At 43.0% G+C, this 72,089-nt stretch overlaps 3 protein-coding genes, 1 long non-coding RNA gene and 1 pseudogene across 7 annotated transcripts; 1 reads left to right on the top strand and 4 right to left on the bottom strand.

The window, feature by feature from the left end:
* Positions 1–3,350: 3,350 nt before the first annotated feature.
* On the bottom strand, positions 3,351–7,492 carry LOC109896429 (heterogeneous nuclear ribonucleoprotein C-like; annotated as a pseudogene).
* An 8,596-nt stretch (positions 7,493–16,088) lies between these two features.
* On the top strand, positions 16,089–22,082 carry LOC109896430 (zinc finger protein 501-like). Its single transcript, XM_020490683.2, has 2 exons — positions 16,089–16,375; positions 20,381–22,082. Exons 1-2 carry the CDS (start codon positions 16,216–16,218, stop codon positions 21,727–21,729), a joined length of 1,509 nt encoding a protein of 502 aa, XP_020346272.1. The 5' UTR covers positions 16,089–16,215; the 3' UTR covers positions 21,730–22,082.
* Positions 22,083–28,678: 6,596 nt separating this feature from the next.
* LOC109896539 (uncharacterized) lies at positions 28,679–29,874 on the bottom strand. The gene is made up of 2 exons (XR_002256114.2): positions 29,161–29,874; positions 28,679–28,872 (listed from the first exon to the last, which is right to left on the bottom strand). It is a non-coding gene; the product is annotated as an uncharacterized LOC109896539 (long non-coding RNA).
* Positions 29,875–39,269: 9,395 nt separating this feature from the next.
* LOC109896928 (sialoadhesin) lies at positions 39,270–51,977 on the bottom strand. Of its 4 annotated transcripts, XR_004211038.1 has the most exons (23): positions 51,859–51,976; positions 50,866–50,910; positions 50,442–50,714; positions 47,201–47,485; positions 46,632–46,895; positions 46,097–46,417; positions 45,724–46,002; positions 45,339–45,587; positions 45,034–45,150; positions 44,890–44,914; positions 44,718–44,806; positions 44,511–44,552; positions 43,760–44,080; positions 43,387–43,665; positions 43,002–43,250; positions 42,697–42,813; positions 42,553–42,577; positions 42,382–42,469; positions 42,175–42,216; positions 42,000–42,080; positions 41,860–41,922; positions 41,719–41,750; positions 39,270–40,152 (listed from the first exon to the last, which is right to left on the bottom strand). XR_004211038.1 is itself a non-coding variant. In XM_031832172.1 (21 exons), exons 1-20 carry the CDS (start codon positions 51,887–51,889, stop codon positions 42,045–42,047), a joined length of 3,177 nt encoding a protein of 1,058 aa, XP_031688032.1. In that variant the 5' UTR covers positions 51,890–51,976; the 3' UTR covers positions 41,842–41,922; positions 42,000–42,044. The 4 variants fall into 4 exon arrangements, 1 of the variants encoding a protein (XP_031688032.1); XR_004211037.1 differs by having other exon boundaries at positions 39,470–41,750; XM_031832172.1 differs by lacking the exons at positions 39,270–40,152; positions 41,719–41,750 and having other exon boundaries at positions 41,842–41,922.
* Positions 51,978–54,949: 2,972 nt separating this feature from the next.
* Positions 54,950–62,106, bottom strand: LOC109896921 (SLAM family member 9). The gene is made up of 5 exons (XM_020491376.2): positions 61,932–62,106; positions 61,391–61,684; positions 56,628–56,882; positions 56,318–56,469; positions 54,950–56,104 (listed from the first exon to the last, which is right to left on the bottom strand). Exons 1-5 carry the CDS (start codon positions 61,993–61,995, stop codon positions 55,751–55,753), a joined length of 1,119 nt encoding a protein of 372 aa, XP_020346965.1. The 5' UTR covers positions 61,996–62,106; the 3' UTR covers positions 54,950–55,750.
* Positions 62,107–72,089: the final 9,983 nt, after the last annotated feature.

Consider the following 72,089-nt stretch of genomic DNA (forward strand, 5'->3'; position numbering starts at 1 on the left):
TGACCTCGATAATGGCTCAGGAGGGAGAGAGGGATGGAAAGAGCGGTAGAGGAACTGATAATGACAGAGGATGTATGGCGAGAGGAATATAAAAGCGAGGGGCAGCATCAGAGGGAGATATAACTAATCCTCTCCCTCCCTCCATCCCTCTGTGACTGTGCATCGCCAAAGGGAGAAAAAAGGCAGGAAACAAAACAGCCCTAAGCACTAGCTCACCCTCCTCTCTTCTCCTCCTCCTCTACTCCACGACCACACTGTCTCACACACAGACTCCCTCTCTTTCCATCTCACTCATTTCTTCTAAAATACTCCCTCACTTCCTACCTCCCTTCTGGCCCCCTTGACCTGTTTCTGTCCTCTCTTCTCTGTCCTAACCATTGGTTTTGTTCTCTTCTCATTGACATTCAGTCCAGCTCTGAGGCTAGTTGCAGGGCAACCACAGCACAATACCATTCGTAAATGCAAATACGCACGCACACACACACACATACGCATGCATGCCCGCACACACTGCCCAGTGGGAGACGCTGATAAATCGCCCTCTGGGCTTACAGCTCCATCTCTCCTTCTCTCTACCCCTCTTTCTCTCGCTCCCTCTCCCCTTGTCCCATAACCTCCCTGGCACTACAAAGCGCTCCTCTTTCATCTCACACCCTTCTCATCCCATCTCATCCCATCTCTCACTCTCCCATATCTCAGTACAGCGACCTTAACCACTGCGCCACCCATGTTTCATGAGCTGAAATAAAAGATCCCAGAAATGTTCCATATGCACAAAAATCTTATTTTTCTCAAATGTTGTGCACAAATTTCTTTACATCCCTGTTAGTGAGCATTTCTCCTTTGCCAAGATAATCCATCCACCTGACAGGTGTGGCATATCAAGAAGCTGATTAAACAGCATGATCAATACACAGATGCACCTTGTGATGGGGACAATAAAAGGCCACTCTAAACTATGCAGTTTTGTCACAGACCACAATGCCATAGATGTCTCAAGTTTCGAGGGAGCGTGCAATTGGCATGCTGGCTGCAGGAATGTCCAACAGAGGTGTTGCCAGAGAATAGAATTTTAATTTCTCTACCATAGGCCGCCTCCAACGTTGTTTTAGAGAATTTGGCAGTACGTCCAACCGGCCCCATAACTGCCGACCATGTGTAACCACGCCAGCGCAGGACCCCCACATCCGGCTTCTTTACCAGCAGGATCGTCTGAGACCCACCACCCGGACTGCTGATGGAACTGAGGAGTATTTCTGTCTTTAATAAAGTCCTTTTCTGGGAAAAAACTCATTCTGATTGGCTGGGCCTGGCTCCTCAGAGGGTGGGCCTGGCTCCCAAGTGGGTGGGCCTATGCCCACCCATGGCTGCGTCCCTGTCATGTAGAATCTGTAGATTAGGGTCTAATGAATTTATTTAAATGAACTTATTTCCTTGTATGAACTGTAAAATTGTTGTGTTTATATATATTTTTCTATATATATATATATATATATATATATATTTATTTATATATTACAGATTATATACGATGACATTGTTGAATACTCGTTTCTGATTGGCTTGAAGGGAATTCTAGAGCGTGCATTCAATTTCTATATTTCATTCTTACATGTTCTATGCTTGAGCTGCTTTTGAAAACAAAAGTTGAATTGATAACATTATTGGCCTTGTTGAATTTGATTTTCATAATAGCAAATATAGGACTGATGGTTTGGTTAGCTAAACTAGCAAGTCAGTTTGTTTGCTGACCAAGGCAACTACTGTAGTAGCTATCGAGTAAACTTGTTGGCTACTTCAGTGGATGTTGAACACATTTCTACATGTTAAATTATATATATATATATATATATATATATATATATATTTCCATGGTATAAAAGGGAAATATATATATATAATGCTCTATGTGTTCTCTATGTGTTCTCCGGAAAATAATGAACGATGAAAGGTTAGCTCCGCTAGTACATTGTCGTTTAATACACCTTCCAAGTCGTTCATTATTTTCCATGGAATGCATAGCCCCTTGTTGATTATCCCTTACATAATATACTAAGATCATATCATATACCAAAACTAAAGAGAGTTACTTCCCCTTTGCTCAGAATGTGAGGGTTGGTTGAATACAAATTGACTCAGCGAGAGAGAATCATCTGTTGAACATTTCCTTCATATCTCCTGTTCCGGGAATCTTACAAAACCTTTTCCACATGTACTCTATCTCTCCATCCTCATCCCTCCATCTGTCATCCACTCCTTTATTTGTCTCTCCTCGTTATCAGTCTTTTTTTACACCCTGTCCTCCTTTTATTCACTATTTTCATCTAACACTTTTCTACTGATCACCATCTGTCTTCCCGAAAATCCTGTCCGTAATAAAAGAGGGATGAATAATTATCTTTCATCGTCACTTTTTTATTTTTTATTTCCTGCTCCATCTGTCAATCTGTCCATTCTGATTTGAGGACCTCTGTTTCTCAGAGGCCAAGATAATGTGAAGGACATGCTGACTCCTTTCACAGGAACTGTGGAGTGAACATGACCCTATAAGAGAAAGCAGGGCAGAGAAGACAGGACTTGGGAGGACTAGGAGAGAGTAGAGGGAGGGAGGGGAGGAATGGAGAGAGTAGAGGAGGGAGGGAGGAGAGGAGTGGAGAGAGTAGAGGAGGGAGGGAGGAGAGGAATGGAGAGAGTAGAGGAGGGAGGGGAGGAATGGAGAGAGTAGAGGAGGGAGGGAGGAGAGGAGTGGAGAGAGTAGAGGAGGGAGGGAGGAGAGGAATGGAGAGAGTAGAGGAGGGAGGGAGGAGAAGAATGGAGAGAGTAGAGGGAGGGAGGAGAGGAATGGAAAGAGTAGGAGGGAGGAGAGGAATGGAGAGAGTAGTGGAGGGAGGAGAGGTATGATGAGTCCTAGATAAGAATGTATTCTAGTCAGATAGGCCCAGACCTGCTTCGTACTCTGTAAACACACACTGCATGCACCCACGCACTCCACTTGCATACCATATCCAAAAGCAAATAGATATGCATTGAATACTTCCAATCATTCCCATTGAGCACATACGTTAGTTCAATGTCTAGTTTTGATTTACATTTGGTTGAGATGTCAACTAACGTGGATTCAACGTGAAATCAGCCCAAGAATGTCAACCGTCATTGGATTTGGGTTCAAAGTCGGGTAAAAACATGACTAAATTCCCTTGCGTTGATGCCTTTTTGCAAATCCAATCAGTTTCCCCACTTTGATTCAAAATCATCACCATGCCATTTTTTGGGGTTGAAATGGTGTACAACATTGATTCAGAGAAAGAGAGAGAGAAAAACTCCTTTATTACCCCCACACATGTCACATGTCACATCTTGATTACAAACAGCTCAAAGACATTCTGGACTGGAACATTCCCACTTAGATTTTTTTTATTCACAAGCACAGTCCGTGTAATGATTAACTGAAATCACATGGCAACCGAGACAAACAAACCAACATGAATAATGCCCATTTTAGAACACAAGGTCAAATAAGGTCAAAGTCCTTATGCATTTCCTGATAAACACAAACAATGAAAATTGTTCAAGCCAATGGAAAACGACATACAGAGGAAAATCCTGACATAACATCCTCCTATACAAGTCTGTATCATTGTTAACCTTGTAAAATCTTCCAACTCGTGTGCCACATTTCACCGTAGCCTCAGTGTAAAACTGTCGATGCTCAGTGCCACCTGCTGATGTAAATGCAGTAGTACAGCACCCTCTCAGCTATCCTCCAGTTCAGTGGGTTTTCAAACCTCGAGGGCAAGGGTTCCCTCTTGTTGGTGGAGAGAATTTTGCAGGTTTAAAGCTTATTTCCTGCAATTCTACACATTTTGTCATGGGTTGCAAAGAAAATGTTCTGGTTTTAAAGAAACATTTTCTTGCAATTCTATACATTTTACCATGTCTGATCTATATGTATACGTGTGACATGAGTGAAAAAATAAAATAAAAATGACAATATCTATGGGCTAAAACATTAGAGAAGAAAAAGCATTAGCTGACATGGGCTAGTTGATCTAGACATTTCTGACAAGTTATAAATAGCTCTCTAAAAGGTATCCAATGACTGACATGAAAAGAGGACAACTGCCGATTCACTACCCAGTTTTGAAATTGCACCTCGTCCATTCTACCATTGCACCTTTCAAGAGTAAGTTTAAAGCCGAACTGAGTTTCTTTAAAAAAAAATTAACTCACACGCTTCACAGTTTGGGAACTAATGCTCTAGGGCTCTCAAACTCAACTCTGGACTTCGAAGCCAGTTTCACTGCATTTTTTATTTCCCTCTAGTCAGGGACTGATTTAGACCTGTGACACCAGGTGTGTGCAATTAATAATCAGGTAGAACAGAAAACCAACAGGCTCTGGCCCTCGTAGGGTACCCCTGCTCGAGGGGACCCCCAGACATTTCACAATTTTGTTTAGTTGACAAGTTGAATCAGGTGTGCTAGCTCTGGAATAGATCAAATACATGGAATGGCTGGGGTTCCCACTGAGAAGATTCAGAAACACTGCATCCAGAACAGGGTTGGGGTCAATTCCATTTCAATACCAGTCAATTCAGAAAGTCAACCAAATTCCAATTCCAAATGTTCCTCATTGAAAGGAAAATGTAAATGTCAGTGTGCTTCCTGAATTGAAATGAAATTGATCCAAACTGGAATAAACTAAATCTCAAAGACACGTAAAAGAAACATCCTGACCACTCTCTCGCTCTCGTTTCCATTCACTTCACAGAATGTAAGCTTAAGAGATCAGGATGGTCGAACAAGGCTACAACATAATACAGAAGAGACATCAAAAAAGAAGAGGGACAGATATTTCCTTGACATACAGTCAACAGTAGAGTGTTAGTGAATGTGTATGTGGGAGCGCACATTCGAAAGTGCAGTATATAGTTGAAACGTCCATTTGAATACAGAGCTCAGTAAGTACAACTGTCCATGTATGTGTGCGTGTTGGCTTGTACAGTTATACACATTTTGTTCTGTGTTGGTCAAGGTTTGTTTGCGTTGCTTAAGCATCGTCTCCGTTGGCGCCATCTCCATCATCCTCTCCTTCTTCCTCTTCCTCATCGTTATCCTCCCTTCCTCGACTCTGTACCTGCCGACAGGATTCAATGAGCTGACATGAGACACCGCCTGCCTCCCAAATGGCACCCTTTCCCCTACGTAGTGCACTACTTTTTAAAAACTTTTTTTTTTAACGTAGTGCAATACTGCTTCCTCCTCAATGTTTTCCTTCACACTACAACTCATTTCCATCTGCACTTCTCCGTTCCCCACAGTTCCTTTCCCCTCTCAAGTGTGGCTCAGTTTGTAGAGCATAGCACGTGCAACACTGGGGTTCTGGGTTCGATTTCCAAGGGGGACCAGTACAAAGTATGGAAATATATGCACTTACTACTTACTGTAAGTCGCTCTGGATAAGAGCTTGTGCTAAATGACTAGCTAAAATGTTAGCTACACCTCCTCTTCCTCCAGTAGGTCTCCCTCCTCTTCTGAGTCGTTGAGAGACTGGATCTCTCTCGCCCTCTTTAGACTTTCCTCCTTCCCTCCGCAGTTGAGGAGATGAGACACCTCCCCTGTCTCCGGCTTCCCACTACTCTCCATGTCTAGAGGGAGAGCCAGAGAGATTTTAATTGATAAACAAAAATGAGTTGCGTTATGCATATTTATGTCTGAAAATGCAGTGGGCAACGAGTGTACATCCATCACTCGTGTCTGTCCCCGTCCTACCGGACTTCTTGCTGTGGTCCTTCCCCAGGCGCTCCAGACTCTCCAGCAGGTAGTCCACTTTGTGTTTTATCTGGGCCAGCTCTCACTTGATGGTCTGCAGGTCATCTGTCTTCACTGGGTTAGGAACAGGGGGGAGAGAGGAGAGAAGGAAGGAGGAGAGAGTCAGAGGCATACATTTACAGTCAGTATGGATGTCACTTCCAGAGAATTAACATGGATGCATGTGTCTACAGGGTAAATTAATAATGGGTAACTGGCCTTAGTGAATTTGGAGTTGGTAAGTGTGTGTCAGGGACGAGATCAAGTTATACCATTGTGTAGTTAGCACGAGTGTGTTTGATCAGTGTCGGAAGTGTCTGTCATGCCACGTATGCGTGTGGCACTGACTGGTGTGTGAGGTAGAGGTCCTGTGGCTGCTCCTGGAGGTGGAAGATGAGAAGCGGGTCTCGGTGCATCGGCTGCCCCCTCCACCTCCACTCATACTGACCCGGGGATGTTCGGAGGGGATCGCCGGCCGGGACAGGGGTGGAGGTGGAGGGGGGGCACATGGGAATGGTACGAGTACATGCTACAACGGCAACACAAAACAGGCACACACACACACAGGTTATACGACATAAGGCTGCTACAAATGTAATGGGTTCAATGTGTAACATCTCTCAAAAGAACGCTGCCGTTTAAGGAGGAGGTACAGCTAAAATATCAGATTCTTTATCCCTTTTTAAGTATAGTGTGTGTGTGTGGCAACGGCGAACCAAAGACTTACAGGTCATAGTAATCTCTCTGGAAGTCATAGTCCAAATCAAATGAAGAACTGGGTGGGCGGACAGACAGAAGGCCAGGGTGGTGAGAGAGAGAGAGAGAGTGAGCGAGATTAACTGAAACACTTGGTACAGGTCCTATTTAATTGTTTTTTATTCACACAGAGAGGAGTTGAGGTACACCTGTACATGTCTCCTGCGGAGCGCTTAACCGTCTTCAATCTCTGAGGCTTCGGTTCACAAGCGAGGTTAATGTCTGGGGGGGGGGGGGGGGCATACAGAAAGAACAGAAATAGAGCAGAGGGGGAGAAAAAGAGGGAAAATCAAGAGGAAGTTATATCTTGACATGGGGTGTAACATCCACATTATCACATGTCCCCACATATACTATGCCTTTAGAAGAGGGGAAACATATTGGAGGAAGAGTGGGGACACGGGAGCAGGAGTGGAATACCGCTGCCTGGGTTCTTACCTAGCACCTGTCCTACAATCATCCTCCCGTCCTCGCCCGCTACAGCGGCCCGGACGTTCCTCTCGTTGGCGTACTGGATGAACGCGAACCCCTTGAGGACGGAGCAGCCCACAATCTTGCCGTACTTGCTGAAGAAGAACAACGAGTTCATTTATTGTCCAATGTACAGCGAATGGAAATGTGTCTTTTATACATCTGTGGCTGTCCATTGGATATTTTCACACTACACAAGAATTGCCCTTCTGGGACAGCATTGAATTGGATTCTCCTGCTCTATACCAACCCCGCCGAAAGACACACATACACAGAGGCTGGTGATGTTGGAGCAGAGAGCAGCCAGAGTATCGTGCTACCTACTTGAAGATGGCCTCCACGTCTGCCTTGGTGACCAGGAGTGTGTTGAGGTTCCAGATGAAAACCCAGGAACGGAGCGAACGAGGGTCCGTCTTGTTGGTCACGTTGCCGGACATCACGCTACTGGAGGTGAGAGGCCGGCTGGTGTGTTTATGAGGGGGAAATGAAGGGAGGAGAGGAAAGAGAGAGGAAGAGAACGGAGAAGTTGAGATATGCATGTTTGTGACTGTACGTACGGGGCTGCTTTCCAAAATAAACTGGACCTGATTTGAGAGTCTGCGTCCATACACACACACACACACACACACACACCCCTACACATGATTGGTTGTTTAAAACAAGCATCCCATTCATTATGTTTGTCGGGCTACTTTAGATGATGGCTTACAGCAATGACTGTGCATGGGAGGACTTTAGGCCCCTTTTCACTTTTCTGTGTCTATAATCTACATATAATGGCTTTGTACATAGGAAGGTGGGTGTTCTCCTATTTACACACACTATTTGTGTGTCAGCAGAGCTTTTGGTTATATTACAGGGTGTAATTAAAAATTAAAAAAATATTTTACCTTTAATTAACTAGGCAAGACAGTTAATAAGAATAAATTCTTATTTACAATGACGGCCTAGTAACGGTAGTTTAACTGCCTGTTCAGGGGCAGAATGACAGATTTGTGCCTTGTCAGCTCGGGGATTTAAACTTGCAACCTTCCGGTTACTAGTCCAATGCTCTAACCACTAGGCTACCCTGCCGACCGGAAGGTCTCTGCTTCTACATCTAGAGAACATATTTGGAAGGTTGAAGTAACCAGAACTCACTCCATGTTGCCTGTGCCTTGGACGGGCGTGGTCTGCCTGTTTCAGTATTTGTCAATTGAGCCTGAGTTCTGCTATGCATCGTGGGAGATGTAGTGCATCTATGGAGTGATGTCTCTAGAACTACAAAAGTCTTCAGAAAGTGAAGCGTTTCATATTTTTGGATCAGTGCTGCTCCCATGAGGCACTTCAAAAATATAAAATATATACAGTATATATGCCTCACTAAAAAAATAAAAAACATGGAGTCATGTGGAGGTAAAATAAAATTGAGAGGATGGCCAAAAAAAACCTGTTGGATGAATAGTATTATCATATAAAACAAGACAAATAAGTTAGAAACCGATTCATTGGACAGGTCAATGAGCCAATTCAGAAAACCCCAAAGTGCTTAAGAATATTACTGTACATAGGTAGACAAACAATATGAATTATAACTGGCATGTGAGGCCCAACATACTGTAAGAGACACTTGATAATATAATAGTATAATAGCCGCCTTGTGCACTCTGAGGTGTCGCACAAATATCTGAACAACAATATAAACGCCTTCGGGTCCTTGAAAAGTGCTATATAAATCTCATGTATTATTAATAATATGAAGTGATTTTGGCATACCGTCTTTCTGTCACGGTTGTCCTCCTCTTCATTTGAAGAGGAGAGGCGAGAAGGATCGGAGGACCAAAATGCGGCGTGGTATGTGTTCATCATGAATTTTAATAAAGAAAACACTGAACACTGAAACACTATACAAAAACAATAAACGAAATAACAACCGTGACGCTAATGAGAACTGTGCTGAAACAAGCCATCTACATAGACAATCACCCACAAACAAACAGTGCGACCCAGGCTACCTAAGTATGGTTCTCAATCAGAGACAACTAATGACACCTGCCTCTGATTGAGAACCATACTAGGCCGAAACATAGAAATCCCCAAATCATAGAAAATCAAACATAGACTGCCCACCCCAACTCACGCCCTGACCATACTAAATAATGAATACAAAACAAAGGAAATAAAGGTCAGAACGTGACACTTTCATTATACATTTCTGTCAATCAAATCAAGGGACATGTAATTAGTTGGCGTGGTGTCAGAAAGAGGACATTTGTAAAATGTCAATCCCAAAGCAGAGTACCTCTTGGCCCACAGCCACTTTCCTAATGATAAAAACAGATGTTACAACGGACCACGACACAGCCAAGGGAAGTACCACACACACACACACACACACACACACACACACACACACACACAATAATTTTGGATGAGACTGTTGCGTCTTGTGTTGGGTCTGGTTGTCTTGCCAAAAAGCACACATTTGTGTGATGATTTTTTCTTTGCTGGCCAGTTGACAGGGTTGCTATCCACCAGCATCAATATGAGACTAGAATACAGGCAGCGCATGTGACCCGAATCAAAAGGTGATGCAATACACACAGCTGGGTACTATTTCAGAAGGTCCGGTTACACAAATGTCCGAGGTGGCAAAGGGACGGATGGATATCGTCATAGTCACAAACCCTGACACCCATGCGAACCCAAACTGTTGCCATTTTGAATTCCTGCAATTCTACACATTTTGCCATGTCTTATGTGTTTTCATACCTGAGTGACTCAGCAAAATCAAATGGGGGCCACCTGGGATGTCAAGAGTAAACATGCATAACAAGAGGAAAAAATTTCCATATGCACTAACAAATTTCTAAATTAAATTGCACCTCGTGCAGGCAATCTACTATTATAACTCTCAACAGCAGTAAGTTGAAAGCCCGACAGTTCCTACATTTTTTATTTGACAAAAATGTACGCCAGGACCGCAGTCCATATCCACCCCTTTCTAGGCACACACCATTCTATACAAGGTCCCACAGTTGACAGTGCATGTCAGAGCAAAAACCAAGCCATTAGGTCGAAGAAATTGTTCCGTAGAGCTCCGAGACAGGATTGTGTCGAGGGACAGATCTGGGGAACATTTCTGCAGCATTGAAGGTCCCCAAGAACACAGAGGCCTCCCATCATTCTTAAAATGGAAGACGTTTGGAAGCACCAAGACTCTTCCTAGAGCTGGCTGCCTGGCAAAACTGAGCCATCGGGGGAGAAGGGCCTTGGTCAGGGAGGTGACAAAGAACCCGATAGTCACACTGACAGACCTCTAGAGTTCCTCTGTGGAAATGGGAGATCCTTCCAGAAAGATAAATATCTCTGCATCACTCCAACAATCAGGCCTTTTTGGTAGAATGGCCAGACTGAAAACTTCTCAGTAACAGGCACATGACAGCCAGCTTTGAGTTTGCCAAAAGCCACCTAAAGACTCTCAGACCATGAGAAACAAGATTCTCTGGTTTGATGAAACCAAGATTAAACTCTTTGGCCTGAATGCCAAGCTTCACGTCTGGAGAAAACCTGGCACTATCCCTACGGTGAAGCATGGTGGTTGCAGCATCATGCTGTGGTAATGTTTTTCAGCGACAGGGACTGTGAGACTAGTCAGGATTGAGGGAATGATGAACAGAGCAAAGTACAGAGAGGTCCTTGATGAAAACTGGTGAAAACAGGCTGGTGAGCAAAGGTTCACCTTCCAACAGGACAATGACTCTAAGCACACAGCCAAGACAACGCAAGAGTGGCTTTGGGTCAAGTCTCTGAATGTCTGTGAGTGGCCCAGCCAGAGCCTGGACTTGAATCCAATCAAACATCTCTGGAGAGACCTGAAAATAGCTGTGCTGCGACACTCTCCATCCAACCTGACAGAGCTTGAGAGGATCTGCAGAGAAGAATGGGAGAAACTCCCCAGATACAGGTGTACCAAGCTTGTAGTGACATAACCAAGAAGACTTAATGCTCTAATCGCTGCCAAATGTGCTTAAACATAGTACTGAGTTAAGGGTCTGAACACTTATGTAAATGTCATAGTTCAGTTTTTTATAAATTAGCAAACATTTCTGAAAACCTGTTTCTGCTTTGTCATTATGGGGTATTGTATGTAGATTGATGAGGGAGAAAAAACTATTTTAGGCTGTAACTAGAGATGCACCGATATACACATTTTGGCCAACACCGATATCCGATATTTTCCTCGCCCCCCCCAAAAAATGATACCGATAATCGATATTTTATATTTTAGCGGCCGTTTATGCATTCTAGTACAGTTAAATTGGTTTACACACACACACCGACCAAAGTTATTTTGTTGGCATTTACGTATGTCCCCATTACCAGTAAAACATAATCACTTACTTGCTTTCACTTACTTGCTGTGCTGTTTCGTTGTTCATTTCTTCAGTCTCAACCAGGATTACATCATACATGTCAAGCAGTGAAGTTTCAGCTCGGTCTGTCCGTGGCCTCTCATCCTCGGTGCGCACTGTCACTGTGTCCGTTTACATCTTGTCCAGCTGTGTCTAACTTTTCACGTAAACCCTGTTTCTTGTCTGCAACGAAGTAGCGGCCCTTGTACCTAGCATTTAGCATGGTGGCGACAGAGTAGAGGTTCAGAGAGAATGCCATCGAATCGCTTGTTCACTTCCTCTCGTAGAGTACTTTTCCAATATAACCCGACGATCTGTGTTGGTAGTTTTGTTGAGCACGCGATTCAATGCCATGACAGGGTATCACGCCTGCTGCAGTCTCAGTTGAGCTTATTTCTTGAGTCAGTTGTTCGAATGGAGCTAGGAGTGTACATGTTTACAAGTTTCAAACATGTTCTCAAATGCCATTGAAATGGCAGCAGCGGTATGAGAACCAGCACATTCTTGAGCATGCAATACGGCTTTGCTCAGTACGAAATCCTCATCGACCCACTCTGCTGTCAGACTCATAAAGCTCATGGGGCTGACATCGGTGGTCCAAATGTCAGTCGTGAAGCTAATAGCAGTGACGCCCATAGCAAGTAGCTCATGGATGTGAGTTTCAACAATACTTTGTAACTCCGGTAAGGCATCTTAAAAATAGCGCTTACTTGGTGGTGTGTACCAGTGCTCGACCAGTCGGGGAAAGCCAACATCATCCACAACAGAGAATTATTGATTGTCAAGGGCAATGAATTCCATTATCTTGGCGTTAATGGATTTCGCCTTTGAGTTGTCTCGCTGAAATGTTCTTACTCTTTAAAATAACTGCTCGACTTGTTGACTGCTCAATCCACACAGCAGACAATGTGTGGTAGGTTAGGAATGCTGTGTTGCACTTGTAGCGCTATATTTTTTGTGGCGTCATTACATCATCTACCTACGTTATATAGGTATGCACATCAGCTTTGACATCGATTTTGCACATCGGCTTTAAACAAGACATCGAGCCAATGCCGATGTTGGCATTTTTAGCTCATATCGTCCGATACTGATATATTGTTCATCCCTACCTGTAACGTAACAAAATGTGGAAAAAGTCAAGAGGTCTGAATACTTTCTGAATCCACTGTATACAGCAAGACCTCCCACATAAGCATTCCTGTCTCTTCTATAGATGTTATAACCTTGTTTTGCTAATGCTGTATCATCAAATGAATTATCTAAGTGAGTCTCAGAAAAGGCTTAATATATGAATGTTATCTGATGTTAGCAAGTTATTGATTTCATTAACTTTATTTCTAAGGCTACATATATTAATATGGGCCCTTCCCAGCCATTTCCTGGGTAGCTTATCAGAGATACATCATATGGAAGAGAACAAACAAAGCAAGAGAAAACATGCATGCATTCAGCAATCCATTAATCAGTTGGTGTTACCTGTGTGATTGGGCTGTGGGGTTGAAGCTATGAACCCATAGGCTTGGCTCTCTCATCCATTCTAGGATTTTCGGAGAGAGGGTGGACAATGAGCCTGTCATAGTGGGTGTAAGCAATGTCCCCACGCGCTCTGGCAGTTTTCATGGCTGGGATACGTTACTTCCATTTCTGGCACACAGCTTCAAGATAGTCCTCGTTAAACGTTCCTCTCATGTTCTTCGCTCTTTCCAGAACAGCTACCTTGTCCTTGAAACTCAGGAACTTGACCACTATCGGCCTGGGCCTGTCACCTGGGGCGGTGGTGGGTTTCCAGTCCTGTGGGTGAGCTCCACCTCAATCTTCCTGTGATCCATCTTCAGATTCTCCAAGATCTTTCCTCTTACGTTGTCCTCAGACTCCGTCCAGTTCTAATGCAGAGATGCATTTCTGCAAGTCAGTCCACAACCATGTTGTTCCGCCAGGTTTTTTTTGACTAGGTATACAGCTACGACCGGAAGTTACATTTTCGTAGCAGGCAAGGAGAATTTACGCAGCACGTTAGGAGAAATAACCTCTATCGATCCAGTATCTCTGCACGTTGTAAATACGGTACTGGAGCTGACCCTGTATATGGTAGGCTTACTTACTTTATCGTGTTCTTCTTGTTTTGTTCTACCTTGTTATGTTTAGAATTAATTGTTATCGATTACTGCCTTGGGGTTAGAGTTTGCATGAAAGGAATTTTACTGTACTTCATTGTGCATGTGGCATTAAAACTTGAAACAATGTGCCTCCAGCCACAGCTCAGCCGTAAGCACCAGTAGTACTTGACATCAGCCCACAATTGGATCCCAACCCACCATTGGATCCAAACCCACCATTGGATCCCAGCCCATCCGAGCCCATCATTGGATCCCAACCCACCACTGGCTCCAAACCCACCATTGGATCGCAGCCCATCCCAGCCCATCATTGGATCCCAACCCACCACTGGTTCCAAACCCACCATTGGATCGCAGCCCATCATTGGATCCTAACCCTCCATTGGATCCAAACCCATCAATGGGGGAACACTGTTCCAAACCCAGCACCACGTCTAGAAAAACTTGCCATTGCCATGACTGTGGTGAAATGTTTGCTCTGAAAGTTGACCTGCAGAGGCATGTGACTCTCGTCAAGAAGAGACCCAATGAATGCCTTTTCTGCAAAAAAATGCTACTTCTGTAAACTGAAGGCCGAAGTCCGACTCTGTCACGGTGGGACACACTGCACCTATCAAAGGAGATCTGTCGAGACACATGTAGATTCTCACAGAAGAGAAACCATTTAGCTGTGATGACTGTGGGAAAAGCTTCAGTCTCAAAGGTTACCTAAGGAAGGACAAACACTCTCACAGAAGAGAAACCATTTGACTGTGATGACTGTGGGAAAGGCTTCAGTCAGAAGGGAGACCTAGGGATGAATATACCGACTCACACAGGAGATTCATAATTTAGCTGTGGTTGTGGGATAAGCTTCAGTCTCAAGGGGACCCTAACCAGGCATAAACTGATTCACAGAGGAGAGAAATAATTTAACTGTGGTGAATGTGTGGAAAGCTTCAAGTCTAGGCAGACCCTAAAGCAGCATAAACTTACTCGCACGAGAGAGAAACCATTTAGCTGTGGTGACTAGGAAAATGTCAATCACAGGCAGAACCTATTCATAGACGTGCTTATTGATGAAGGTAACTTCTTCCCAGGGGACTTTTGATACAGCCCCTACGCATGATCTAAATGTGAAACAGGCATAGCTTGCGGTATAGTTTTGGAAACATAAGGAATGTATCTGTCATATCAGCAAGAAATAATTTTCACACAGAAAAAAGGTAAATTAATACACATCTTTATAGGGTTAGGGTTAGTGTAGGGGTTGCAGGTAGCCTAGTGGTTAGAGCATTGGGGCAGTAACCAAAAGGTTGCTAGATTGAATCCCCGAGCTGACAAGGTAGAAATCTGTTGTTCTGCCCCTGAACAAGGCAGTTAACCCACTGTTCCTAGGCTGTCATTGTAAATAATAATTTGTTCTTAACTGTCTTGCCTAGTTAAATAAAAAATTGAGTCTTTCCACACTGCCATATCTCCATGTTATAGTATGTGTTTAAGGAAGACAGCTAATTACCACAGGTGGTCGCCTCTATCTAGAATCCTCTGAACAACCTCTGTAATGGAAGAAAGCCACCAGAAACATGTTGTAACCCGAAAAATACTGTCGGTTGCAACTGTGATAAAGCTGGATAAAACAGTGTACAGGGCGGCAGGTAGCCTAGCGGTTAGTGCGTTGGGCCAGTAACCTAAAAGTCGCTGGTTTGAATACCCAAGTCGACATGGTGAAAAATCTGTCTGTGCCCTTGAGCGAGGCACTTAACCCTAATTTGCTCCAGGGGCGCCTTACTACTATGGCTGAAACAATTCAATTTTACTGCACCTATCCGGTGTATGTGACAATGAAACACATTTTTTTTAAGTGCATCTTTTGCAGTTGTGAAATTATTTTTATGTGATATGAAAGTTTCTAGAACTATATTGCAATTGAGAATCGATTCACATTTAGATGGAATATTTGTCTGTTTTGGCTGCTAGAGCCCGCCTACTTTTGAAAATGAACATATAAGGTCCATGGACCTTAGGGAGTAACGGTAGGCTCATCTACACTGCATAAGAGTACATTATTGGGCTAAGGCAGACCCTAAAGACCCAAACTGTGCACAAACTGACTCACACAGGAGATACATTATTCAGCTGTGGAGACTGTGGGAAAAGCTTCAGTCTCAAAGGTGAAGAAACCATTTATCTCTGGAGAATGAATGGTCAGACTGGGGTTATTGTTGATACAATAAACATATACTTTGCAGAAAAGATCTCCGCCCATTTGTCGAAAACTATTTTTCATTCATTTTGAACTAATTCTGCTAATTCATGATATTGAGTATTGATATACAATCGACTCCTGAGAAATAAATGATTCTCCCAGATCATCCTATACTTATGATAAACACTGTTTATCTAATGTTTAAAAAAAGAAGAAGTAGGCATCGTTTCACTTTACTAGTCTGTGGACTGGCTTGCCTTGCACAGTAGTAAACCCCCAACCAGCTGGCAGCGCTGTTGTGTTTCTGAGCTTGCCACTCGCTAGCTAGAACCAAGGAATCGTCTAAAATTCCTGGAGTAGAACACGGAAGTAGGATTGGAGACGAATTTGTTTTGATTTTGAACATTCATTCTGTTGACTAAATAAATCCCAACTGATTCAGTTGAATTTGCAACGCAAAACTAATTTGATAGAAAATGTCTAAACTAGAGTTCTTGCGTGTGTTTTTGAATGAGCGTTTAACGGCTGCTGCTGTGGAGATTTTCGGGGCAGTTGAGGAAACGGTAGTGGGGTACCAGGAGGAGAATGATCGGCTACGGAGACTGCTGTGTATCACACCAAAGATAACATGTATAGGTTCGTATGTTTACTGAACACAAATATAAACGCAACATGTTACAGTTTATATAAGGAAATCAGTCAATTGAAATAAATAAATTTGGCCAAAATCTATGGATTCCACATTACTGGGAATACAGATATGCATCTGTTTGTCACAGATACCTTAAAAAGGGTCGGGGCGTGGATCAGAAAACCAGTCAGTATCTGGTTTGACCACCATTGTCACATGTAGCGCGACATATCTCCTTCGCAAGGAGTTGATCAGGCTGTTGATTGTGACCTGTGGAATGTTGTCCCACTCCACTACAATGGCTGTGCGAAGTTGCTGGATATTTGCGAGAACTGGAACACGCTGTCGTACAGAACATTATAAACGTGCAGGCCATGGGACATTTTCAGCTTCCAGGAATTTATGTTCAGATCCTTGCAACATGGGGCCGTGCATTATCATGCTGAAACATGAGGTGATGGCAGCGGATGAATGGCACAGTCATGGGCCTCAGGATCTCCTCACGGTATCTCTGCATTCAAATTGCCATTGATACAATGGAATTGTGTTCATTGTCAGCAGGTTATGCCTGCCCAAACCATAACCCCACCGCCACCATGGGGCACTCTATTCACAATGTTTACATCAGCAAACCGCTCACCCACACAACAACATACACACTGAAGTCCGTTATGATGGCGAACTGCAGTCCGGTCAAGCACCTGGTGAGGATTCTGGTGGGCTTAATAGTTACACTTAATAGGTATACTTTGAAGGTATTTTACACTGAAGGAAGTTAAGCGACATGAAACCCACCCTTAACAAAATATTGTTCACTTAAACCTCATTGCAGTCAAAAACGTGATTTCCTGTCTTTTATATTTTTTATGCTAAAATTATGATAATGCCCTTTCGGTGTAAGAGCTGTTTGAGCCATTTCATCCCGTTTTGGTGGGATGGAGTTTTTGGTCTACCTGGTGACATCACCAGGCGGTAAAGGAGTTAATAGACCAATAAGAAAGAGTTCCAAACTTCTCTGCCAATAACAGCTTTTTTGTTTTGCTGCCCATTTTTGTAAACGGAAGACAAAACTCTACACACATTTTACATACGTGTCACTTATTTTTTTATTTTTTTTTACACATTAGTTACATAGCAAAAATATAGTTATTTGATATATCAGGGTAGGGCTCAATTGTAAAATGTTCATTTATTTTCAATGAATTCTCAATAAACTGACAAGTAGAAGCTATTTCTTTCCAAACTATTTACATTTCAGAATTTTAAATAACAATGACCTGAATTGACTGCCTTTAATTTGAATTGAGCCCAGCTCTGACATCTGGATAGATTGTACTTAAACATATCAGGTAAATGTGAAATAGTGTTTTCAGTCATAACTATTATAAATCATGAGCTTTTAATCCTACCCCTTAGCTACCCTCAGCCAACCCCACCTATATTTCTGTACACCACCCACGTATGTTTTCCATGTGCCATACATTTTGAGCCTTTCTAATTGCATAGTCTCTACAGATTGTAAGTCAAAGATTTATATTTTTACCAAGCATTATTTTATTATCTCCCAACTGTGCTATTTGTAGGGTTAGTTTGAGGTGAATGGAGTGATTTTTCTGCCATTCCTGAACCTGTGACCAGAAACAAGCTACATAGGTTCAATACCAGAATATGTGATCTAGTGATTCTGTCTCTTCGCAACTATAAAAGCTAGTTTTCAGATATCCCATCCCCACTCACAGAACATTCCCAGACAGTCCTAGCAGAAATCGAGGAATAGCTCTTTGCTAAGAAACTAAACTATATGACCAAAAGTATGTGGACACCTGCTCATTGAACATATTCCAACCATGGGCATTAATATGGAGTTGGTTCCCCCTTTGCTGCTATAACAGCCTTCACTCTTTCGAAAAGGCTTTCCACTAGATGTTGGAACATTGCTGCGGGGACCTCCATGCAGCCCCAAGAGCTTTAGTAAGGTTGGACACTGATTTTGGACGATTAGGCCTGGCTCGCAGCTGGTGTTCCAATTCATCCTTAAGGTGTTCTATGGGGTTGAGGTCAGGGCTCTATGCAGGCCAGTCAAGTTATTCCACACTGATCTCAACAAACCATTTTTGTATGGACCTCGCTTTGTGCACGGGGGCATTGTCATGCTGAAACAGGAAAGGGCCTTCCCCAAACTGTTGCCACAAAGTTGGAAGCACAGAATCGTTTAGATTCTGTAGCTTTAAGATTTCTATGGGGCCTAGCCCGAATCATGAAAAACATCCCCAGACCATTATTCCTCTTCCACCAAACTGTACAGTTGGCACAATACATTGAGGCAGGTAGTGTTCTCGTGGCATCTGCCAAACACAGATTTTTCCTTCGGACTGCCAGATGGTGAAGCGTGAGTCATCACTCCAGAGAATGCGTTTCCATTGCTACAGAGTCCAAGAACAGTTATTGTGCTGACGTTGCTTCCAGAGTCAGTTTGGAAGTTGGTAGTGAGTGTTGAAATCGAGGACAGACAATGTTTACGCGCTGCAATACTTCAGCACTTGACGCTCCCATTCTGTGAGCTTGTGTGGCCTACCACTTCACTGCTGAGCCGTTGTTGTTCCTAGACGTTTCCATTTCACAATAACAGCACTTACAGTTGACCGGGGTAGCTCTAGCAGGGCAAAACATTTGACATACTGACATGTTGGAAAGGTGGTATCCTATCATAGTGCCAATTTGAAAGTCACTGAGTTCTTCATTCAGCCCATGCTACTGCCAATGTTTGTCTATGGAGATTGCATGGATTTGTGCTCAATGTAATACACCTGTCAGCAACAGGTTGTGACTGTAATAGCTGAATTCCTGATACTTGCTGGTTGAAAATGCAATCTACACAGGATCTTCTAATCAGCCTGTTTGCATGGGTGGGAGTTATGGCTTGCCTGGTGACATCACCAAGCGGTAAATTGGTTGATATACCAATAATAAAGACAGTTCCAAACCTCTCTGCCAATAACAGCTAGTTTTAAGTTTCCCCCTCCCCATTCAGACCACTCCCAGACAGTCTTAGCCAAATTCTTGCTTAAGAGCAATTTTTTTGCCATTTTAATGGGAAACTATTACAGTAAGGTGCCTAATTGTTACCCAGAAATGATTTGATATTGATTTAAAAACAGTTGCATTGGTCCTACATGTAGTTCACTACTCCCCAACACTGCCAATTAGCTAGGCAGGCCAAACGCATTTTCATGATTAACTAATATCATAAAAATCAATAAATCATAGCACTTTTGGGGGCTCTTTCGACAGTTTTTACCTGATTAAGTTCGTCCCTGTTGATGAAAAATGATCTTAAAAGTACTGTTTCTGCTTCCTGTGGTTGTGGATTTTCGATGTATTGCCCAGTATCAAAACCCTGGTTTCAAATGTCCAATTTCATAACCAATATGCTGATATTTGACCAAAACATTCAAAAATACTCTACACGTCACACTTGTGTTCAGATAACTTGTATTTTGCTCAGTTAGCAACTTATAATCTACCACATAGAGGCACTCTTTCCTCAGGTCAAAAGAAAATATCCCAATGCCCCAGGGCAGTGATTGGGGACACTGCCTTGTGTAGAGTGCTGTCCTTCAGATGGGTGTCCTGACTCTCTGTGGTCACTAAAGATCCCATGGCACTTATCGTAAGAGTAGGGGTGTTAACCCCGGTGTCCTGGCTAAATTCCCAAGCTGTCCCTCATACCATCACGGTCACCTAATCATCCCCAGCTTGCATTTGGCTCATTCATCCTCCTCCTCTCCCCTGTAACTATTCCCCAGGTCGTTGCTGTGAATGAGAATGTGTTCTCAGTTAACTTACCTGATAAAATAATGGTCAAATAAAATAAGAACATACTACTTTTGAATGTTTAGCGTAGCTAGGTGTACTCAGGCATGTCTAAAGGCTGATGACTGTATGATTCAGGTGTTCGATTTAATTATGTGGTGTATATAGCAAACCTCTGCTCCTCTTCTTCCCTCCAGACTCCCTGCCGCTCTCTCCCATAGTTTATGAAGAGAAGTCTCCCCCTGAGCAGCAGCACTGTGAGCAGGAGTGGAGCCCCAGTCTGGGGCAGGAGGACCCAGGGCACACACAGATTAAAGAGGAACAGGAGGAACTCGGCACCAGTCAGGAGGAAGAGCAGCTTCAAAGGCTGGAGGCTGATATCATAGAGTTTAAATTCACTCCTTTCTGTGTGAAAAGTGAATGGGATCAGGAAGACCCACTTTGGTCCTTGACTCTTCCCCAAACCCAGACTGTGGAGAACAGAGACAGTGACTCTAAACTAGTGGATTCTAATCCTTTTGGCACTGTGACCAACCTAAAGTGTCTCGAGAATCCCTGTGACCCTCCATTTAATCAAAACAATGACTCCAGCTATTTCTCAATTGTAAGCCGCAACCCAGTAGGACTTGACATTAGCCCACCATTGGGGGAACACTGTTCCAAACCCACCACCATGTCTAAAATAACTCACCGCTGCTGTGACTGTGGTGAAACATTTGCTCAGAAAGCTGACCTACAGAGGCATGTTACTCTCCCAGAGAAGAGACCCAGTGAATGCCGCTTCTGCAAAACAAACTACAACTCCACCTGTAAACTGGAGGCACATGTCCGACTCTGTCATGGTGGGAAACCCTACACCTGTCCTGTTTGTGGCGAGACCTTCAAAGTGAAAGGAGATCTTTCCAAACACACGATGATTCACACAGACGAGAAACCATTTAGCTGTAGCTGTGATGACTCTGGGAAGAGCTTCAATCTCAAGGAACACTTAACCATAGATATTCTGACCGGCACTGGAAATAAACCATTTAGCTGTGGTGTCTGTGGAAAAGGCTTTAGTCAGAAGGGTTCCCTTAAGAAGCATATATTTACTCACACGGGAGAGAAACGATTTACCTGTAGTGACTGTGGGAAAGGCTTCCATCAGAAGTGGACCCTATCTGAACATATACGTACTCACACAGGAGAGAAGCCATTTAGCTGTGGTGACTGTGGGAAAAGCTTCAATTTGAAGGGGAACCTAAGGAAGCATAAACTGACTCACACAGGAGATAAACCATTCAGTTGTGGTGACTGTGGGAAAAGTTTCAATTTGAAGGGGAACCTAAGGAAGCATAAACTCACTCACACAGGAGAGAAACCGTTTAGCTGTTGTGACTGTGGGAAGAGCTTCAATCTGAAGCAACACCTAAACATGCATAAATTGACTCACACAGGAGAGAAACCATTTAGCTGTGGTGACTGTGGGAAAAGCTTCACTCAAAAGTCTAGCCTGCTGACACATGTGAAAACAATCCACAAAGGAATAAAACTGGATGAAAATTGATAGAGGCAATTCAATTATGACAAATAGATATTATGTAAGAAGAAGGAAATTAAAGGGTAGGATGTGGACATCACTCATAGGGGGGGGGGGGACTGAAGAAAACAACTCTGGATTATTCATATTCATATAGATGTGTGAATAATTTACTTTTGTAAATAAAGTTAGATTTTATTTGAATGATGAACAGAGTATTTTAGGAAACACACAGACCTGCTGTTCAAAGTCTGTTGATGTTTTCACGGCATTAGAAACAGGAATTCCTCTTAGTTTGTTTTGGAATTTCTCTCAGGGCGATGAGAAAATGGTCTGACTGATGTTATTTGTACATAAACAAATACATTTAAAAAAAGGTACTTTCCAGAAAATGCTATGAACTGTTTCTCATCCATTTTGACCTAATGCTGCTTATCTATATTATAACATAAGCCTTCTAAGCTGCGGGAGAGTACAATTTGGGGCTGATTTTGAATCTGTAGAATGACTCCATTACCCACAATGCTCATCGACTGGATTTTTACAAAATTACCATGACAATTATGTGTCACAATAATAATATACATTTTTGCAACATGCAGCAATCCATGATATTGAAGGTAAGGTAACACTTTACTTGACACCCAGTGGCATAACACATTATGACACGGTCATAACTGCTTTATGGCTGGTAATGACACAGTGCATTCGGAAAGTATTCAGACCCCTTGACGTTTTCTACATTTTGTTACGTTACAGCCTTATTCTAAAATGGTTTAAATAGTTTTTTTTCCCCTCATCAATCTATACCCCATAATGACAAAGCAAAAACTGTTTTTTTAGACATTTTACAAATCGTATTACAATTAGACTGAAATATGACACATAGATTGCGTCGCTGTACAGCTATTTTCAGAGATAGTTGTCCTTCTGGAAGGTTCTCCCATCTCCACAGAGGAACTCTGGAGCTCTGTCAGGGTGACCATCGGGTGTTTGATCATCTCCCTGACCAAGGCCCTTCTCCCCCGACTTCTCAGTTTGGCCAGGCGGCCAGCTCTAGGAAGAGTCTTGGTGGTTCCAAACGTATTCCGTTTAAGAATGATGTAGGCCACTGTGTTCTTGGGGAACTTCAATGCTGCATAGTTTTTTTTGTACCTTTCCCCAGATCTGTGCATCGAAAAAAAATCTGTTTCGGAGTTCTACAGACAATTCTTTCGACCTCATGGCTTGGTATTTGCTCTGACATGTACATTTTGCAAACATTTATAAATACCTGTTTTCACTTTGTAATTATGGTGTATTGTGTGTAGATTGATGAGTATATTTTATTTATTTAATCCAGTTTGGAATAAGACTGTAACGTAACAAAATGTGGAAAAGGGGAAGGGGTCTGAATACTTTCCAAATGCATTGTACATAAGTGTTTAAAGCCACATTTATTCACATAAATGTGTTTCTTAAGTCCTTAGTTGTTGTAATGAATTCTTTAGTCATGTTTTTTTCTTCCCATCATTTTAAATCACTTTATGACACTGTCATACAGCCTTGTGATCATCGTGTGTCACTTTACTTGGACTAAGAAAATACACTTTATATAACACTGTCAAGAAGCATTATGACCATCATAATCATTATAAGCCAGAGAGGCCTGTCAGGTAAATGCCCTTATGTCAGTCATCAGTCAAAAAGAGGGTGTCTTGTCCTGCTCCTTAAATCTGGTCCCCCATTCATCCCAGTCATCAGAAACTGAGCTTTCGGGTAGGAGCATGTCTGACATGAATGTGTGCACACTTACAATAATAATAATTTAATAATGGTCCATTTCATAAAATGTTACATAACATAAACATACTGTTGACATGTAGACTATGGCGCAATGCCATGTTTTGCCTTGTGTGGTAGGTTTTGTGGGTTTTGACACTCTTATGTAGGTGTCATAACCAGCCATAAATTAAATACACACTATATATACAAAAGTATGTGGACACCCCTTCAAATTAGTGGTTTCGGTTATTTCAGCCACACCTGTTGCTGACAGGTGTATAAAATCGAGCACACAGCCATGAAATCTCCATAGACAAACAATGGCAGTAGAATGGCCTTACTGAAGAGCTCAATGACTTTCAACGTGGCACCATCATAGGATGCCACCTTTCCGACAAGTAAGTTCATAAAATTTCGTTTCACCTGGTGCTGTTATTGTGAAGTGGAAACATCTAGGAGCAAGAATGGCTCAGCCGCAGAGTGGTAGGTCACACAAGCTCACAGAAAGGGAGCAGCGAGTGTCGAAGTGCGTAACAATTGTTTATCCTCGGTTGCAACACTCACTACCGAGTGTTAGCTGGAGTGCCAAGCGTCGGCTGGAGTGGTGTAAAACTTGCCGCCATTGGACTCTGGAGCAGTGGAAATTAGTGATACATCTGGTGCGATGTATCACGCTTCCTCATCTGGCAGTTCGATGTACGAATCTGGGTTTGGCAAATGGCAGGAGAACGCTACTTGCCCAAAGTCATAGTGCCAACTGTAAAGTTTGGTGGAGGAGGAATAATGGTCTGGGGCTGTTTTTCATGGTTCGGGCTAGTCCCCTTAGTTCTAGTGAAGGGAAATCAACGCCACAGCATACAATGACATTCTAGAAGATTCTGTACTTCCAACTTTGTGCCAACAGTTTGCGGAATGCTTTTTCCTGTTTCAGCATGACACTGCCCCCGTTCACAAAGCGAGGTCCATACAGAAATGGTTTGTCAAGATCGGCGTGGAATAACTTGACTGGCCTGCACAGATCCCTGACTTCAACCCCATCAAACACCTTTGGGATGAATTGGAATGCCGACTGCGAGCCAGGCCTAATCGCCCAACATCAGTGTCTGACCTCACTAATGCTCGTGGCTGAATGGGAGCAAGTCCCCACAGCAATGTTCCTAGTGGAAAGCCTTCCCAGAAATGGAGGCTGTTGGCAGCAAAGAGGGTACCAACTCAGGGCTGTCTTGTAAAATCAAAAAAAAAATCTTAACTGACTTGCCTAGTTAAAATAAAAAATATTAATGACAATGGTTTTGGAATGAGATGTTCGACAATCAGGTGTCCACATACTTTTGGCCTTCTTGTGTAAGTCACAACAGTGTCATGACAGTGTCATAACATGTTATGACGCTGGGTGTCAAGTAAAGTGTTACCCCACAAGGGTGTGTGCTCAGCCCCCTCCTGTACTCCCTGTTCACCCATGGCTGCGTGGCCAAGCACGCCTCCAACTCAGTCATCAAGTTTGCAGTAGTAGGCTTGATTACCAACGATGACGAGACAGCCTACAGGGAGGAGTTGAGGGCTCTGGGAGTGTGGTGCCTGGAAAACAACCTCTCACTCAATGTCAACAAAACAAAGGAGTTGATTGTGGACTAAAGGGAACAGCAGAGGTTGCAACCCCCTATCTACATCGACAGGACCGCAGTGGAGAAGGTGGAAAGCTTCAAGTTCCTTGGTGTACACATCACTGACAAACTGAAATGGACCGCCCACACAGGCAGTGTGGTGAAGGCGCAACAACCTCAGGAGGCTAAAGAAATTTGGCTTGTCACTTAAAACCCTCACATAGTTTTACAGATGCACAATTGAAAGCATCCTGTCGGGCTGTATCACCGCCTGGTACGGCATCTGCACCGCCCGCAACCACAAGGCTCTCCAGATGTGGTCTGCCCAACGCATTACCGGGGTCAAACTACCCACCCTCCAGGACACCTACAGCACCTAATGTCACAGGAAGGCCAAAAAGATCATCAAGGACGTCAACCACCCGAGCCATTGCCTGTTCACCCCACTATCATCCAGAATGCGAGGTCAGTACAGGTGCATCAACGCTGGGACCAAGAGACTGAAAAACAGCTTATATTTCAAGGCCATTAGACTGGTAAACAGCCATCACTAGGACAATAGAGGCTGCTGCCTGTAGGCGTAGACTTGGAATCACTGGCCACTTTAAGGAACGGAACACTAGTCACTTTAATGATGTTTACATATCTTGCATTACTCATCTCATATGTATATACTGTATTCTATACTATTCTACGGTATCTCATTCACTTAATAATGCTTACATATCTTGCATTACTCATCTCATATGTACGTATATACTGTTTTTCTATACTATTCTACTGTATCTTAGTCTGTTCCGCTCTAATATTGTTTGTCCATATGTACTGTGTATAGTCTTAATTCCTAGTTAGATTTGTGTGTATTGGGTATATGTTGTGTAATTTGTTAGATATTACTTGTTATATAGTACTGCACTGTGGGAGCTAGCACAAGCATTTTATTACACCAACAATAACATCTGCAAATCACTTGTATGTGACCAATAAATGATTGGAACTGCGCTGCTTTGCTTATAGTCTACAGGGGCCCGTGCGTAAGATCTTCAACGACTTAGGGGACCCTAAGGGGTGCACATTTGAGTTTTTTCCCTATTAATACACAGCTGCCTAAAACAATAAAAGCCCAACAATGATGAGGTGATTATTTGAATCAGCTGTGTACTTCTAGGGCAAAACCAAAACATGCACCCCTTGGGGTACCCAGGACTGAGTTTGGGAAGCACTGTCTTAAACTAACCTTCAAATCCTTTCAAATAATGCTGTTAAATAAAGCTAGGCATATAATGAGTCAAATAAGCATTAGGCCTAGGCAACAAACGTTAGCTGGTAGATGCCAGCCCACACCGTTCACACCGGCCCTAGCCTACAATACTACAAGGGCTCCAGAGTGCAACTATTAAAACCATGAATTGATCAAACAGTAGCCTAAAGTGCATTGAAGGCCCAATGATTTCCCTGTGTTTATATACAGTACCAGTCAAAAGTTTGGACACACGTACTCATTCAAGGGTTTTTCTTTATGTTTACTATTTTCTACATTGTAGAATGACAGTGAAGACATCAACACTATGAAATAACACATATGGAATTATATAGTGACAACAACAAAAAAGTGTTAAACAAACCAAATTGATTTTAGATTTTAGATTCTTCTTTTAGATTTTAGACCCTTTGCCTCTTACAGCTTTGCACACTCTTGGCATTCTCTCAACCAGCTTCACCTGGAATGCTTTTCCAACAGTCTTGAAGGAGTTCCCACATATGCTGAGCACTTGTTGGCTGCTTTTCCTTCACTCTGTGGTCCAACTCATCCCAAACGATCTCAATTGGCTTGAGGTCGGGGGATTGTGGAGGCCAAGTCATCTGATGCAGCACTCAATCACTCTCCTTCTTGGCCAAATAGCCCTTAGACAGCCTGGAGGTGTGTTGGGTCATTGTCCTGTTGAAAAACAAATGATAGTCCCACTAAGCGCAACCAGATAGAATGGCGTATCACTGCGGAATGCTGTGGTAACCATCCTGGATAGGTGTGCCTTGAGTTCTAAATATATCGCTGACAGTGTCAGCAGTAAAGCACCATCACACCTCCTCCTCCATGCTTCACGGTGGGAACCACACATGCGGAAATCATCTACTCTGCTTCTCACAAAGACACAGTGGTTGGAACCAAAAATCTCAAATTTGGACTCATCAGAACAAAGGATAGATTTCCACCGGTCTAATGTCCATTGCTCGTGTTTCTTGGCCCAAGCAAGTCTTATTATTGGTGTCCTTTAGTAGTGGTTTCTTTGCAGCAATTCAACCATTAAGCCCTGATTCACACAGTCTTCTCTGAACAGTTGATGTTGATGTGTCTGTTACTTGAACTCTGTAAAGCATTTATTTGGGCTACAATTTCTGAGGCGTGTAACTCTAATGAACCTATCAGCAGCAGCAGGGATAACTCCGGGCCTTCCTTTCCTGTGGTGGTCCTCATGAGAGCCAGTTTCATCATAGCGCTTGATGGTGTTTGCGACTGCACTTGAATAAACTTTTCCAGATTGACTGACCTTCATGTCTTAAAGTAATGATGGACTGTTGTTTCTCTTTGCTTATTTCCCATAATATGGGCTTGGTCTTTTACCAACTAGGGCTATCTTCTGTGTACCACTCCTACCTTGTCACAACACAAATGATTGGCTCAAACTCATTGAAAACTCATTAAGAAGAAATTGCACAACTTAACTTTTTAAAAGGCACACCTGTTAATTGAAATGCATTACAGGTGACTACCTCATGAAGCTGGTTGAGAGAATGTGCAAAGTTGTCATCAAGGCAAAGGGTGGCTACTTTGAAGAATCTCAAATATAAAATATATTTGACTTGTTTAAAACTTTTTTGGTTATTACATGATTCCATATGTGTTATTTCATCGTTTTGATGTCTTCACTATTATTCTACAATGTTGAAAATAGTACAAATAAAGAAAAACACTTGAATAAGTAGGTGTGTCCAAACTTTTGACTGGTACTGTATGTGTATATATACACTGCTCCAAAAAATTGAGGGAACACTTAAACAACACAATGTAACTCCAAGCCAATCACACATCTGTGAAATCAAACTGTCTACTTAGGAAGCAACACTGATTGACAATACATTTCACATGCTGTTGTGCAAGTGGAATAGACAACAGGTGGAAATTATAGGCAATTAGCAAGACACCCCCAATAAAGGAGTGGTTCTGCAGGTGGTGACCACAGACCAATTCTCAGTTCCTATGCTTCCTGGCTGATGTTTTCGTCACTTTTGAATGCTGGCGGTGCTTTCACTCTAGTGGTAGCATGAGACAGAGTCTACAACCCACACAAGTGGCTCAGGTAGTGCAGCTCATCCAGGATGGAACATCAATGCGAGCTGTGGCAAGAAGGTTTGTAGTGTGGTTTTCCACTTTAATTTTAAGTGTGACTCCAAATCCAGACCTCCATGGGTTGATAAATGTGATTTCCATTGATAATCTTTGTGTGATTTTGTTGTCAGCACATTCAACTATGTAAAGAAAAAAGTATTTAATAAGAATATTTCATTCAGATCTAGGATGTGTTATTTTAGTGTTCCCTTTATTTTTATGAGCAGTGTATATATACACAGTAAACACAATCATAAATCAATGGCAAGGCAATAGCAAAAACGTCAAAATCATATACATGGTTTTTTTCAGCTGACAGTTCATATTGTAACGATCACATGGATGATTCAGTCTGTTAGATGACATCATCAGATGGTAACTCGTCTTGAGGAGATTTGGCTGTTGAACACAAGCCTATAAGAATATGATGGACAGAGATTAGCATCGGAGTTAAACTGATTCAACTGCACAACCTCAGAGGTAATGGAAAGGTTAGTTTGCCATTTTTAAGGGTAAAAAAAGTGTCCATAGAAGACATTTAACAGAAATAGCTGCAACTTATGTCTATTTAAATTTGAAATGAACAATTTCAGTCAACATTACTTGATAACAGTATTCTTGTATTTGTCCCATTAGCTACTGCCAAGGCAGTGATATAAGAGCATGACATAAAGAAGGAGTATACTGAAATAAAGTGGTCACCTCGGGCCCTGCAACATTTTATCATCAACACAATAGACACCAGTAGAAAGGGAGACACCACCAGTAAACCACACAGCAGCCTGGGCAGCAGAGATGGAGACAACAGAACCTGGAGAGAATATCAAACACATGTTTTACCATCAACACACACACACACACACACACTGCTCTTCTCACCTCTCACTGTCACCCAGCTCTCTGGTGATTCTCCTTGATTAGATTTACAATTATAGAAGCCTTCATCTGACTTGGACACTGCAGGGATGTTCATCTCTCCTGTGGTTTCATTCCTGATGAGTACTCCATCTTTGTAGAAATCAACCATGGGGTTCAGGTTTGTTTCCTGATAACTATTTGCACAGCGCAGAGTCACAGAGTCTCCCTCAGTTATAGGATAGGCAGGGCTCTCCAGGATTAAAGCACCAGCTGTGCAACATAATGTAGAAATAAAACTGTAAATCTGGAGCAATCACTCACAATATCTTAATGTCTTATATGTTTGTTTTTAGGAGATGCAATCATTCAGTTTCAGAATTGAACATTACAATTTCCTTAGCACCATCAAACAACTGTTTACCACAACAAGTGGGAAGATGAACATTTTGTGATAGTTTGAAGTACGGACTGCAGCTAAACTCAGCAAAAAAAAGAAACATCCTTTTTTCAGGACTCTGTATTTCAAAGATAATTTGTAAAAATCCAAATAACTTCACAGATCTTCATTGTAAAGTGTTTAAACACTGTTTCCCATTATTGTTCAATGAACCATAAACAATTAATGAACTTGGAACGGTCGTTAAGACACTTAAAGCCTATAGACGGTAGGCAATTAAGGTCACAGTTATGACAACTTAGGACACTGAAGAGGCCTTTCTACTGACTCTGAAAAACACCAAAAGAAAGACTCCCAGGTTCCCTGCTCATCTGCGTGAATGTGCCTCCTGTGCAAGGAGGCATGAGGACTGCAGATGTGGCCAGGGAAATAAATTGCAATGTCCGTACTGTGAGATGCCTAAGACAGCAGGAGAGGGTGACAGGATGGACAGCTGATCGTCTTCGCAGTGGCAGACCACGTGTAACAACACATGAACAGGATCGGTACATCCGAACATCACACCTGCGGAACAGGTACAGGATGGCAATAACAACTGCCCGAATTATACCAGGAACACACAATCCCTCCATCAGTGCTCGGACTGTCCGCAATAGGCTGAGAGAGGCTGGACTGGGGGCTTGTAGGCCTGTTGTAAGGCAGGTCCTCACCAGACATCACCAGCAACAATGTTGCCTATGGGCACAAACCCACCGTCGCTGGACCAGATAGGACTGGCAAGAAGTGCTCTTCTCTGACGAGTTGCGGTTCTGATAGATAGATAGATAGATAGATAGATAGATAGATAGATAGATAGATAGTCATAGAAAGTAAACTATCTATCTATCTATCTATGTAAAAAAAAAAAAGAAGCTGACAGCTGCCTACCGTGAACCTGCAGAGTGACAGCCTTAGTGGGAATCTGCTCGTCTGTTTCAGCAGTAACTAGAAATTCCCCTGAGTCTTGCAGAGTCAGTTTCCTAATTGTTAAACTGAAGTTAATGACATTCAACTCTAGTCTCCCATCAAACTGGGATCCTCGTGAATATACAACTTCTGAGTTGAATTCTACAATATCCTTTCCTCTGTATTTCCACTGCATTATGGTGACATTTTGCCCCTCTAAGCCTGCAGGGATCTCCACGGAGTCCCCTACTGTCTTGTGGAATGACAGGTATGAAGAAACACCCACACCTGAAACACAAACATGTACATTAGCATTCTGACACCAATCAATGGTTACTCTTTACATTACAGTGCACTTACTTACATGAATAATTACACAGTAGTACGGTGTAGCAGTATATTATACTGAATGTGGCATATATCTTTAAATATTTACATATCTGATTGTGTGGGTCCTATTTTACTTCATTAAAGTCCACCCCCTCCCCAACATTCAGTAGAACAGGATGAGATGACAGGAAAATGGAAGTGGGGGTGGATCTGATAACCCCTCCTCAGCACACAAGTACAAACCACACTGTGTTTAATGTTTAATTATTCACCTGAAATGCATCATATCCTGCATGGGCGGCATTACAAAGACATGCCAGTCTGAAGTAATGAATTATAAACCCTTACAACAAAAAAGACAAATTAATACAGTTACAGCTCAATAAAGTGTGGTATTTAGGGCATAACTGCAGTTATACTAGTCCGGCTGTAATAAAAACACAAATTCGATACAATCCCGTATTGACTTAAATTTAATGAATGACAAGCATCTAGCACAGGGTCGTAATGTCTTTGCATTCAAGAAGCACTGCAACAGCTGCTGACCCAGCCACACCATTGGCACTCATTCAAAACTGCTGAATCACTTCATCACGATATGTTCCTGAATATAGGTATTATGTAGGTGTTATCACACAGTAATAAAGCAAAAGATTCTACATATCCAACCAATCACTGACGACCAGGCATGTACAGTCAACACACACCATGTAAAGACCAACAACGAAGTTAGAGAAAGCTGACGGTTTTCCTTACTTCATCATGCAAGCAAGCACATGCAATAGATCCTGTTTGGGGATGATTCTACCCTCTTGGTTTCACAATAGAATAAGGAGACCATTGAAAAGACCCTAAGCAGCCAACTGACTAAAGTCAGTAAGTGGTTATCCATTTAGGCAAGACAGAATGTATCCTGTTTGGCAAGAAAGCACATTCAATACAAAGCATGAACAGGAGAACGTTTTTTAATATTTTTTTTTTACAAAACTTACCATAGTGGAAATTGGAGAGTAGGAGGAGTAGTATTCCCCGTTTGGAGAAGCAGAAGAAGGGACCACCAGACATCTCTTTAAGGTGTTGTATGACAGTTTCCTCTGGCTGTATGTCCTTATCTATCACTGTCACTGATAGCTAGCAGTTGACTATCCAAAACACACAGAGGAAGAAAGAGTAGAGAAAGAGCAGAGACTTCATTTTGATGAGGGCTGCTGTTCTATAAAATAATTCCTGTATGTTAGCTGAAAAATAAGTCACATTCTATAGTTGCTCTCTGAAAATAACCCTTCACTCAGCTTGAGAGTTAGACGATGAGACGTGGGTGTGTTTGGGGTCTGTCACTGTGTTGATCAGTCTGATGGTGGTGGTTAATGGTCATGGTGTTTCACAGATACCGGTCAACTTGTTACTTCATGAGCAAACCACTCAAAGTTGCAGAGAAAGAAAAATGAGGGAAAGAGAGAGACAGAGAGACAGAGAAAGAAGAGAAAGAAATAGAGGGGTTAGAGAGAGCAAAAAATATAACCGTGTGTGCATTTTCGTCTTGGCTTCATATACCTGCAGAAGTGTTTGCATGACTTCTTCTGCATGCTCATAAGTCAGTGTGGCTGAGGGACATGAAACACCTGTCAACTTTTTCAGAAGGTACTGGGTCCCAGGTTACTGACAAAGGCCCCCCCTTCTACGTTTCAGGTAACATCTTGTGGTGATGTCACTTTCTGTGACTTGTGGTCTCCGTGGCAACCTGTTTCTGTTTCTCAGGAGCAGTGACAATGACCGGGCTGCTGGGTGTCTGTCTGACCACATAGACATAAACACATAGACACAGAAACCCTCTAACTGGAACAGTGATCTTCCAGACCATGCAGGGACACTGGAAATAGCAGTAAGAGTCATACACCACTAATGTCATTAATCGTCATGATCTGTCTGTAGGATGAGGAGGCAATATGGGAGAACTGGTAGTCATGCATACATTGTGACAATACAGAGGCGGATGCAAGATGCAAGCAACGATGGTTTAATGAATACAGTTTACAGCAGCAACAGGACAGACTGACTCTACTCAGACGGAATCCAACCCAGGGACTAGGGCGCATCTTCCGATGATAGCGTGCTGAGAAATCCAGGGGAGTGTGTCCGGATGTGTAGGAGGGAGCACAGCAGATAATCCACACAAGGGCGATGAGAGATGAGTACGGACACACGACACAAACTCAGAGAAGTAACAACGATCTGACAACAAGAAACACTGGTTACAGAACATATAAAGGGAAGATAAGTGATTCCAGCTGGCACAGACAATCAGGCTGAGATTGGGAACCACGCCCACACAAACACGGGAGAGAGAGAGAGAGAGAGAGAGAGAGAGAGAGAGAGAGAGAAAGAGAGAGGGAGGCAGTGGATTCATGAACCGTGACAATACCCCCCCCCCTAGGAACGCCTCTTGGCGTTCCCAGGCGAATTTACCTGTCGATTGAAATCATCGATAAGGGAGTGATCCAGAATGTCCCTAGCAGGTACCCAACTTCTCTCCTCCGGGCCGTAACCCTCCCAGTCCACCAGGTACTGGAATCCGCGTCCCCTCCTTCTAGAGTCCAAAATACGATTGACAGAAAAGGTGGGTTCCCCATCAACAAGTCGTGGCGGTGGGGGAACCGGGACCGGCGGGTTAATGCGTGCCTGAAACACAGGTTTTATTTTAGACACATGAAAGGTAGGATGAATTCTCCTATACGCCGGAGGAAGCTTGAGCCGGACCGCCACCGGACTAATGATCCTGGTGACTTTGAACGGGCCGATAAATTTGGGGGCAAGCTTGTTCGAAACGGATCGGAGTGGAATGTTCTTAGTAGAAAGCCACACTCTTTGGCCAACGACGTATACCGGAGGCTTCGACCGGTGGCGATCGGCCTTAGCCTTGGTGCGCGCCCCCACCCGGAGAAGAGTCTCACGGGCTCTGCTCCATGCGTGACGGCACCTCTGGATGAAAGCGTGAGCGGAGGGAACAGTGACCTCGGACTCCGTACTGGGAAAGATAGGTGGCTGGTAACCTAAACTACACTCAAACGGAGAGAGACCCGTGGCTGCCACTGGCAACGAATTGTGAGCGTACTCAACCATAGAGAGTTGTTGACTCCAGGAAGAGGGATTCTTAGAAACCAAACATCGCAACACTCTCTCCAAATCTTGGTTGGCCCTCTCCGTTTGACCGTTGCTCTGGGGATGAAACCCTGAAGACAGGCTGACACTCGCTCCCAGTAACCTACAAAACTCTTGCCAAAACTTGGACACAAATTGGGGCCCCCTGTCAGAAACTACGTCCATCGGCAGGCCATGTAAGCGAAAGACGTGATCCACGACAGTTACCGCTGTCTCCTTGGCAGATGGTAATTTAGGCAAGGGAATAAAATGAGCCGCCTTCGAGAACCGGTCCACCACGGTCAAAACAACCGTCTTGCCCTGGGAGGGCGGGAGGGCGGTAACAAAATCTAGCGCGATGTGGGACCAGGGTCTCGAAGGGACCGACAGCGGTTGGAGTAACCCATCTGGGGGTCGATTAGAAGTCTTCCCAGTGGCACAAACCGAGCAAGCCAAGACAAAACTGTGAATGTCACGAGCCATCAGTGGCCACCAAAAGCGTTGCTTAACCAAAAAGCTAGTGCGGCTGACTCCTGGATGACACGCTACGTTGGAGCAATGTCCCCACCGAATAACATCGGACCGACACCCCTCCGGCACAAACAACCGATTAGGCGGGCAACCGGGCGGAGGCGTTACCCCTTCTAAGGCCGTTTTGACCCTCGATTCAACCTCCCATGTGAGTGTGGAGACCACTAGGGTCCCGGGTAGGATGCACTCGGGAGTGGATGGGCGTTCGGAATGGTCAAAAATGCGAGAAAGGGAATCGGGTTTGACATTCTTGGAACCCGGGCGATACGAGAGAGAGAAGTCAAAACGTCCGAAAAAGAGTGCCCACCGCGCCTGCCTGGAGTTGAGTCGCTTGGCGGTTCTGATATATTCTAAATTCTTGTGATCGGTCCAAACTATAAAAGGTACCCCCGAACCCTCTAACCAATGGCGCCACTCCTCCAGTGCTAACTTCACTGCCAACAACTCTCTGTTGCCAATGTCGTAGTTGCGTTCCGCAGGTGATAACCGATGGGAAAGGAACGCGCAAGGGTGCATCTTGTCGTCAGAAGAGGAACGTTGGGAAAGTACCGCACCTACCCCCACCTCTGAAGCGTCCACCTCCACCACGAACTGACGCGAGGGATCGGGAGCAATGAGGATGGGAGCCGAAACAAAGCGACTCTTGAGTTTGGTGAATGCAGCCTCGGCTGTATCGGACCACCTGAACGTCACTCTGGGGGAGGTTAAGGCGGTAAGAGGAGCGACTATCTGGCTAAAGTTGCGAACGAAACGCCGGTAGAAATTGGCGAATCCCAGAAACCTCTGTAGGGCCTTACGGGAATCTGGGCTTGGCCAATCCACCACAGCCTTAACCTTGTCAGGATCCATGCGAATACCTTCAGTCGAGACGATGTAACCTAGGAATGGAACGGATTGTGCATGAAAAATGCATTTCTCCGCCTTGACAAAAAGTCCATTCTCCAACAACCTCTGAAGCACTCGTCTGACGTGCTGAACGTGTTCCTGGAGAGAAGAAGAAAAAATCAGTATGTCATCCAGGTAAACATATATGAACTGATCAATCATATCTCTCAGCACGTCATTGACGAGTGCCTGGAAAACCGCTGGGGAGTTGGATAGCCCAAAAGGCATGACCAAATATTCGAAGTGCCCTCTGGGGGTGTTAAACGCGGTCTTCCATTCGTCCCCCCCCCCTTATGCGAACCAAATGATATGCATTCCGTAAATCCAACTTAGTGAACACGGATGCTCCCTGTAACCTTTCAAAGGCTGAGGACATCAACGGTAAGGGATAGGTATTCTTCACTGTGATGTTATTCAACCCACGGTAATCAATGCAAGGACGCAGAGAACCGTCCTTCTTCCCCACAAAGAAGAACCCGGCCCCCGCTGGAGAAGAGGAAGGACGAATGAATCCAGATGCCAGAGAATCAGAGATGTATCTCTCCATAGCCTCCCTCTCAGGAACAGAGAGTGAATATAACTTGCCTTTAGGCGGAGACTCACCTGGCAATAATTCTATTGCACAGTCATAGGGACGATGCGGAGGAAGAGAAGCAGCACAGGACTTACTGAACACCTCCTTCAGGTCGAGGTATTCAACGGGCACGTTAGACAAATCCACTGCCTCCTCTAGAAACACAGAATCAGACACAGACGAACAAGCAGACACCAAACAGGACTCAAGGCACTTGTTACTCCACATGGATATAGAGTTATGACCCCAGTCAACTCTGGGGTTGTGTTGGGTGAGCCAAGGGTGGCCGAGAACTAATGGTGCAATGGGTGAGTCCATGAGTAGAAATGATTGTGTCTCAGTGTGATTGCCAGAAGTGATGAGTGTGATAGGTTCAGTGGTGTGAGAAATGTTAGGGAGTTCTTGACCATTGAGAGCGTTGACGGATATCTTGTGCGAGAGTGAGGTGATAGGAATCTGGAGTTTGTGAGCGAGCTTGAAGTCCATGAAATTACCCTCTGCTCCTGAATCCAGTAAGGCTTGGGTGTCGTGCGTGTGGGTGGCCCATCTTAGTCTTACCGGGAGGAGAGTAGATGATGAGGTCTTCTCTGTGGTGACACCACCCGATAGTAGCCTCAAGCTTACTACCGGGCCTGATCTTTTACCGGGCAGGAGTGGATAAAGTGGCCCGCTCTACCACAGTAGAGACAGAGTCCTTGGGATCTCCGCCTCTCCCTCTCTTCCCGGGAGAGGCGAGCTCTCCCCAGCTGCATGGGTTCGTGAGCGGAGGCTGAACTGGCCGTGTTCCCGCCGCTGGCATGCCAGCCCTCCGTGTCGTTATACGGTGTGTTAGGGCAGGCTCGGTGGCCAATACGACTCAGACGAGCGTCGACCCTCAAGGCTAGTTCCACTAGTCCATTTAAATTCCTGGGAAGGTCCAGAACATAAATCTCCTTCTGGATCCGGTCCTCCAGCCCATGCAGGAACATGTCCCACTGCGCCTCCTCGTTCCACTGACACTCTGCGGCCAGAGTGCGGAATTGGATGGAGTATTCCGATACTGAACGGTCTCCTTGGCGAAGGTCAGCGAGTAGTCTGGCCGCCTCCCTACCCGCCACGGCCCGATCGAAGACCCTTCTCATCTCCTCGGAGAGTGTCTGGAAAGAGGTGCAGCATGGGTCCTGGTTCGCCCACACCGCCGTTCCCCAAAGAGCCGCTTTGCCTGATAGCAGTGTGAGTACGAATGCTACCTTAGACTGTTCACGGTTGAAGGTCCGTGGCTGCAACGAGAATTGCATGGAACATCTCGTAAGAAAAGCTCTGCAATAGTCAGGATCACCTGAATAACCCTCTGGTGTCGGTAGCCGTGGCTCTAGCTGGGAATCCGGCTCTGGCGGGGCGGGTTGAACTGCCGGTGTAGGTGGCGCAGCGAGACCCCTCAGATGTTGTAATTGTTGGGTCAGCTGGGATACCTGCGTCACAAGGCCTTGTACTGCCTGACCTGTGCTGGAGATGTTCTCCTCTTGTTGATCCATTCTCGTGATACTGCGGGAAATGAATTCGGTCAGACTCGTTGAACTCGCTGCATCCATGGTCTGGTCAGATCGTTCTGTGACAATACAGAGGCGGATGCAAGATGCAAGCAACGATGGTTTAATGAATACAGTTTACAGCAGCAACAGGACAGACTGACTCTACTCAGACGGAATCCAACCCAGGGACTAGGGCGCATCTTCCGATGATAGCGTGCTGAGAAATCCAGGGGAGTGTGTCCGGATGTGTAGGAGGGAGCACAGCAGATAATCCACACAAGGGCGATGAGAGATGAGTACGGACACACGACACAAACTCAGAGAAGTAACAACGATCTGACAACAAGAAACACTGGTTACAGAACATATAAAGGGAAGATAAGTGATTCCAGCTGGCACAGACAATCAGGCTGAGATTGGGAACCACGCCCACACAAACACGGGAGAGAGAGAGAGAGAGAGAGAGAGAGAGAGAGAGAGAGAGAGAGAGAGAGAGAAAGAGAGAGGGAGGCAGTGGATTCATGAACCGTGACATACATAGGTCACTAGTTGGAATTCAACACAGCAGTGAAAATATTCAATATTGCTGCCATTTAAATACCACACCCTGGCTAATGAGTCTTACATTTGCTTACTTAGAAGATCCCTTTGTCGTCATAGACGTGCATGTCCACATTTCAATATTAAAAAAGTGATACACAGTAACAGTACTAACCAGCTCCTCAGAACTCCTGCAAAGTATATGACATCATAAAACTGAGAAGAACTGTTCTTTTCAGGCACACTCTTCCCTAATAAGTCATTCTGAAAAATGGGGTTTGGCATTTGAACTTTGTTCATGAGGCATTTATGTTATATTTCTCAAGATTCAATGGGTAGATATAATTAAGTCCAGAAATGGATGCAGAAATAGAAGATTGCCCCTTTAATTTGCGACTCTAGTATTTTCATTTTTGGAGAAAAAAACGTTCCCGTTTTAAACGGGATATTTTGTCAGGACAAGATGCTAGAATATGCATATAATTGACGGCTTTGGATAGAAAACACTCTAACGTTTCCAAAACTTTAAAGATATTGTCTGTGAGTATAACAGAACTGATGTTGCAGGCGAAAGCCTGAGAAAAGTCCAATCCGGAAGTGTCCCAGGTTTTGAAAGCGCTGCGTTCCAATGAGTCCCTATTGAGCTGTGAATGTGCCATCAACGAGCTTACGCTTTCTACGTATCCCCCAAGGTGTCTACAGCATTGTGACGTTTTACGCATTTATTTACGCATTTATGTTGAAGAATAGCCGTAGGCGGCTACATTGCGTAAGTGGTCACATGGTGGCTCCGAGAGAGATTCTCATGTAAAATACAAAGGTAGCCATTACTCCAATCGGTCCTACTGAAAAACGAATTGTCCCAACGGATATATTATGGAATAGATATTAGGAAAATACCTTGAGGATTGATTATAAACAACGTTTGCCATGTTTCTGTCGATATTATGGAGCTAATTTGGAATATTTTTCACCGTTTCCGGGCGATTTCTCAGCCAAAGTGAAGAACAAACGGAGCTATTTCGCCTACAAAAATAATATTTGGGGGAAAAATGAACTTTGGCTATCTACCTGGGAGTCTCGTGAGTGAAAACATCCGAAGTTGATCAAAGGTAAACAATTTAATTTGATTGCTTTTCTGATTTGTGACAAGGTTGCCTGCTGCTAGCAAGGCATAATGCTATGCTAGGCTATCGATAAACTTACACAAATGCTTGTGTAGCTTTGGCTGTAAAGCATATTTTGAAAATCTGAGATGACAGGGTGATTAACAAAAGGCTAAGCTGTGTCTCAATATATTTCATTTGTGATTTTCATGAATAAGAATATTTTCTAGGGATATTTATGTCCGTTGCGTTATGCTAATTAGTGTCGGGCGATGATTACGCTCCCGGATTCGGGATGGGTAGTCACAAGAAGCCCTTTAACTCAAACATTTGGGAGCCTAAGATCTATACTAGGCTGAAAGGAGGTTTGACCAAATTAGGTTTTATGGAAACATTTACAATGACAACATCCATTTACTGTAAGAAAGCACTCATTCCATCAGGTGGATAAAAAAAAGTTTCGAAAAAGCATAATGCAAAGATAATGTAAAAGTACAGGCCATTAGAAGAAAACATGAATAATACTTATAATATTTTGGAAATTCATATGCAAATATGTTGTTCTATCATCTGAATAACAGACATAATAAATCAAAGATAACCATTGTAATACATTTACAACAATACAGTACAATTCAATACACAACACAAAGCAGATACAATTACTGTAGCTGCAGATAAGATCCATCATCATTACACCTTATAATAAAAAGCTGTTACAATAATACACAATCAAACCATGCTTACATACAATATATCTGTTGATAAATAAAATAAGAAAAAAATCCTTAATGTACAAGGTGTTATTGTGTGTGTGTGCGTGCGTGCGTGTGTTTGCGTGTGTCCCTCCATCCCTCCATCCCTCCATCCCTCAAGGACCTGCAACATTTCACCACACAAAGTAGTTTAGGACAGGCAGTCAAACAAACTCTTAAGAATCAAACAAATAGACGTCCTTTAAGTAGTGTTGAAATCTAGCTTGAAATATACTTATTCATGTTATCATTCTAGAATCGATTGATTACTTCACATGTATAAGGAATGTATATGTTGGGGCCAATGAAGGGTAGATTGGAACTAGGTGTGTGGAAAGTTACTGAGTGTAGAATGTTAATATTCTGTTCCATTTTTCTAAGGAGGGAGGTGAAGGGCAACAGTTAATCACTGATAAGGCAGGCCAGCTGCGGAACTAAGGAGGAGTGAAGAATGCGTCTTGAGGTCAAATCAACAGATGAAGTGAGAAGAAACCTCTGGGAGGGAGACCAGAGAGGCCCACCACAATGACTCGTCTACTACAGTCCTACAGTCCTATCTCACACATACACTTCCATGCCCACAAATGTTTTAGTATCAGGCAGGTCTGACTACACCAGTGAGAGGTACCAATTAAATCCCTGCCTAGCAACGGAGATGTATTGGTTGTCTAGATTTGTAAGGAGTTGACCTCACCTAGTGCAAAGTTATAAATATATGTGCTTGTGTATTCATGCCTTGTCTTTGCAGATGTATGACCCAGAGGGGGAATAAACTTGGTTTGAGCTTTTTCTAGTTGTCCGTCTGAGTTTTTACTACAGTTTGTCCAGAACCTAACAATAGATTAAGTATACTTTGACATTGAAGAATTAGTTCCATATTAGTATCATATTAAATATCAATAGCATACGACTATAATTTGTCTTATCTGTGGATGTGCCTGGCTTCACTTGAGAATAGACCAAATCTGCCTCAGGTGGATTTGCAGTTTCTATAAGGGGTAAGGATAACACATTAGAATAATATAACCAGGCCTACCAAGTGGCTCAGTGGTCTAAGGCACTAGCTGTGCCACTAGAGACTCTGGGTTCGAGTCCAGGCTCTGTTGCAGCCGGCCGCGACCGGGAGGCCCATGGGGCGGTGCACAAATGGCCCAGCATCGTTAGGGGAGGGTTTGGCCGGCAGGGATATCCTTGTCTCATCGCGCACTAGCGACTCCTGTGGCGGGCCAGGTGCAGTGCATGCTGACACGGGCGCCAGGTGTACGGTGTTTCCTCCGACACATTGGTGCGGCTGGCTTCCGGGTTGGATGGGCATTGTGTCAAGAAGCAGTGCAGCTTGGTTAGGTTGTGTTTCGGAGGACGCATGGCTCTTGACCTTTGCCTCTCTTGAGGCCGTACAGGAGTTGCAGCAATGAGACAAGACTAACTACCAATTGGATATCATGAAATTGGGGAGAAAAAAGGGGTGAAAATACAAAACAAATATATATAACCAGTGAATATACAGAATAATATACAGCTGGTGGTTAGAGAGTTGGACTAAGCTGACAAGGTACAAATCTGTTGTTCTGCCCCTGAACAAGGCAGTTAACCCTCAAACTAGAGTTTGTTCTTAACTGACTTGCCTAGTTAAATAAAGGTAAAATAAAAAGAGGAGTGAGGGGAAATATGGAGGGATGTCTAGTCTTACCTTTCTTCTTTGGCTTTGGCCTTCTGTTTAAGCTGATGAAAATGGACAAATGAAAGAATGAGATTATTGCACATCTTCATCAAAATTCCAAAATCGCACATTTAGATTTCACTGATTGCCAACCTGTAGAATGGGTCTCACCCGTGACCTTCCCTGTCTTGACCTCAGAATAGACTGGATTTTCGTTTGGATCAGCTGGCATTTCTGAGGAGGAGGACTTTTTTTATGAGTGAAAAACAATGCTGCATTTTGTATTAATTTATGTGACGGTTGAGAATTACTTTTATTTTTCTTGTCCAACTCTTTGAGTTGAATCTGGGCGTACATCACATCACTTGGTCCAGCAGCACCAGCACCAGCATCTGAAGCATACAGGTAATACACTAATATCTCTACTTAGTGCAACAACAACTCTATACTGTATTCATGCTTAACTTAACATACAGTATACAATACCATTGTCATTATTGTCTGAGGGAGTGATTGTATCGTAGATACCTGTTGGTCAAAGAACAGATAGAAAGATGAATGTGTTGATTTTCCCTCAGCTTGTCTAGGGACTTAAAGTACAGTAGCATGTTGTATACAAAGTGAATGGTGAAAAGTTAGCGTGTGAAATTACAGAGAGGGGAGAGAGACAGTGGTCTGGACTGAGAGACTGACCATGCTGCAAAAGTGTATACCCAGGATCAGGAGCCCGTCCCTGGGTAGATTCTTGGTCCTGTTGGTGGTGCTCTGGGGCTGGGGAAGCCTTACAGGGAGAGAAAGTCATGAAACACACAGATTATATTTTACTGTATGAAAGGAACATAGTTGAAAGACAGGTGTACTCACGAGAATGTCCTGTTGCAACAGGAATCTGTAATGAGAAATGCATACTATTATATCAGGTCATTAATGTTTTGAATTTTTGCAATTAGAATTTTTTTCTCCTAAACATGAACAAAAAGGTTTAATGAGAAATTATAAAAGTCTCACCTTTGGCATTTTTATATCGACACAGCAGTACCAGGAGAATGGTCAATAGAACACCAGCAACAACCAGGCCCACAACCACTCCTACTAGGACTGATGTAGAGGGTCCAGGAGTTACGCCTGGAGAGAGAACAACACATGGACAAAGTGAAACAATTCTGTAGATACGTTATATATATTTAGCAACTGACTTGAGATCAGATGACCAGCCTGAGCTTGCAACTCCAAACCTACAGTATGCTTTTTAACACTACAAATCTCTGATGACCAGAGATGAAAATGTAATGTGATCATTATTATTTTCTCACCTCTCACTCTCACCATGCTCTTTGGTGATTCTTCTTCATTAAATGTACACTTATAGGAGCCTTCATCTGACTTGGATACTACAGGGATGGTCATTTCTCCTGTGGTCTCATTCCTGATGAGTACTCCATCTTTGTAGAAATCAACCTTCGGTATTGGGTTTGTTTCCTGATATCTATTTGTACAGCGCAGAGTCACAGAGTCTCCCTCAGTTATGGGATAGGCAGGGCTCTCCAGGATCAGAGGGCCAACTGTGTAACATAATATATCAATAAAACTGTAAATCTGGAGTAATCACTCACAATATATTAACATCCGATGAGCTTGTATTCTATTCTATATGTTGTAATGTAAAAAAGGTTAGTGAATGTTGGACAATAGACGTACCAACCACTGTGATGTTGACAGCATTACTGTACTCTCCTGATCCAGACTCACACCAGTACACTCCACTGTCCCATGAGAATGTTAACATTATGGTACATTTGGATCCTGCTATTGATCCCCAGTTAGAGCCACACTCTGAATCCACTGCTTTCTCTCTGTATCTCTTCAGTTTCCATCCAGTAGAGTTCCCCTTCTCCTCACAGCTTAGTGAGAGAGACTTAGAATTAAAGTGTTGATTTCTGTTAGGTCTCATTTTGAGAGACACTGAAGGTTGCGGCTCTGAAACAAAGAGTGACAGAGTCAAATTATAGTTATATATACACATGAAGGGGACTTAAGTGTGATTAAATGCAGTTACAATGCGGTTAGTTACCTCCTGACCAGAGAAACTGAGGTTTACTGTAGAGTGTGTCATAAACTGGGTCTCCTCTTTCAGCTCTACACACATATCCTCCTGTGTGACTAGGACCAGTAGGGATCAGAGTGTAGGAGTCTTCACTAGTCCCATTGCCAGATAGAGGCTCTACAGAGTAGGACCTATCTGACAGGGAGAGTAACCTAGCTGTGTAGGGAACAGTTCGGTACCAGAAGAACCTCCAGCCTGTAGATGACTCTTTAACCCAACAGCTCAGAGTAACTGAGTCTCCAGGGTCCAGCCACTGAGGAGAGACACTCAGGACAGCTTGGGGTTGATCTGTTACAAAGGATAATGACACGATTAAATTTGTTAAATGTTCAAATAATTTAAGATAAAAAAATTACCCATTTTGTTATTATGGTATAGTACCTTACCCTAAAATCTAAATATAATTGATCATTGATCTCTGTCTGCTATTTGACCTCATTCCTTATGTTTTTTTCTCACTATTCTGTCTCTTTCTCTTGCAATCCCATAAAAACAGACTTACCTAACACAGTTAATTGTATAACATTACTTGTCTGGGAGTGTTTTAAGCCATTTCTTTTCTGAAGACCTTCACAGGTATATAGACCATTCTTTGCAGGATCGATTCTGTACTCAGGCTCTGTTTTGGTGGAGACCAACTTCCCACTGTTATAAAAAGCATACTCAATCTCTTCTCCCCCCTGTATTCATGCTTAACTTAACATACAGTATACAATACCATTGTCATTATTGTCTGAGGGAGTGATTGTATCGTAGATACCTGTTGGTCAAAGAACAGATAGAAAGATGAATGTGTTGATTTTCCCTCAGCTTGTCTAGGGACTTAAAGTACAGTAGCATGTTGTATACAAAGTGAATGGTGAAAAGTTAGCGTGTGAAATTACAGAGAGGGGAGAGAGACAGTGGTCTGGACTGAGAGACTGACCATGCTGCAAAAGTGTATACCCAGGATCAGGAGCCCGTCCCTGGGTAGATTCTTGGTCCTGTTGGTTGGTGCTCTGGGGCTGGGGAAGCCTTACAGGGAGAGAAAGTCATGAAACACACAGATTATATTTTACTGTATGAAAGGAACATAGTTGAAAGACAGGTGTACTCACGAGAATGTCCTGTTGCAACAGGAATCTGTAATGAGAAATGCATACTATTATATCAGGTCATTAATGTTTTGAATTTTTGCAATTAGAATTTTTTTCTCCTAAACATGAACAAAAAGGTTTAATGAGAAATTATAAAAGTCTCACCTTTGGCATTTTTATATCGACACAGCAGTACCAGGAGAATGGTCAATAGAACACCAGCAACAACCAGGCCCACAACCACTCCTACTAGGACTGATGTAGAGGGTCCAGGAGTTACGCCTGGAGAGAGAACAACACATGGACAAAGTGAAACAATTCTGTAGATACGTTATATATATTTAGCAACTGACTTGAGATCAGATGACCAGCCTGAGCTTGCAACTCCAAACCTACAGTATGCTTTTTAACACTACAAATCTCTGATGACCAGAGATGAAAATGTAATGTGATCATTATTATTTTCTCACCTCTCACTCTCACCATGCTCTTTGGTGATTCTTCTTCATTAAATGTACACTTATAGGAGCCTTCATCTGACTTGGATACTACAGGGATGGTCATTTCTCCTGTGGTCTCATTCCTGATGAGTACTCCATCTTTGTAGAAATCAACCTTCGGTATTGGGTTTGTTTCCTGATATCTATTTGTACAGCGCAGAGTCACAGAGTCTCCCTCAGTTATGGGATAGGCAGGGCTCTCCAGGATCAGAGGGCCAACTGTGTAACATAATATATCAATAAAACTGTAAATCTGGAGTAATCACTCACAATATATTAACATCCGATGAGCTTGTATTCTATTCTATATGTTGTAATGTAAAAAAGGTTAGTGAATGTTGGACAATAGACGTACCAACCACTGTGATGTTGACAGCATTACTGTACTCTCCTGATCCAGACTCACACCAGTACACTCCACTGTCCCATGAGAATGTTAACATTATGGTACATTTGGATCCTGCTATTGATCCCCAGTTAGAGCCACACTCTGAATCCACTGCTTTCTCTCTGTATCTCTTCAGTTTCCATCCAGTAGAGTTCCCCTTCTCCTCACAGCTTAGTGAGAGAGACTTAGAATTAAAGTGTTGATTTCTGTTAGGTCTCATTTTGAGAGACACTGAAGGTTGCGGCTCTGAAACAAAGAGTGACAGAGTCAAATTATAGTTATATATACACATGAGGGGGACTTAAGTGTGATTAAATGCAGTTACAATGCGGTTAGTTACCTCCTGACCAGAGAAACTGAGGTTTACTGTAGAGTGTGTCATAAACTGGGTCTCCTCTTTCAGCTCTACACACATATCCTCCTGTGTGACTAGGACCAGTAGGGATCAGAGTGTAGGAGTCTTCACTAGTCCCATTGCCAGATAGAGGCTCTACAGAGTAGGACCTATCTGACAGGGAGAGTAACCTAGCTGTGTAGGGAACAGTTCGGTACCAGAAGAACCTCCAGCCTGTAGATGACTCTTTAACCCAACAGCTCAGAGTAACTGAGTCTCCAGGGTCCAGCCACTGAGGAGAGACACTCAGGACAGCTTGGGGTTGATCTGTTACAAAGGATAATGACACGATTAAATTTGTTAAATGTTCAAATAATTTAAGATAAAAAAATTACCCATTTTGTTATTATGGTATAGTACCTTACCCTAAAATCTAAATATAATTGATCATTGATCTCTGTCTGCTATTTGACCTCATTCCTTATGTTTTTTTCTCACTATTCTGTCTCTTTCTCTTGCAATCCCATAAAAACAGACTTACCTAACACAGTTAATTGTATAACATTACTTGTCTGGGAGTGTTTTAAGCCATTTCTTTTCTGAAGACCTTCACAGGTATATAGACCATTCTTTGCAGGATCGATTCTGTACTCAGGCTCTGTTTTGGTGGAGACCAACTTCCCACTGTTATAAAAAGCATACTCAATCTCTTCTCCCCCCTGTATGTCACATCTGAGAGTGACAGTCTCTCCACTGAAAATCTGGGGCCAGTTGGGTTGGAGGGTCAGAACAGCCGCAGGTCTCTCTGCACAGACACAACACAGAAAATAAACATTATCACATAGCTTAGAATGTAAAATAATGTTGATCAGAATTTTCCACAATATGACCATATCATAAGTTGTCATTTCTGAACATACAGTATACATTCTGAACTGTCTGACTTACCAAGATCTGGTCATCAGATTGCTGACATATACAGTGATGTCCACACACACACACACACACACACACACACACACACACACACACACACACACACACACACACACACACACACACACACACACACACACACACACACACACACACACACACACAATTACTCACCTTTCACAGTGATAGTGACAGGATCACTGATGATTGATGATATGGATCTGGACTGGATCGCTCCCTGACACCAGTAGAGACCCTGGTCAGAATCAGCAGCTCTACTGATGGTGAAGGTGGCTCCTGTTGTAGAGTGTCTGCCAGACAATGTCACTACTTTCTTAGTGTTGCCTTTGTACCATGTGTAGCTCCAGCCTCTGTCAGACCCCACTGAACACGTCAGAGTTACTGTCTCTCCAGTGTATGCAGGGTTTGGTGTTATGTTGAGTGTAGCTTTGGGCAGGGCTGTGAGAAAAGAGCATAATTTAAAGATCTGGAAACATGCTTGGTTAATCCATAGATTTAGCTGTTGTTGGAACGTTTTCATACTATAAAAATACTAGGAAAAAAAATACTTGTCTGTGTGCCAGTCACTCCCTCCTTTGGCCTTGGAGGAGATACGGTCTGAGACAAGTTGTGTGGGGTAGTGTCTGGAACCATTGTATGTAATCTCTGATATTATACCTATCCTGGGATAGTGTATGACCCAGAGGCTCACTCGCCTCAGGACTACAATTGATTTAAGCCCTATAAGTAGTTGGTGTTTCTGTACCAGGGATGAGATCAGAGCCTCGTCTTAGGGGCCTAAGCTCTGTACAATAAGAACAGTTTTCATAACAAATACTATCTGGCTGGGGGATACTCCTTGATCATATATCAAGTCTCACCTTGTGACCCATTCCCATACATCTGTTGTTTGTCATGGGACTTGCTATAAAATGTGTATTTTGTATTCTTTGTATCAGAGCTGCTAGCCACAACACTTGGGAGTGTTGAGTTGACCAGCCTCATTATTGTAGAAGCAATTGCTCTGTGTTCCCTTATTAATAAGGTTTGAATAAAGTAATATCCTGATTGGTGATTGACCTTGTCTCTACTCATTATTTATTAGAATTTCCACAACAGAAATAGCCTCAATTCTTCTTGGGTAAGACGCTACAAGGACATTCAGAGAGTCCCGAAGTCACTCCTGCGTTGTCTTGGATGTGTACTTAGGGTCACTGTCCTGTTAGAGGGTGAACCTTTGTCCCAGTCTGAGATCCTGTGTGCTCTGGAGCAGTTTTTCATCAAGGATCTCTCTGTACTTTGCACCGTTCATCTTTCCCTCGATCCTGACTTGTCTCCCAGTCCCTGCCGCTGAAAACTGAAAATAATCCCCACAGCATGATGTTGCCACCACCATGCTTCACCTTAGGGATGGTGCCAGGTTTCCTCCAGTTGTGACGCTTGGTATTCAGGAGTGCCATCTTGGTTTCATCAGACCAGAGAATCATTTTTCTCAGGGTTTGAGAGTCCTCTAAGTGCCTTTTGGCAAACTTCAAGCGGGCTGTCATGTGCCTTTTACTGAGGAGTTGCTTCCACCTGGCTTCTCTACAAGAATGGCCTGATTACTGGAGTGCTGTAGAGTTGGTTGTCCTTCTGGAAGGTTCTCCCATCTCCACAGAGGAACTCTGGACCTCTGTCAGGGTGACCATCGGGTTCTTGGTTACCTCACTGAACAAGGCCCTTCTCCTCTGATTGCTCAGTTTGGCTGTGCGGTCAGCTCGAGGAAGAGTCTTTATGGTTCCAAACTTCTTCCATTTAAGAATGATGGAGGCCACTGTGTTGATGGGACCTTCATTGCTGCAGACATTTTTTGGTAACCTTCCCCAGATCTGTGCCTCGGCACAATCCTGTCTCGCAGCTCTACGGACAATTCCGTAGAGCTCTGCGCTGTCAACTGTGGGATCTTATATAGACAGGTGTGTACCTTTTCAAATTTCCAATCATGTCCAAACAATTTAATTTACCACAGATGGACTCCATTCAAGGATGATAAATGGAAACAGGATGCACTTGAGCTCAATTTCGAGTCTCTAAGTACGTAAATAAGACACTTGCCAGTTGGTCAGCACATGCTCGCAGTACACGTCCTGGTAATCCGTCTGGCCCTGCGGTCTTGTGAATATTGACCTGTTTAAATGTCTTACTCACATCGGCTGCGTAGAGCGTGATCACACAGTCGTCCGGAACAGCTGATGCCCTCATGCATGTTTCAGTGTTACTTGCCTTGTGTCACTGGGCAGCACTCGGCTGTGCTTCCCTTTGTAGTCTATAATAGTTTGCAAGCTCTGCCACATCCGACGAGCATCGGAGCCGGTGTAGTACGATTCAATCTTAGTCCTCTATTGACGCTTTGCCTGTTTGATGGTTCATCGGCATAGCAGAATTTCTTATAAGCTCCCGGGTTAGAGTTCCGCTCCTTGAAAACGGCAGCTCTACCCTTTAGCTTGGTGCGGATGTTGCCTGTAATCCATGGCTTCTGGTTGGGGTATGTACGTACAGTCACTGTGGCGACGATGTCTTCGATGCACTTATTGATGAAGCCAGTGACTGATGTAGTGTACTCCTCAATGCCATCAGAAGAATCCCGGAACATATTCCAGTGTGTGCTAGCAAAACAGTCCTGTAGTTTAGCATCTGCTTCATCTGATCACTCTTTTAATGATCGAGTCAATGGTGCTTCCTGCATTAATTTTTGCTTGTAAGCAGGAATCAGGAGCATAGAATTATGGTCAGATTTGCCAAATGGAGGGTGATTGAGAGCTTTGTATGCATCTCTGTGTGTGGAGTAAAGGTGGTCTAGAGTATTTTTCCCTCTGGTTCACATTTAACATGCTGATAGAAATGAGGTAAAACTGATTTAATTTAAAGTCCCCGGCCACTAGGAGAGCCGCCTCAGGATGAGCGTTTTCCTGTTTGTTTATGGTGGGCTTAGGGCCAGCATCGGTCTGTGGTGGTATGCAGACAGATACGAAAAATACAGATGAAAACTCTCTAGGTAGATAGTGCGGTCTACTGCTTATCATGAGATACTCTACCTCAGGCAAGCAAAACCTAGAGACTTCTTTAGATATCGTGCACCAGCTGTTGTTTACAAATATACATAGACCGCCACCCCTTGTCTTACCAGAGGCTGCTGGTAAGACAATCCTGCCGATAGAGTGTATAACCCACCAGCTGTACATTATTAATGTCGTCGTTCAGTCACAACTCGGAGAAACATAAGATATTACAGTTTTGAATGTCCCGTTGGTATATCCTAATCCGCATCCAACCACTGTAGGCGGACCTTTTTAAAATGATGAAATAATCAATGACCCAATGTCAAGTGGTTATGGGCATGGAGGCACTGTTGTGAATGAGAGATACGATGACTTACCTGTCACTGTCAGTCTGACTATATCACTCCACTTAGGATGCTTCTTCTGATCAATATGTGTACCCAGACACCTGTAGGCTGCACTGTCTGAAATCTTAACCTCACTGATCTCATATTTATGCTTCCGAGTGGGTAAGTCTACATCATCCTTGCTCCATGTGTATTTCCAGTGTGTGACGTCTCCCCTCTGTATGTTGCATCTGAAAGTGACAGATTCTCCACTGAATATCTGGGAGGATTTGGGTTGTATGGTCAGAACAGCCTTTGCCGGTCCTGCAATAAATAAAACCAGCATGAAACAATTACTTTACACATGTTATTTGTTAACATGTTAACACTCAAAAGCACATTTAAAAAATCACAAACAAAGAAATATGATGAAGCATCAAGAGATGAAGGCTTGATCAAGTGTACAAATAACTACCATCGTCATCATCAGAGTGTCCAGAGTAGATGTGTGTACTCAGCACTACAACAAAGAAAGTCACAATATTCCAATATTAGCTTGAAATAAATAGCATGCCATATTCATGTCACTGTTTACCAAATCCATACTGTACTTTATTTTAAAGGTACAATCTGCGGTTTCTACATCGATTTTTGCACTTTTAAATGAAACAGCCATTTATTCTTGAAGAGTAGAATTTTGAATTCCCTCATTAGCTTAGTACAACTGTCTTATCCCATCATAACCTATAATATGGTTATTTTATTACAATTATTGTAAACAATGTAGATGAATTCATTTCTTTAGGCCCCATCCCTCAGCCGTATACCACAACAAGCACAGGCTGACAATTTTGTGGTATTTTCGATTACATACTGCAGCTTTAAATGTCCACTGACTTCCCATGTTGGCACCTGACTTCCCATAAATGGCACTGACTTCCCAGAGAGAGTACAGAGATCCAAAACACCACTCATTAACTTTTTAGCACAGTTTACTATAACTGTAGTGAAGGAACCCTCAACCATTTACAATAATACTACAACACATCCAACAAATATTGCATTTTATATTCATTGTCATTGACAGCACATTTTGCAACCACTGATTTAACACCACTCTTTAGTTCCTGAGTGATGACCTGGTTAAATGCACATCACCACGCTAACCAGGTCTGCATGGCATCAGCTAGAAAAGCTGATAACAGTTAAGAACTCTTTTTATTTATTTAAATATTTTTTATATATATTGACTTTCAAACATCAAGGTAAAGTGGTCACTCACTCTCGCTTCATATATTCTTACACCATATTTGCTGAAATTTCCTTTTAGTGCTGTTTACTAAGCGTTTGCAATGTTCTCAATAAGGGATAAAACACCATTTATATTAATGTCTTATTCCTTTTTCCCTTAAATTCTTAGTAAATCAGGTAATAAGTGTTCATATACAAACACTAACTCAGTACTTACATAGTAGCAAACAGAACAAGGTGTGCTCCATTCTGTTCCCACAGACAAGTGACTTTCTCTATAACTACAGTCGTTCTGACAAACCCCTCTACACCGTCACAGAGAAAAACAGAGAAAGACTCTAGAGAAATGTACAAAGACAGAAAATAGAATAGCCGTTGATACATTTTGATCAACTTCTTCTTATGGTTGGCTACATTGCCACACACTAGTTCCTTCCTCATTTTTGGAAGACACTAGAATGGAACAAGAATAGAGACCTGAATTGACGAGATCAGAGCTTGTGGTTGGACATCAAAATGTGCAGTTTGTTTCATATTGCACCCACCAAGCACATTGATAGATAGATTGGCAAAAAGTGCTCTTCACTGACGAGTCGCGGTTTTGTCTCACCAGGGGTGATGGTCGGATTTGCATTTATCATCGAAGGAATGACCGTTATACCGAGGCCTGTACTCTGGAGCGGGATCGATTTGGAGGTGGAGGGTCCGTCATGGTCTGGGGAGGTGTGTCACAGCATCCTCGGACTGAGCTTGTCATTTCAGGCAATCTCAACGCTGTGCATTACAGATACAACATCCTCCTCCGTCATGTGGTACCCTTCCTGCGGACTCATCCTGACATGACCCTCCAGCATGACAATGCCACCAGCCATACTGCTCGTTCTGTGCATGATTTCCTGCAAGACAGCTATGTCAGTGTTCTGCCATGGTCAGCAAAGAACCCGGATCTCAATCCCATTGAGCACGTCTGGGACCTGTTGGATCGGCGGGACAGAGCTAGGGCCATTCCCCCCAGAAATGTCTGGGAACTTGCAGGTGCCTTGGTGGAAGAGTTGGGTAACATCTCAGAGCAAGAACTGGCACATCTGGTGCAGTCCATGAGGAGAAGATGCACTGCAGTACTTAATGCAGCTGGTGGCCACACCAGATACTGACTGTTACTTTTGATTTTGACCCCCCCCCCCCCTTTGTTCAGGGACACATTATTCAATTTCTATTAGTCACATGTCTGTGAAACTTGTTCTGTTTATATCTCAGTTGTTGAATCTTATGTTCATACAAATATTTACATATGTTAAGTTTGCTGAAAATAAACACAGTTGACTGTGAGAGGAGTTTATCTTTGTAGTGACTCTGTGTTGTCATTTCATTGGAAAACCTCCCTGGTCTTTGTGGTTTAACCTTTGTTTGAAAAATCCACTGCTCGACTAAGGGGCTTTACAGATAATTGTATGTGTGAGGTACAGAGATGAGGTGGACATCCAAAAATCATGTAAAACACTTATTTCACACCGAGTGAGTCCATGCAACTTATTATTTGACTTGTTAAGCACATTTATACTCCTGAAACTATTTAGGTTTGCCATCACAAAGGGGTTGAATAATTATTGACTCAAGATATTTCAGGTTTTCATTTTTTATTAATTTGTTTTAAAAAATGCAAAAAACATTGACATTATGGGGTATTGTGTGTAGGCCAGTGACACAAAATATATACATTTAATACATGTTAAATGCATGCTGTAACAAAGTGTGGGAAAAAATCAAGGGGTGTGAATACTTTCTAAAGGCACTGTGCGTATCTGTCATTTATTTCACCTTTTATGGCACATGGCCCAGTACAGTGTGTATGGCATTGTGTGGGTGAGCAGTTTGCTGATTTTAATTGTGAAGAGAGTGCTCCGTGGTGGTGGGGTTATGGTACGGGCAGGCATAAGCTACGGACAACTTACACAACTGCATTTCATCGATGGCAATTTGAATGCACAGAGATACCGTGACGAGATCCTGAGGCCCAATACAATGCCATTCATCCACCGCCATCACCTCATGTTTCAGCATGATAATGTACAGCCCCATGTCGCAAGGATCTGTACACAATTCTTGGAAGCTAATAATGTCACAGTTATTCCATGGCCTGCATACTTACCACACGTCACCCATTTAGCATGTTTGGGATGCTCTGGATCGACGTGTATGACAGCGTGTTCCAGTTCCCACCAATATCCAGAAACTTTGCACAGCCGTTGAAGAGGAGTGGGACAACATTCCACAGGTCAAAATCAACAGCCTGATCAACTCTATGCGTGAGGCAAATGGTGGTCATATCAGATACTGACTGGTTTTCTGATCCATTCCCCTACCTTTTTTGAAGGTATCTTTGACAAGATGTATATCTGTATTCCCAGTCATGTGAAATCCATCGATTAGGGCCTCAATCATTTATTTCAATTGACTGATTTCCTTATATGAACTGTAACTGCAAATTGATATGTTCATTGAATTCTAGGTTAAAGGGTTAAGGTTAGGGTTAGAGGAAGGGTTAGCTAAAAGGGTTAAGGTTAGGTTTAGAGTTAGTCATCATGCTAAGTAGTTGCAAAGTGGTAAGTAGTTGAAAAGTTGCTAATTAACTAAAATGATAAAGTTGTCCATGATGAGATTCAAACTCGCGTCCTTTGGGTTGTCGGGCGACAAACCCTCAACCTTCTGGCCCATAGCCCTGCGTGGCATCGACTGTGCCACAAAATATCCATGTTTATAAACACAGGGTTGCTACAGTTATTGTTATTTGTGGTGGTACAGTAATCTTTTTTTTGGTATATTATGAGGGTTAAAGGGTCAAACTAAATGTGTACAGTACAAGCAGAGGGTCATGAACATATCAGGATATAGTACTGTGAGTAATTCCATTTAGATTGCTTCCGGAGAAGAGAGAGGGAAGGCACAATGTTATCCTGTCTGGGAGTTTCACAGTGGATCATGCTACTACTTGCCCAGCAACGAACAGAGTCGATACGCTTGCATCCGTGACGGAGGACATCTGCATCCATGACTCGACTTGAGAATAAAGGACTCGGACCTCAAACACTAGGGACTTGGGCCTCGACTCAGGCTCGTGGTTAAGTGACTTGACTACATCACCGAGGAGAAGGGTTGCAGACACTCCCCTGGATTGGACTGACAGAAGCGATGTAAGACGGCCAGTGGGTCTGGATTGACAATACAAATCTTAATGACAGCATCAAGTAAGGACATGTTTAAGGCTCATTTACAGTACACACACACATACACACACTCAAAAGCATGTATACATAGTACACTCAAAAGCATTTATTCAAATACACAATAAACACATTCTCACCAGGGTTGGGCTCAATTCTGACCTTTGGAATTGACTCCCATTCAACTCATGAGTTGAAATTCTAATTGAATTGGCCACACCCCACATGATGTATAATTTGAGTTTGAGTGGCAGGGAGTAGAATTGAATTAAGTGCAATTCAAAGAAATTCCACTCAGTCATAGAACATTAGTTTCATTGAATCTGTCATACCTGTATAGTACCTGTGTAGTTCTACCACATAGCCAGCTAGATGCAACAGATCCTACAGAAATTGATTGAAACTTTTCTATTGATATTTGTAAATGCGCTTTCTCATCGATCTACATTGGACATTTCAGTCATTTACCAGCGATTTACATTTAGTGAATTATACCCAATTAGATATGGTACTTTTTACAAAAATGATAACCAAAAAAATATGATATACAGTTGATTGATTGTATGTGTCTTTTTATTGCTATTGTTCGGTTGAGCTTGTCATCTCAACCTTCTTTTCAGTTGGTTGAAGATGGGCTCAAACACGGGATTCCCATTTATTTTTATTCAGCTGTTTTGTATACATGTATACATGTATGTACAGTGCTAATAGATGGAATGATTAATTAAGCAAAATAAGTAAATGTTTTTTTAAATATTCATTTCCCCCTCATTCTTCCTCGTTCACAATTTCCTGTGTTTTGCTTTTCGCTATCTGAGTCTAGGGGTCAAGTTTTAGTCAATGTAATAGCAGGGTAACTGTGAGAGGGACGGAGGGGTAGTTTATCTCCTATGGAGCAGCTCTGTCTGGTTTGTTGAGATTGTTCCCGTATTTGTCCACTGGGCAACACTGTGCTGCTGCTGGTTTCTGTACAGTGCTGTAGATTGATGTAGGGCTCTGCGGCCCTGGTCTGTCTTCTTTTGTAGCGCCCACTTTGTCCACTAGGTGAGACTCTTCTGCAGCTGGTTGCTGCACAGTGCTGTAGATTGCCGCTGACTGTGACTCTGGCATCTCATCTGGTGACGGGAGCTCCACTCCTGCAGCTCCTGGTTTCCCTACAGTGACGTAGATAGTTGTTATGTCAGAAGCCCCTGTGTTTCGTGGTCCCGGTCTCTCCCCTTGTGGAGCGCTCACTGGGTTGACCTGTTAGGATGTGAGACATTATACTGTATCAACATTCAAATGATCATTCTTTAAACATTTTGAGAAACATTTGTTCTTTAACTACTGAAAGTAGTCATTCCCATGTGACATGACTACGTGGCGATAGAGCTGGGGGAGAAAAAAAACACTTTTTTGAGATACAAGGTTTTTCCAGGACACTGACAATAGATAAATGATGGACAGAGATGGTACCTGCAGAGGCAGCTTGTTTTTATGGGCCCTTCTTCTGGTTGATTTGATGCGTCGTATTCCAACAAACACAATAATGAGTAGCAATCCAGCAGTAACACTGCCCACAATGATGCCAACTTGGTATTCTGAAGCTTTCCCACCCTTCTCAATGCCTGAGATGACACACGCACGCACACACACACACACACACACACACACATTGTTATTCACATTTTTGCTGGAAAAAACATAATTATGTTAACAGAAATTATATTAAAACTTTGATCTTTTTTTAACAATGATAGAGGCACAGAAGGTAAATTGGACTTACATATGTCCTTCATGGGTTGTGAGTTGGTCTCTGCACTGACGTGATTTTTGCCTGTGCACTGGATAGTGCTGTTGTCATTGGAGATGGTGATATTGACTACGGTGAGTGACTGTTGTGACAGTGTGCACTGACGCCCGTTACAGACAGACAATGCCCAGACGTCTTTAACAGAACAGTTCACTGTGATGTTACATTGTCCCCTACTTGAGTTGGAGTAGAGAGACACCACCTTCATGACTGGTATGGAAACAGCTTCTACAAGAACCAGTGGAGTTGGAAAAAAGGTTATATCCATGACAAGAAGAGTCAGAGGAGTGTGAGGAATCTCCTATAGTTTAATCCTATAGTAAAACAAAATAATGATTGTGCATAAACCAGTTATAACCAGTGTGTGGGTATAATCGCTGGGAAAGCAAAGCCAGAAACAAGCCATCTTACAACTTTTGTGTTATATAGGCCTAAGCCTGAAACATTAAGAAGACACAGTGGCAGAATAAATTCAACCACACCTTTGTTTCATCCCAAAACCAGAGAGCAACCTGTGCCTGGTCTAGTCCTCCAAGCATATTGCATGTAAGAAACGGTTACATGACCTACAGCATGGTCAAGCAAATGAATGTTTCCAACATTTTGGGACCACAAAACAACTATTGATTTTGAAGCACATAGAGTTAATGCAAGTCGCAAAGAAAACAGCAGCTGCCTCCACTAGTGCAGTACCATTTCAACTTCAACATCCTCAACATCATCAAATCACCTCTGCTTAGTCTAATACAGTGGCAACTAAAATATACCAAAAATAATTTAGTCCAATCAAGATAAATATGATGTGGCTGTCCATGGTTCTCATTTCTCTGTGTGTGTGTGTGTGTGTGTGTGTGTGTGTGCAAGCGCCGGTTAGTTTTCGTGCAGTATAATTTTTTTTTGACTCACCCTACTTTGATGTGGCTGTCCATGGTTCTCATTTCTGTGTGTGCGTGTGTGCATGTGTGCGCGCGTGCGCAAGCGCGTGTTCGTTTTCGTGCAAGTAGAAAAAAACATTATGACTCACCCTACTTGTAAAGAAATGTCAATGCCATCCTCTCTTTCATGTTGACAAAACGGTCTATCACTCTGTCATACAGTAAGTAGTACACACTTTCGTTTTTTGTTGTCCTAGGCTACCTGGCTGAAATGCTTGCTTGGTAGCCTAACTTTCTTTCATGGGCAACATTAGCTAGTTAACATTTAGCCTTCTACATCTAGCTACATATTGAACTTCCATCCTCTCAGGCCTGGGGCACAATATATGAATTTGTGGTTGGATCAGAATCGCCATTGTAATCTTTGGCCAGTACGGAGAATTAAGTAAAACCACAAGTCCAAATCCCTATCTCCATTCATGGCTTAATTAGGAAAGGGACCATTTTAGCTAGCTATAGTGTAACTAGCCACTGGATGACATCAACACACAATGATTGGAGTGAAGCCAAATCCAAACTGGCTTCCCTTGACACTTTGTTTTGGTGCACCAGGACCATTCACAGTTGAGCTCTCTCAGTTTAGCTCAACGCTGATTGGCTATTATTTATTTATTTTATCAAGGGAAGCCAAATGCTCTCTGGCTTCCCTTGCATTCAATGCTACGGGTGGCAAAAATGTCATACTCTTTTGGACCAGAAAGCATCAGATAAAAGGCCTACACATACAGCGACAGAGGGGAGCTGTTTCACTCTCTAGGATGCTTTCTCCGGTGAGACACATTAAGCCTATTGCAAATTGAAGGCAAATTATGAAACACTGAGAGACAACAAAAAAAAAGAGGTTTTTTTTGTTAGGTTTTTGTGTACATTTTTTTGGGGAGCCTAGCTTCCCTTGGCATCCATGAATACACAACACTGGTTATAACGTAGAAAGCAATGACCGTAGTTGTAGGAAAATGTGGGAAAACATTTGCAGGAATGTTTATATTGTGTGCCCCCTGCACACAAAATAAACATTCCTGCAAATGTTTTCCCACATTTTCCTACAACTACGGTCATTGCTTTCTACGTCATAGGCTTGACTCTGACATTGGGGGAGGGGACATTTTTCTACGGGGATCCGGTGGTATGGCCCTGGATTATATATTTTTGAAACATGTTTTAAATGCTCACTTCTACTAACTTTTGAGAAAATGATACAGACAAATATTTACTTACAAATGTGAAAAATGTACACGGCTAAGTGGGGCATAGCAGAGGTGCACCTACTCTGGTCAATCAGTCTCAGGGGCATGGCTATTCATACTTAATGAATACCAGAGTGATTTGTTAATATGGATATACACTACATGAGCAAAAGTATGTGGACACCTGCTCGTCGAACATCTCATTCCAAAATCATGGTTATTAATATGGAGTTGGTCCCCCCCTTTGCTACTATAACAGCCTCCACTCTTCTGGGAAGGCTTTACACTAGATGTTGGAATATTACTGCGGGGACTTGCTTCTATTCAGCCACAAGAACATTAGTGAGGTTGGGCACTGATGTAAGGTGATTGGGCCTGGCTCGCAGTCTGCAAGGGCCTTTCCCAAACTGTTGCCACAAAGTTGGAATTACAGAATCATCTATAATGTAATTGTATGCAGTAGTTTTAAGATTTCCCTTCACTGGAACTAAGGGGCCAAGCCCGAACCATGAAAAACAGCCCCAGACCATTATTCCTCTTCCACCAAACATTACAGTTGGCACTTTGCATTCGGGCAAATAGAATTCTTCTGGTACCCACCAAACCCAGATCCAACCAATGGCGGCGAGCTTACACCACTCCAGCCGACGCTTGGCATTGCGCATGGTGATCTTAGACTTGTGTGTGGCTGCTCTGCCATGGAAACACATTTCATGAAGCTCCTGACAAACAGTTATTGTGCTGATGTTGCTTCCAGAGGCAGTTTGGAACTTATTAGTGAGTGTTGCAACTGAGGACAGACAACTTTTACGCGCTACGCACTTCAGCACTCAGCAGTTCCGTTCCGTGAGCTTGTGCGACCTACCACTTCGGGGCTGAGACTTGCTCCTAGACATTTCCATTTCACAATACAGCACTTACAGTTGACTGAGGCAGCTCTAGCATGGCAGAAATGTGGCGAACTGACTTATTGGAAAGGTGGCATCCTATAACGATTCCATGTTGAAAGTCACTGAGATCTTCAGTAAGGCCATTCTACTGCCAATATTTGTCTATAGAGATTGCATGGCTGTGTGCTTGATCTGTCAGCAACAGGTGTGGCTGAAAGAGCCGAATCCACTCATTTGAAGGGGTGTCTGCATACTTTTGTATGTATAGTGTATTCAATTAAACAGCCATTTGGTACTCAGAATGATTCATCTCCCAGTATTTTTCTCGCTTTCCCTAAGTCAGGAATTTTACTTCTGCTTCTACATAGGGTATGGTTTGAAATGTACTGTAATATTCTCAACTTATAATAGTTATTATACTGTAATAATAACCAGCAACATACACAGTTGAAAATGTAAGTAGGTATAAAAGGTCAAATCGAAATAAATACATCTCCACTCTACAGAAATTTAAAAATGTATTATCATCATCATGGCTTCCTTTCTCCTGCATGAAATTAACACATGCAATACACTCTCTAGACCAGGGGTCCTTTTCTAGAATGAGGGCTGCTTTTAAAAAATCAAACATGTCACCAGCTACTCGTTTTTTTCTAGCTTTCAAACAGGCACATTCATCTCTTCTCCTCTCCCCTGCAACTCTTCCCCGAGTCTTTAGTCTACAAGAGAAAGTGGGTGCACTATGTTTTCTGTCAATATACGTGGTCAAATAATGGTTAATAAATAACTCTAAGGGGGCCCTATAAAATATGTGATTTTCTCCCCAAATTATGTTATACATTTTCCCAAATGATGTTCTGTTAAATTTTTCCTAGTTTTATATGTTTTTGTTTTTCTCTCTTAAAATTACAATTGTTCTTAAAGAAACAGAATTTGAGGTTCTAAGTCCATGTCAATGGATAAAGCACTTTTTTTTTTTAGGTCTGGAAGAAAACGAACACATTTAGATGAATTGCGCATCTGGCCCTTTAATTGCGCAGCTAGTGAGTGAGTAATGTGCCTTCTAATTTGTTGCTTCCCTGATGGTTCTGTACTGCTGCTGGTAATTTCATGGCAATGTTTGCAAATAACAAATATCAGATACAAACTATATACTACTCATGATACACTTCTGCCAGGTAAGCCTACTTTGCAAGTAACATATAATTGAGAAGGTTTAGGGGGACATATTTCCGTCTACCCACAAGACCGTTATCACATCAACTGGCTACACACGGAGTGATAGACAAACGCGCGCACCACACAGACAAACAGGGGCAATATTGCTGGAAATTAATTGTCAGATATTGTGTTAGGTTTGGCTTTTTAAGCCGATAATGGCTAACTAGGGGTGTGATCATGTTAAAGTTGCGATTGTACGATTTGTTTTTGACGGCTAGCGGTTGAACACTTAAATTGCATGTCCTTTCAGAATTATTTGGTGAGCTACTCATAGGTGATATGCGAGCTACTAGTAGCTCCTAATCGACCTGTTGGAGACCACTTCCCTAGAACAAGGATGAGCAACATTGATGGTGGTGGGGGACCCAAAAACATCTGAACTCGTCGTGAGGGACCAACGTGGTTTTCTCGGGTCTGCTTACTAACATCCATACCCACACACCCAGTCAGAGCCGGCAATAGCCTTTTTGTGGGCCCTCAGTTAAATGTTGAATTATACTCACCCTGTATTGTTACTTTGTACTCAATAATAGGTTCTAAATTCCATTTTCCAACAGTCGGATAGTAAATTCCACTGTCCGTTTCCTTCAGATTCTTAATGCACAGAGAGTGGTTCACCGGGTTATATTGCACCTTCTCCTTGTATTGAGGAGAGATCTCTTTATTATCAACTATTACATCACTTTTGAATTTCCATTTAAGTTCTTCATGCTCCTCAGGGGATTCAGCAACGGCCAGACACACCAAACCTCCCTTCAACCCATACTTTTCTATTGGCGGAACTTCAGCCCAGGTCCCTATAGAAAAAGGAAAAGGTTCACCGGGTGCAACGTTTTTTGAGCAGGGGATAAAACACAAATAGCATACCAGGCTAACTATTTACCTTCATATGTTTTTCTAATTCCTGACTGTTATTTGACATTTTTCTTTTGTCCTAAAAGCTTAATTCCCTTTGGAAAATACATGTGCACCGTTTATTAAATCTATTTCTAGAAGTCACCTCAACCTTAACTATCTTCAAAAAAAAAAATTGGTATGGGTTACCTGTGAGGATGAGTAGAAACCATAAAATGTTCATTGTTTTAGTGTAAGTGATGAAGTCTGGCATCGTTCTCTGATCTCTGTCAAGGTTGAGTTACTCAAAACAAACTAAGTAGGTGATGGCAGTTCCCTGCCCTAAATACGATTCTCACAACTTCCCGCCCCCTCAGTTTAAGCTGTAGTGTTAAATGCTCACTTTTAAAACTTATTTTAAGGGGTAGATCAGCTTTAACATTGTAGATAGATTATGGCTTCCATCAATGTAATTACCTGCATAATTTCCAGTCCCCCATATATATTTTTGTAAATATACTGTAATGTGCCTTGCAAAAGTATTCATCCCCCTTGGCGTTTTTCCTATTTTGTTGCATTACAACCTGTAATTTAAATGGATTTTGATTTCTGTCACGCCTTGATCTGTTTCACCTGTTCCTGTGATTGTCTCCACCCCCTCCAGGTGTCGCTTATATTCCCCAGTGTATTTATCCCTGTGTTTCCTGTCTCTCTGTGCCAGTTTGTCTTGTATGTTTAGTCAAGTCAACCAGCGTTGTTTTTCCTGCACTCCTTTTGCTATTCTCTTTTTCTAATCGTCCCGGTTTTGACCTTTGCCTGTTTATGGACTTTGTACCCGCCTGCCTGACCATTCTGTCTGCCTTGACCACGAGCCTGTCTGCCACTCTGTATCTCCTGGACTCTGATCTGGTTTTGACCTTTTGCCTGTCCACGACCATTCTCTTGCCTACCCCTTAGGATTATTAAACATTGAAAGACTCCAACCATCTGCATCCGGGTTCGCCTTGTGCCTTGATTGATGTCTTGTAATAGACATACACAAAATAGTCCAAATTGGTGAAGTGAAATGGACTGAAAACTGGTGCGTGCATATGTATTCACCCCCTTTGCTATGAAGCCCCTAAATAAAATCTGGTGCAACCAATTACTTTCAGAGGTCACGTAATTAGTTCAAGTCCACCTGTGTGCAATCTAAGTGTGACATGATTTCAGTATATATACACCTGTTCTGAAAGGCCCCAGAGTCTGCAACACCATTAATCAAGGGGCACCACCAAGCAAGCGTCACCATGAAGACCAAGGAACTCTCCAAAAAGTTCTGGGACAAAGTTGTGGAGAAGTACAGATCAGGGTTGGGTTATAAAAAAATATCTGAAACTTTGAACATCCCCCAGAGCACCATTAAATCCATGATTACAAAATTGAAAGAATATGGCACCACAACAAACCTGCCAAGAGAGGGCCACCCACTAAAACTCATGAACCAGGCAAGTAGTGCATAAATCCGATAGGCAACAAAGAGACCAAAGATAACCCTGAAGGAGCTGCAAAGCTCCACAGTGGAGATTGGAGTATCTGTCCATATGACCACTTTAAGCCGTACACTCTACAGAGCTGGGCTTTAAGGAAGTGTGGCCAGAAAAAAATCCATTGCTTAAGAAAAAAATAAGCAAACACTTTTGGTGTTTGCCAAAAGGCATGTGGGAGACTCCTCAAATATATGGAAGAAGGTACTCTGGTCAGATGAGACTAAAATTGAGCTTTTTGGCCATCAAGGAAAACTCTCTGTCTGGAGCAAACCCAACATCTCTCATCACCCCGAGAAACCATCCCCACAGTGAAGCATGGTGGTGGCAGCATCATGCTGTGGGGAGGTTTTTCATTGGCAGGGACTGGGAAACTGGTCAGAATTGAAGAAATGATGGATGACCTGTTTCAGTCTTCCAGAGATTTGAGACTGGGATGGAGGTTTGCCTTCCAGCAGGACAATGACCCTAATCATACTGCTAAAGTAACACTTGAGTGGTTTAAGGGAAAACATTTAAAAGTCTTGGAATGGCCTAGTCAAAGCCCAGACCTCAATCCAATTGAGAATCTGTGGTATGACTTAAAGATTGCTGTACACCAGTGGAACCAATATAACTTGAAGGACCTGGAGCAGTTTTGCCTTGAAGAATGGGTCAAAATCCCAGTGGCTAGATGTTCCAAGCTTATAGAGACATACCGCAAGAATCTTGCAGCTGTAATTGCTGCAAAGTATTGACTTTGGGGGTGTTAATAGTTATGCACGCTCAAGTTTTCTGTTTTTTCTTGTCTTATTTCTTGTTTGTTTCACAATAAAAAATATTTTGCATCTTCAAAGTGGTAGGTATGTTGTGTAAATCAAATGATACAAACCCCCCCAAAAATATATTTTAATTCCAGGTTGTAAGGCAACAAAATAGGAAAAATGTAAAGAGGGGTGAATTCTTTTGCAGGCCACTGTAAATATATATATATATATAGATATATATATATATTTTCCTTCATTATTTTCCCCTATCATGCCCTGGCCAAAGAGAGGCTTTTATTCTCTATTTTGGTTAGGCCAGGGTGTGACTACGGTGGGCATTCTAGTTTCTTTATTTCTATGTTTTCTATTTCTTTGTTTTTGGCAGAGTGTGGTTCCCAATCAGAGGCAGCTGTCTATCGTTGTCTCTGATTGGGAATCATACTTAGGCAGCCTTTTACCCACCTGTGTTTTGTGGGTAGTTGTTTTCTGTTTCGTGTCATTACCTGACAGAACTGTGCGCTTTCGTTTTTTAATTTTGTTATTTTGTTCAAGTGTGTTTTGGTAAATAAATCATCATGAACACTTTCACTCACGAGAGCTGGAACATAACCCTACAATCCCTCCCCTAATTGTAGTAAACTAATGGACAACAACATTTAGTCTTCTACTTCCAGCATACATAGTTTTTACATTTTATGGACACAGTATATTTTACAATAGTTATTTTTTGTTTGTTTTTCGTCCCATCCTTCAGCTCCAATCAACCCCTCCCATCTAGCTCTGAACACCATCCACTTTTTCTATTTGCCATATATATTTTAACTGTGCTGTTTCACAAAAGTTCTGATCCTTTCTTTTCTCATAGTATCACGACTCAGGATATGACCCAGGTGCAGACAGGAGGCATCAGTTATCAATCATTTATTATAGCATGGGGCAAAGGACAGCTCGGGAACAGGCAGAGGTTCGTAATCAGGTCAGTCAGGCAGGTACAGGATAGCAGGCAGGCTCGGGGTCAGGGCAGGCAGAGGTTCGTAATCAGGTCAGAGTCAGGCAGGTATAGGATGGCAGGCAGGCTTGGGGTCAGAACCGGGAAACCAACACTTGAGAAATAGGAAAACGGGAAAGCACGCTGGTAAGACCTGACAAGACTGGGCGAACTGGCAACAGACAAACAGAGAGCACAGGTATAAATGCTCAGGAGTTAAGGGGGAAGATGGGCGACACCTGGAGGGGTTGGAGAAAAGCACAAAGACAGGTTAAACCAATCAGGGTGTGACACAGATTCTACATATTGTAAATTAAAAGTAAACATTTTTGCTAAGAGTATTATTATATTATTGATCGATTGACTATTACTTTTTAAATCAATCAATATTTTGTTGCTCCTTTAACCAATAGCCTAACAAATGAACAACTGTCACAAATAAAGTACAAAGACAACGTTTGATTGCCTTTAATCCTCTATATCAAATTTCAGCCAGACCGCCCAGCCAACCCGAGCCGCCTACATGCTCGACCCCCACCAGTCTAATCAAAAACTCAACTCTCTCCCCAACACAACTTCCTTCCCATCTTTTTTTTATGTCTCGAGGGAAAATGTTGTAGTTGGGTATGGAAATCTCAGAAACAATTCTTACTTTTAAAAATCCATCTTTCCAGAAACAAGTCTCTCACTGTTGATGCTTGCTATAGACCACCCTCTGCCCCCAGCTGTGCCCTGGACACCATATATGAATTGATTGCCCCCCCCCCCCCCCATCTATCCTCAGAGCTCGTGCTGCTAGGTGACCTAAACTGTGACATGCTTAACACCCCGGCCATCCTACAATCTAAGCTTGATGCCCTCAAGCAGCCCTGCGCGCCCCACAGCAACTCGCCCAAACCTCCCGCACTTCTCCTTCACCCAAACCAGATAGCTGATGTTCTGAAAGAGCTGCAAAATCTGGACACCTACAAATCATCCAGGCTAGACAATCTGGACTCTCTATTTCTAAAATTATCTGCCAAAATTGTTGCAACCCCTATTACTAGCCTGTTCAACCTCTTTCATATCATCTGAGATTCCCATAGATTGGAAAGCTGCCACAGTAACCCCCTCTTCATAGGGGGGGACACTCTAGACCCAAACAGCAACAGACCTATATCTATTCTACCCCTGCCTTTCTAAGGTCTTCGAAAGCCAAGTTAACAAACAGATTACTGACCATTTCGAATAACACCGTACCATCTCCACTATGGAATCTGGTTTCAGAACTGGTCATGGGTGCACCTCAGCCATGCTCAAGGTCCTAAACAATATCATAACCACCATCGATAAGAGACATTACTGTGCAGCTGTATTCATCGACCTGGCTAAGGCCTTCGATCAAGGCTTTCAATCACAACATTCTTATTGGCAGACTCAACAGCCTTGGTTTCTCAAATGACTGCCTTGTCTGTGTCACGAACCGGCTCAAAGCCCGTAACAAAAAGTGAGACAACGTGGAGATAAAGAATAACAAAATATATTCATTAACTGAAGTAAAGTAAATACAATTAACAATGGTGTGTGTTTAGTCAGTAGTCAGTAGTGTAAGTAAGTGGTCGCTTGTATACATGTTATAATGAGGGGTCTTGAAAGGTGCCAACGCAAACAAACCAAATAGCTACAAAAAATACCACAACCAAAATCTGTCTGTGTCTGCATTGAGAGAGTCTCCTCCGTGAATGGGGAAGTGGTGTATTTATCCTGGGACACACCTGAGCCCAGGTGTGTCCCATTTCTCTGACGACCCTCAGCCCACCGACATGCTATTAAGGAAAACAAGAGCAAAGAGAAAGAATTCAGCAGAGTTCAGAATGTCAAATCGGAGGGCCTGTTTTCCGGACCTCTGGCAGTCTCTATTGGGGTGCCACAGGGTTCAATTCTCGGGCCAACTCTCTTCTCTGTATACATCAAAAATGTCGGTCTTGCTGTTGGTGATTCTTTGATCCACCTCTACGCAGACGATACCATTCTGTATACTTCTGGCCCTTCTTTGGACACTGTGTCAACTAACCACCAGATGAGCTTCAATGCCATACAACTCTCCTTCCGTGGCCTCCAACTGCTCTTAAAGGCAAGTAAAACTAAATGCATGCTCTTCAACCGATCGCTGCCCGCACCTGCCCGCCCGTCCAGCATCACTACTCTGGACGGTTCTGACTTAGAATATGTGGACAACTACAAATACCTAGGTGTCTGGTTAGACTCCTTCCAGACTCACATTAAACATCTCCAATCCAAAATTATATCTAGCTTCCTATTTAGCAACAAAGCATCCTTCACTCATGTTGCCAAACATACTCTCGTAAAACTGACTATCCTACCGATCCTCGACTTCAGCAATGTAATTTACAAAATAGCCTGCAACACTCTACTCAACAAATTGGATGCAGTCTATCACAGTGCCATACGTTTTGTCACCAAAGCCCCATTATACTACCCACCACTGCGACCTGTATGCTCTCGTTGGCTGGCCCTCGCTTCATACTCGTCGCCAAACTCACTGGCTCCAGGTCATCTACAAGTCTCTGCTAGGTAAAGCCCCGCCTTATCTCAGCTCACTGGTCACCATAGCAGCAACCACCCGTAGCACGCGCTCCAACAAGTATATCTCACTGGTCACCCCCAAAGACAATTCTTCCTTTGGCCGCCTCTCCATCCAGTCTGCTGCCAATGACTGGAACAAACTGCAAAAATCAATAAAGCTGGAGACTCTTACCTCCCTCACTAACTTTAAGCACCAGCTGTCAGAGCAGCTCACAGATCTCTGCACCTGTACATAGCTCATCTGTAAATTAGCCCATCCAATCTACTTCATCCCCATACTGTGTTTAGATTTATGTTGCTCCTTTGCACCCCAGTATCTCTACTTGCACATTCATCTTCTGCACATTCTACCATTCCAGTGTTTAATTGCTATATTGTAATTACTTCACAACCATGGCCTATTTATTGCCTTTACCTCTCTTATCCTACCTCATTTGCACATGCTGTATATAGCTTTTTCTACTCTATTATTGATTGTGTGTTTGTTTATTCCATGTGTAAATCTGTGTTGTTGTATGTGTCGAACTGCTTTGCTTTATCTTGGCCAGGTCGCAGTTGCAAATGAGAACTTGTTCTCAACTAGCCTACCTGGTTAAATAAAGGTGAAATAAAAATAAATAAATAAATAAAAAAGCCAGAGTGACAACAGTATAGTCCCCCAGGGCCAGTATAGTCCCCCAGGGCCAGGACTGAGCAGCCCAGCAGGTAGGGATTGCCTGAATCTCCTCTGACGTGGGCATATTTTCAATACAGACTATGAAGGTTGGCAATGCATTTATTAGCCACTATAAATGGTAGGTTGCACAGTTTCTTCTGATAACAGTCTCCAGTATCAACATTTCCAAGAAAACAAAAATAGGGAGGAGGGAGAATCTGTTGAGATAAAAAAAAACATACTCTTTGTCAGACTTCCTTAAAATAGCATCTGGCTTGTCCAGTGTTTGCTGGACAGAGAGAATAAAGTGTTGTAACTGTAAAAATTCACCTCACCTCTGTCACCTACTGGTCTTCCCTGGCTGCCTGACCCTGCTGAGACCCCTGTCGCCATCTGATCCTCCTAAAATGAGGCATGACAAAGAATTACCTTGGTGTACATTTATACATTATATTATCCAAGAATATAATTAATGGTTCAATAATTGAAATGACCATCATTCCCAGATCCCAGACAGTAGCTAAAAGCTAAAGCAGCTGTCCTGTAGCTATTGTTGTCACACCCTGATCTAATTCACCTGTCTTTGTGCTTGTCTCCACCCCCTCCAGCTGTTTCCCATCTTCCCCATTATCCCCAGTGTATTTATACCTGTGTTCTCTCTTTGTTTGTTGCCAGTTCATTTTGTTCGTCGAGCCTACCAGCGGTTTTCCCTTGCTCCTGTCTTTGTTCTAGTTTTCTCAGTTTTAACGTTTCTGACTTACAGACTTGTTTACGTGTTGCTGTGCATTTTGTTGCCAAGCTTACTTTGCTACCTGACAACTTTACGGTTTTTACTTTTTAATTACCGTTTATATTTTTGGTTTGTCCCTCACTCAACTTTTTTTCATTCAACATTTTCACTCCCGGATGCTTTATCTGGACATGGTTCGTCAGGGCCTCCAACAGCCGAAGCTAAGTAGTAACATGAACATGATGCCTTCAAATTGCAGTCACTATACTCATAATATACAGGAGAACGATCGCCTTACGGCGAGTATAGCTGTGCTACAAGCCCAGCTTCAGACGCAATCGTCAGGCAAGGGTAATTTCAGTGTAGGAAAGGATGAAACAGCGTCTGTGCCACCAGTAAGTACAGATAGTAACATTAGTATAAATCCCCTCGCACGGTTCCCGCAGCCGGACAACTTTCTGACGGTTTCTGGAGGGAAATGCTGTAGGAATGCTCAACTGGTGTCGCTCATTCAGCCGACAGAAACTTTCAACCGGTTTTCCCCATTAAGAAACGAGTCGGAGTCAGAGGCCGAGCCTTCTCTTGTCGCTACTCCTCCCGTCGCGGGGGCTGAGACGCCGACGCTTCCCACCATTAGCTCTGACAAATTGAAAATTCTAGTCATTGGCGACTCCATTACCGGCAGTATTAGACTTAAAATGAATCATCCAGCGACCATACACTGTTTACCAGGGGGCAGGGCTACCGACGTTAAGGCTAATCTGAAGATGGTGCTGGCTAAAGCTAAAACTGGCGAGTACAGAGATATTGTTATCCATGTCGGCACCAACGATGTTAGGATGAAACGGTCAAAGGTCACCAAGCGCAACATAGCTTCATCGTGTAAATCAGCTAGAAAGATGTCGGCATTGAGTAATTGTCTCTGGCCCCCTCCCAGTTAGGGGGAGTGATGAGCTCTACAGCAGTCTCACAACTCAATCGCTGGTTGAAAACTGTTTTCTGCCCCTCCCCAAAGATAGAATTTGTAGATAATTGGCCCTCTTTCTGGGACTCCTCCACAAACAGGACCAAGCCTTACCTGCTGAGGAGTGACGGACTCCATCCTAGCTGGAGGGGTACTCTCATCTTATCTATCAACATAGACAGGGCTCTAGCTCCACAATGAAATAGGGTGCAGGCCAGGCAGCAGGCTGTTAGCCAGACTGCCAGCTTAGCGGAGTCTGCCACTAGCACAGTCAGTGTAGTCAGCTCAGCTATCCCCATTGAGACCGTGTCTGTGCCTCAACCTAGGTTGGGCAAAACTAAACAGTGTTCGCCTTAGCAATCTCACTAGGATAAAGACCTCCTCCATTCCTGTCATTATTGAAAGAGATCGTGATACCTCACATCTCAAAATAGGACTACTTAATGTTAGCTCCCTTACTTCAAAGGCAATTATAGTCAATGAACTAATCACTGATCATAATCTTGTTGTGATTGGCCTGACTGAAACATGGCTTAAGCCTGATGAATTTACTGTGTTAAATGAGGCCTCACCTCCTGGCTACACTAGTGACCATATCCCCTGTGCATCCCGCCAAGGCGGAGATGTTGCTAACATTTACGATAGAAAATGTCAATTTACAACAACAACAAAAAGACGTTTTCGTCTTTTGGACTTCTAGTCATGACATCTATGCAGCCTACTCAATCACCTTTTATAGCTACTGTTTACAGGCCTCCTGGGCCATATACAGCGTTCCTCATTGAGTTCCCTGAATTCCTATCGGACCTTGTAGTCATAGCAGATAATATTCTAATTTTTGGTGACTTTATATTCACATGGAAAAGTCCACAGACCCACTCCAAAAGGCTTTCGGAGCCATCATCGACTCAGTGGGTTTTGTCCAACATGTCTCTGGACCTACTCACTGTCACAGTCATACACTGGACCTAGTTTTGTCCCATGGAATAAATGTTATGGATCTTAATGTTTTTCCTCATAATCCTGGACAATCGTACCACCGTTATTACGTTTGCAATTGCAACAAATAATCTGCTCAGACCCTAACCAAGGAACATCAAAAGTCGTGCTATAAATTCACAGACCACACAAAGATTCCTTGATGTCCTCCCAGACTCCCTCTGTCTACCCAAGGAACGTCAGAGGACAAAAATCAGTTAACCACCTAACTGAGGAACTCAATTTAACCTTGCGCAATACCCTAGATGCAGTTGCACGCATAAAAAACTTTCTCATAAGAAACTCCCTGGTACCCGAGCTCTGAAGCAAGCTTCCAGAAAATTGGAACAGAAATGGCGCCACACCAAACTGGAAGTATTCCAACTAGCTTGGAAAGACAGTACCGTTCAGTATCGAAGAGCCCTCACTGCTGCTCGATCATCCTATTTTTCCAACTTAATTGAGGAAAATAAGAACAATCCAAAATGTATTTTTGATACTGTTGCAAAGCTAACTAAAAAGCAGCATTCCCCAAGAGAGGATGGCTTTCACTTCAGCAGTAATAAATTCATGAACTTCTTTGAGGAAAATATCATGATTATTAGAAAGCAAATTACGGACTCTTTAAATCTGAATATTCCTTCAAAGCTCAGTTGTCCGGAGTCTGCACAACTCTGCCAGGACCTAGGATCAAGAGAGACACTCAAGAGTTTTAGTACTACACTGCTCACAAAAATAAAGGGAACACTTAAACAACACAATGTAACTCCAAGTCAATCACACTTCTGTGAAATCAAACTGTCCACTTAGGAAGCAACACTGATTGACAATACATTTCACATGCTGTTGTGCAAATGGAATGGACAACAGGTGGAAATTATAGGCAATTAGCAAGACACCCCCAATAAAGGAGTGGTTCTGCAGGTGGTGACCACAGACCACCTCTCAGTTCCTATGCTTCCTGGCTGATGTTTTGGTCACTTTTGAATGCTGGCGGTGCTTTCACTCTAGTGGTAGCATGAGACGGAGTCTACAACCCACACAAGTGGCTCAGGTAGTGCAGCTCATCCAGGATGGCACATCAATGCGAGCTGTGGCAAGAAGGTTTGCTGTGTCTGACAGCGTAGTGTCCAGAGCATGGAGGCGCTACCAGGAGACAGGCCAGTACATCAGGAGACGTGGAGGAGGCCGTATG

Source organism: Oncorhynchus kisutch, linkage group LG9, assembly GCF_002021735.2.
Source record: "Oncorhynchus kisutch isolate 150728-3 linkage group LG9, Okis_V2, whole genome shotgun sequence".
NCBI lineage: Eukaryota > Metazoa > Chordata > Actinopteri > Salmoniformes > Salmonidae > Oncorhynchus > Oncorhynchus kisutch.

What these genes read in the sequence shown, in the direction of transcription:
- LOC109896430 (XM_020490683.2), top strand. Translation starts at nt 16,216, where the DNA reads ATGTCTAAACTAGAGTTCTTGCGTGTGTTTTTGAATGAGCGTTTAACG. An exon ending in ACCAAAGATAACATGTATAG is followed by an intron (nt 16,376 to 20,380) that starts GTTCGTATGTTT and finishes TCTTCCCTCCAG; the next exon opens with ACTCCCTGCCGCTCTCTCCC.
- LOC109896928 (XM_031832172.1), bottom strand. Translation starts at nt 51,889, where the DNA reads ATGGAGCACACCTTGTTCTGTTTGCTACTAT. An exon ending in GAGCATGGTGAGAGTGAGAG is followed by an intron (nt 45,151 to 45,338) that starts GTGAGAAAATAA and finishes TTCTCTCTCCAG; the next exon opens with GCGTAACTCCTGGACCCTCT. An exon ending in CTCAGACAATAATGACAATG is followed by an intron (nt 44,081 to 44,510) that starts GTATTGTATACT and finishes CCTTTGTAACAG; the next exon opens with ATCAACCCCAAGCTGTCCTG.
- LOC109896921 (XM_020491376.2), bottom strand. Translation starts at nt 61,995, where the DNA reads ATGCCAGACTTCATCACTTACACTAAAACAATGAACATTTTATGGTTT. An exon ending in GTACAAAGTAACAATACAGG is followed by an intron (nt 56,883 to 61,390) that starts GTGAGTATAATT and finishes TGGTTCTTGTAG; the next exon opens with AAGCTGTTTCCATACCAGTC. An exon ending in AAAACAAGCTGCCTCTGCAG is followed by an intron (nt 56,105 to 56,317) that starts GTACCATCTCTG and finishes ACATCCTAACAG; the next exon opens with GTCAACCCAGTGAGCGCTCC.